General features: G+C 44.3%; 1 protein-coding gene and 2 pseudogenes across 2 annotated transcripts; 1 reads left to right on the forward strand and 2 right to left on the reverse strand.

Moving 5' to 3' along the window:
- Nucleotides 1-8387: 8387 nt before the first annotated feature.
- TIM9 (Tim10/DDP family zinc finger protein) lies at nt 8388-46530 on the forward strand. Of its 2 annotated transcripts, none has more exons than XM_086494482.1 (3): nt 8388-8535; nt 8673-8781; nt 45990-46530. In XM_086494482.1, exons 2-3 carry the CDS (start codon nt 8678-8680, stop codon nt 46174-46176), a joined length of 291 nt encoding a protein of 96 aa, XP_086350608.1. In that variant the 5' UTR covers nt 8388-8535; nt 8673-8677; the 3' UTR covers nt 46177-46530. The 2 variants fall into 2 exon arrangements, with proteins under 2 accessions (XP_086350608.1, XP_086350609.1); XM_086494483.1 differs by having other exon boundaries at nt 8410-8535; nt 8676-8781.
- Nucleotides 46531-50782: 4252 nt separating this feature from the next.
- LOC147430937 (uncharacterized) lies at nt 50783-51316 on the reverse strand (annotated as a pseudogene).
- Nucleotides 51317-51345: 29 nt separating this feature from the next.
- On the reverse strand, nt 51346-54550 carry LOC147430938 (MFS-type transporter clz9-like; annotated as a pseudogene).
- Between the last annotated feature and the right edge of the window lie 17539 nt (nt 54551-72089).

Raw genomic sequence — 72089 nt, forward strand, 5'->3', positions numbered from 1 at the left:
CAGGAGGCTAGAGTCACCAGCTTAGATTGGAGTGAAATTCGACAGGCGAAGACACGGCCCCAAATCCTGAGGGCAAGCCCAAAGGGCTTGGTGTTCTCAGAATTTCATTCTGAGGTCATCTCGGCCACCGTTCGGCTTCGACAAAGGTCTGCGCAGGCCATTTTCGACTACGTGGTCTCGGCGGGTGCAGATCTGACTCTGCAAATTTGGGGTTTTCGGCCTACGACTGCAGGTGCTGAGGATATCGACACTCCCAGAGTGTTGATTTGTGGCTGTCTACACATCGAAAGACGGCTCACAGTTCTTGGAGGCGTGTCACATACGACACGGGCGCATCTACACACAGATTGTAGGCGACATCCACTAGTTCATCAGGTAGCTTGTGTTTGCTGCTTGATATTCCAGATTTCATCCTGACATTGCAGGTACTTCCACATGGGATGTATTGTCAGAGATGATGTATGTCTGTTGAGGGTTTGCTGGCTGTGAGTCACGCAGCAAACAACCGCCGCAGCGGTTACAGCATACAGTGGGAAATTTGTGGATGTATGACTTTGTGGGAAGTCTATGTACTGTCAGATTTACTGCAGCCTTTGTTGAGGGTCGAGTGAGGTTTTATTGAGCTGGGGGATTCTCGAATGTTGAGATCCTTTCGGTGATACAGGTCTTGGAGCGATCCCTCGAGCACCCTTAGATAGGCAGCTAGGATGTATTGACTGTGAGTTAGACAGTTGGGATTGCATCTTTGCTTTACTGCCATTGAGGCATTGTCGCAGTCTATGCTTACAGGACAGTGACAGGACAGTCAGACACAGTACAGGTGCAGGACAGGTTTACCCGCAGCTTACAGTGTCAGAGAGATAGTGTTTTTGAGCTGTTTTTTGGTCTGTTTTTGAGCACACCAGAGCCATTTTACAAAGGAGACTCTGTCGAAATTTATGCAGAATCTGAAGCTTTTTTGGTTCATTTGACAGGTTGATATTGGTTCAGAGGTCATTTTACAGAGGAAACTCTGCCGAATTTTTCCCAGAAAAGTAAACCACTGTGAAGCGTAGCTATGGCTGGATCACAGGACACTGCTCTTTACAATATCAAGAAGCTGGATGGAACCAATTTCCCATTGTGGAAGAAGCAGATTTGGCACGTGTTGGTACAAAAGAAGCAGATAAAATCTATAAAGCTCAAAGGGATAAAACCAGAAGATATGGACGAAGATGAATGGAGCGAAATGGATGAATTGGCACTTTCTACCATTATGCTGACTTTGGCAGAAAGCGTTTACTTCAATGTAGCAGACGAGATTTCGGCTTATCAAGCATGGTTAAAGCTGAGTGATCTTTATGAGAAGCAGAGTGCAGCTTCACAGGTATACTGGCTTAAGAAGCTTGTTGACTTGAAGATGAAAGAAGGGACACCTATGTCCAATCATCTGAATGAATTCAACACAATCTATAGTCAGTTGTCAGCTCAAGGTGTCAAGTTTGATGAACCTGTTAGAGCTATGTTCCTGTTGATCACATTGCCGGAAAGTTGGGACACTTTTCGCACAGCTTTGAGTAATTCTGCACCTCCAGATGGTTTGAACATAGCAGGTGTAGAAGGAAGTCTGCTTACTGAAGAAACCAATAGAAAGACAATGGAAAAAGGCAAAGGAACAGCCTTAGTTGTCAGGGGAAGGACCAAAGAAAAGTACAAAGGGGGAAAGAGGAATCAGTCTCGTAGCAAGTCCCGCAGTGCTAAAGGCAAGAGTGACATAGAATGCTACCATTGTGGCAAGACGGGTCACATGAAAAGAGACTGCAGAGAATGGAAAGCAGAAAAAGGCAAAGAGAAAGCTGAAGACCATGGTGAGAAGAACAAGTCCTCAGTGAAGATTCAAGAAATAAATGTGACAAACACTGTTGCAGAGGATGACAGTCTAGTGTCAAGAGACATCTACTTCTTGAAGAATACAATGGACTCAGCTCTTCTTACAGCATCTGATGGAAATGCACTGAGTGATTGGATTATAGACTCAGGGGCATCACTTCATGTGTCTCCAAACAAGGAGTGGTTTACCTCTTATGTGACCACTAAAGATCATGTTCAGCTAGGCAATGGGCAGACATGTGAGATCTTAGGTGTTGGAGATGTTCAATTGAAGTTTCACCACTTTTGGACAGAACATGTGGAAGATATCCAAGGGTTCTATGACAGTAGCACATGGAGTAAAGTCTGGAGGACTTTACATGATTTATGTATCAAATGTCTCTAAAAATGTAATCAATGTAATCGAGTAGCCGAACGTTTCTTTGTGGCATAGCCGGTTAGGACATATGTCCAAGAAGGGAATGGAAATCTTGTCTCGTTTTGGTTATTTGCCTGGCTTTTCATTTAATGATTTTGAATTCTGTGAACATTGTCTGTATGGTAAGCATACACAGCAGCCACATAAGCATAGAAGCAGTAGAAGAGATACACAGTTGGCACTTGTTCATAGTGATTTGTGTGGACCTATGCCTAACCTATCTCTAGGGGGAGCTTCTTACTTTATGACATTTATAGATGATTACTCGAGGAAAGTATGGGTTTACTTTCTCAAGCACAAGGATGAAGCGTTTAGTGTTTTCAAAACGTTTGTTACACTTGTGGAGAATCAGAGTGGCAAGAAGCTTAAATGCTTACGCACTGACAATGGTGGAGAGTATGTTTCAAAGGCCTTTCAGGACTTTTGTGAGTCAAAAGGTATAAAACGTGAACTTACTGCTCCTTACAATCCTCCTCAAAATGGTGTTGCTGAGAGGATGAATAGGACCATACAAGAGAAGGCCAGAAGTATGTTGTCTAATGCACAGCTGCCAAATGGGTTTTGGGCTGAAGCTGTATCAACAGCTGTTCATCTTGTAAATAGATCTCCTAGCAAGGTTTTGCAGAAGGATTCAGTGCCAGAGATGGTATGGTCAGGCAAAATGCCCTCATACAAGCATCTCAGAGTCTTTGGCTGTGAGGCATATACTCACGTTCCAAAGGAATTTAGGAACAAACTTGAGCCAAAGAGTAGAAAGTGCATCTTTCTAGGCTATGGTAATTCTGGTGAGATGGGGTACAGACTTTGGGATCCCGAATCCAGAAAGGTTGTCCGCAGCAATGATGTTCACTTTAATGAATCCAAATATCATTCTAAACCAGAGAGGGTTGAGGAGATTAGAAGAGTTGTCTTCCAAGAAGATGGACCTGCACGTGCAAGACAAAATGTCAGGGCTCAAGAGGAGCAAGGACAGGATAGAGTGGAACCACAGGTTGTGGCTGAGCGTGAGCCACCTATTGTGCGTAGATCTGGACGTGTCACGCGACCTCTTGATAGGTTTGTTCCATCTATGAACTATGTCATGTTGACTGATTGCAATGAGCCTTCATGTTACAAGGAAGCAGTGCAAATGAAGGACTCCGGGAATTGGGAATTGGCCATGCAGTCAGAGATGACAGCTCTGCATAAAAACTAGACATGGAAGCTAGTTAAATTACCACGGGGCAAAAAGGCTCTACCTTGTAAATGGGTTTACAGGTATAAGATCACCGCTCATGATAGTCAGCCAAAGTACAAAGCAAGGCTTGTTGCCAAGGGCTTTAAGCAAGAACAAGGCATTGACTTTGATGAAGTCTTCTCTCCGGTGGTCAAGATGACTACATTGAGATGCTTTCTTGCATTGGTTGCCATATTAGATTTGGTGTTGCACCAAATGGATGTCAAGACAACGTTCTTGCATGGTGATTTAGATGTGGAAATTTACATGCAGCAGCCAGAAGGGTTTGTTGAGAAAGGCAAGGAAGATTGGGTATGCCAGTTGTTAAAGAGTCTTTATGGCTTAAAACAATCACCGAGGGCATGGTACCATAAATTCCACAAGTTTATGCTTTCTCAAGGCTACAAACGTAGTGAGTTCGATCACTGTATATATACAAAGAAGGCTAAGGATGGCAGTTGGCTGATCCTTATTTTGTATGTGGATGACATGTTGATTGCTGGCAAGCACTTGGAAGAAATTTCAGCTTTGAAGTCAAAGATGGAAAAATCGTTTGACATGAAAGACATGGGTGAGGCAAGTCATATACTTGGTATGCGCATTGAGAGAGACAGATCAAAGAAGTTGATTTGGTTATCTCAAACAGAGTATATTGACAAGGTTTTGAACGTTTCAATATGGAGAAGGGAAAGGCATTGAGTGTTCCATTGCCACCATATGTGAAACTTAGCAAACAAGATTGTCCTGTGTCTGAGGAAGAATAGGCTGAAATGGATAAGATTCCATATGCGTCTGCAGTGGGTAGTTTGATGTATGCAATGATTGCTACTCGCCCAGACATTGCATTTGCAGTGGGAGTAGTAAGTCGATACATGTCAAACCCAGGCAAGAAACATTGGGAGGCAGTGAAAGGAATATTGAGATACCTGAAAGCTACAAAGAGTATGCGTATATGCTATGGGAGTCAGGAGCTAAGTGTAAAGGGTTTTACAGACTCAGATTATGCAGGTGACTTAGACAACCGAAAGTCTACATCAGGGTATGTCTTTACATTGGCTGGTGGAGCAGTATCATGGCGTTCTAGATTACAAGATTGTGTTACTCAGTCTACTACAGAGGCTGAATATGTTGCAGCATCAGAGGCATGCAAAGAATCAATTTGGCTTAATCGACTAGTAATAGATTTGGGAATCAAAGAAGAGATGCCTGTGTTATATTGTTATAGTCAAAGTGCTATACAATTGGCTCGCAATCCAGTTTATCACTCAAAGACAAAGCATGTGGATGTGAAGTATCATTTCATTAGGGAAATGCTCGAGGATAAGCAACTTCAGCTTGTCAAAGTTCACACCACAGAAAATCCTGCTGATCTACTTACAAAAGTACTTCCCTCAGAGAGCTTTGCGCATTTTCGCAAGCAGATAGGTGTAGGGTAGTACATCACTTCTCTACATCTCTTGTATATTAGCTTGTATAGTAGCTTCTCTCACACTTAAAGTACCACATTGGACTTTAAGTGGGAGGTTGTTGGGGTATAAAGCCCAATGTGGTCGCTCGGGTAAGTGGGCGGGCCGCCAGGTATGTACACATATTCTTTTGTAAAAACCTAATAAGAACTCACTATGCTCTACACATTACAGTAGAGCGAGTTCACCATATCGTCGTGCTCTTCTTCTCGCACTCTCTCTCTCGTGTCGCACTTCCGCTCGTACTCCTTCATTTTAGAACTCATAAGAGCCACTCCTTTCTTTTTGGAGTTTGCATGGCGTCTTTGCATGGCAAGAGAGAACTCTATGTAAACACATTTTTTTTCAATAAAAAATATAGCGTTATTTGTTTTTGATTGGTGTCGAATCTCTGCTCTCTCTATCTCGTTTCTCTGCTGCGCGCCATCCTCCACAATCGCTATGGCTCCCCACCGCCTACATCTGCCTTAACTTTCCCCAACAGAGGATATGCTACGAGCGTATGTTAGCAAGAAGCAAACCAATTGGGAAGACTACTTACCTATATTGGAATTTGCTTATAATAGTTCAAAGCATGTTACTACAAGTTTTAGTCCATTTTATGCTTTTGTATGGATTTCAACCTAGATCACCCGTTACGGTGGGGTTGGCTAAGGAGAAGATACAGCAAGCGAAGGATTTTCTCCAAGACCACTTTGACATGCTTCGAGTTGCTCGACAAAATGTTAAGCAAGCTCAAGATCAATATAAGAAGTACACAGATGAGCATCGTCGTCTTGCTACTTTCGAAGAAGGAGACAAGGTTTTCCTCAAAGTTAAGGAGCATTCAAAAAGTCTGAAGACGGGAAAAGCTGCTAAACTTTCACCACGCTATTGTGGACCGTTTACCATTCTCAAACATATAGGTCAACTGCCCTATAAGTTAGCTCTTCCAGAGCACTCACGAGTTCATCCTGTTTTTCATGTTAGCCGTTTGCGAAAACAGCTAGGACAGAATGATAATGTCATTGACACAAGTGTGTTAGCTGAACTTATTGAACCGCCAAGCATCCCTCATGAGCCCGAAAAGATTTTGGATTCTCATGAGCTTTGCACCAGACATCATGTCAGACGACAGGTGTTGGTAAAATGTTTAGATAGACCTGAAGAAGGTTCTACATGGGAGAATGTCTCCGCACTTAAGAAACGTTTTCCTACGTTCGTTTTCGAGGACGAAAACGATTCTCCAAAGGGGGGGGTAATGTAAGGACATGGGTCCTACAGGCAAGGCCACCGGCACGGTCAGACATGGTGTACGCTAGGGGGAGGCCATAAGATAGCACGGTGGGTGGAGACTAGCACACGCATTGCCACCGCTCTTTTAGATATCAGAAAAGATTTTTGAGGCGAATCTTGGCAGATATCATGGAAGAATAAAGAGGAAAAGGCCATGTGCACGGTAGGTGGCAAGAAATGGAGACGACTTGAGATTGGCTTTTTTTAATTAAAAAAGATATACTATAAGCAACCAAACTCATTGGGTAAGTTGGTTAGCTTGACAAGAGTACATCCATGAGAGTTCAAAACTTGACTTGAGATTTGTGACCATGATTATGAGAAAAGCTTTTTGAGGCAAATCTTGGCACAAACTCATTGGGTGAGTTTGGTTACCTCAACAAGAGTAGAACCATTCACATCCGTGCGAGTTCAAAACTTGACTTGAGATTTTATAATAGGAATGCACAAGGGTGGGTTGTCAAGCAAATGGAATCTGCAAAGATTTCGCCTAATAAAAATTGAAGAAGACCACTCTAGGTAGACAAGCCATATCTGACTTTAAAATAACATCAACAAATTTTTTTTTTTGTTGCAAAACTCACAATTGTGAGTGAATTATATTGATCATCCCAAAAAATTACAAGATCTTGCCATGCTCGTGCCGAGCCATGACATCATCATGAGACCATAATTACATCGGTTAATTGGGGAGCCACCCCTAATGGCCCGCCCCCTTATCCTTGGTACAAGGCATCGGTAATCCTAGGCCAATCATCCAAGTTTTGCTTGCACCTGAGCGTCCATATTAGTACTTTGCTTTTTTGTATAATTTCTTCGAAGCTTGCCACCTCATGATCTCCTTTAAACACACGACGGTTCCTTGTTTGCCATACATCATGTAAGAAAAAGTACCTGACAATTTGAGTGCTGATGAGGAGGGCATCGACAATTTTATTCCAGACCTCTTTCATTAAGGACATACTGGTAACTAATGAAATAAATTCATTAGCTTGGAAGATTCCAAAGGATCTTCTGCAACCCCTTGCAATTCCCCATTTCCTTCCTTTGCACCTCGCCAATGCCCTTGCACACAACTTGCCCTCCCCTCATGACCTATCACCAATAAGCAACGGCTCTCTCACCCTGCCCCAGAGAATTCATGAGGACGTTGTTGTAGACAATGGAGGTAGGGCTCCTATCCCAAGCAACAGCCCAAGGGTCCCTCACTTGGATCACCCTACCTTTCAATGTAGGCTGAGAGAGAGTGTTGTGCCTGCCGAGGGAAGCATGCTTGCCCTCTTGCATGGGGGGGGGGGGGCAGAGAGAGAGAGAGAGAGAGAGAGAGAGAGAGAGAGAGAGAGAGAGAGAGAGAGAGAGAGAGAGAGAGAGAGAGAGAGAGAGAGAGAGAGAGAGAGAGAGAGAGAGAGAGACACTCTAAGAACATTGTAGAGGGGGCTGTGTGCGTGTGTGTGTGTGCGTGAGTGAGTGAGTGAGAGAGAGAGAGAGAGAGAGAGAGAGAGAGAGAGAGAGAGAGAGAGAGAGAGAGAGAGAGAGAGAGAGAGAGAGGTGGCATGGCGCCCACACGTCAAGGAGGGAGAAATGTGTCGTTTCACTTTTCTGAAAGCCGGGCATCCTCCCGAGATTCCAATTCTAAACCATTTTTCCAAAATCGTTGGTACATACTCTTTCAATGAGCTTCTACTGGCTCTCTCGATATTTTATTCATTCAGTCTTGCGATACCTCCTCAAGATCTGCTCCAAATGCTAACGCTTCGACCTGAGATCTCTCTCATGCGACTCATCCCTACAAAAGGTAAGGAGCGGAGGACTCGAACACAAGCAGCTGCGTGAAATAACCTCGAGAGATGCTAGCGTAACCGACCCAGCAGCGGCTTGATGCTGTCTTAGCTAACAACACATATTTATAAAAAAGATGGACCAGGAGCGACGCCCACAACCACCGGCTTCCCTGCGCGCGGCCGTTGCCGCCCTTGCTGAGGTCTCCTCCCCTCTCTTGCAGGGTTTTGCACTGCCCAGCTCCCTTCCTGCACCATGCCTCTGCCTCCTCTTTGAGAGACCTTGCCCCCCTGTGCGACCTTCTCTCACGCTCTCTGCGCTCTGAAGCGAATATTCTCGTTTATTGAGAGATTTTCTCATTTTCCACCAGCTGGTAGCCCCTACTCATTTTAGGAGAAATTTTAAGGTCTCTTGTGAAAATTCTTCTTCTTCATCTCCCCCCCCCCGGCCGGTCTGTCAAAACCCTTAACAAGACGTAAAACGGCGTTAGTGCAAGCTCAAATCGTCGAGTGGTACGTTGTGCTCCCCGATTGAGTGCGTGCCCGCGTGCGTGCGCGCGTGTGTGTGTGTGTGTGTGTGAGAGAGAGAGAGAGAGAGAGAGAGAGAGAGAGAGAGAGAGAGAGAGAGAGAGATTGTTTACTATGTGAAGAAGGTATGGACGCCAGGAAGGGGATGGAACCGGGAGATTTAGACAACTTGTCAGAAGCTGACAAGTTGCGGATGGTCACGATGATTGATCAGCTTCAGGTGCGGGACAGGTGCACATTCATTGCTCCCAATTTCTCCTCTTGTAAGTTATGGTGTTTATGGAGGCAAGTTTTTCCTCCCTGCTCAGAGATCTGTTGGTGTTTTCAAAACAACAAAGCATACAAAAATGTAACTTCGAAAGAGGTTTAAGTGCTGTTTCTGGTAAACATTTTAACACCATTGTAAGGCAGTGAAGAGATCATTTGAAGACTAGCTGTACTTATGCCTTGTTTTGATATAGTCTTCAAGGTATTTTGTGAGTATAGAACCTATTTCTGACAATAAGAGATGTGCTTCAACTATCCATTTTTTGAGCATTATGTTTCAAAGTTACAATATGTTTGATATTGCCATAATGTTTGGTTGATCTGAAACTCACACTTTACAGAGGATCCTCTGGTAGTCCTTGACGATCACTCTCCATGTCCCCATCCTATAGTGTAGTCATTAGCCACATTACGAACACTTCGACTACTGTGGCTGAAGCTGCCAAGGGATTAGAGTTCAAGTATGGTGATCATACTTTGATTGTTTACAAACGAGTCAAGGGTCATATTTATAGGACTTTTTAATTGCCCTTAAGCTAAGGTTGGTTCACAGCTCACACCCGGTGGCCAATGCTGCAAGTATTAATTATGATAGGGTCAAATTGACAACAAAAGATGCAAAATGATGGTCGAAAACAGTGGTGAGTGTAGTGGTCACACTTTGAATGCCCTAAAGCAATCAACGATCATAGTTATAAGACTTCTTAATCGCCCTTAAACTGAAGGCTAGTTCATACTTCAAACCTGGTGGCCAATGCTGTAAGCAATTAGCTTGATGCCGTTGAAGTAATATTAAAAGATGCAAAAGGATGGTCGAAAACAACAGTAAGAAGGCGATGCAAGACCCCTTTCATGTATAGCTGGTATACCTCTTAGAAACAACATTGTTGACGTTGTGGAGACACCTTGAGAAACCGGTGTTAGTTTGGAAGCTGAGCATCTCTTCATATCTTGTCTTAAATCGGTAGTAGGGTCATGGTGGGGGATTGTGTGTAAGCCCTTGCTATCGGGGCCCTATGTGTGCAGTTCGCCTGCTCAAGCTTGTGATGGCCGATGCCATTGCCCCTTTGCGTGCCCTCCTTCCTATAGCTGTCGTGTTGCATGTGTGGTTCACAGCTTCGTCAGTGGAGGTTCTCACTGTTTGTGCTTTCATAATTGAGGCTGAAAGCACAAATTTTGTTGCATATCTTTCATGTTGGTAGATCTGAACACCTACCATGTCAGGAGGTCTATAAGCTGGCCCGCGATTTGTGGTGCATGTTGCAATCAGTTGCTCTGAGAGATTGGTGGGTAGCTTTGTTCCGGTTCAGGCTTCAGCTTCTACTCTCTTTCAAGCTGTTGTGGTCATGCCACATTACCACTCTGTGAGATACCCCACTCTCTCCCCCCCTCCCCTACTGTAATGTGCAACGGAAGTGAATGATGGTGTATGGCCCAGGATGAGTGAATAGTATGTGCTTAAGGCTCCTTTTACTAGAGCCTTCTTTGACTCAATGAGAGAATGTGCAATGAACAAACATGAGTAGAATGCAAACTGTGTGTGTGTGTGTGTGTGTGTGTGAGAGAGAGAGAGAGAGAGAGAGAGAGAGAGAGAGAGAGAGAGAGAGAGAGAGAGAGAGAGAGAGAGAGAGAGAGAGAGAGAGAGAGAGAGAGAGAGAGAGGGCACGAACCTGCTCCCAAGCAGCGTGTGAACGTGTCCGGCTGTGCGTGATCGAGACTACTCTCTCTGTATGGTAGTCACTGCCGCCCAGGACAGTGCTTACGCTGTCACGAGATGGGACACTTGGCGCTAGATTGCCCCACCCAGCCATGTCATCGGCGGCAACAACAGCCGGCCCGCGGCAGTCATGCTCAGCCACGTGGTCAGCGCCAACAGCAGGTTCCTACTTCTCACCCATCTACTACTCAAGCACCTCAGCAGCCTACAGGCGCTCCTCGAGCTCCCGCCCTCCCTGTTCCTCCCTCCGCTTCAGCTCACACTGAGGCAGCATGGCAGAGAGTGGGTCGTAATCATTCCTTTCGTCCTCGTCAGCAACCAGCAGCGCAGCCAGCTCCCAGTGTTACCTCTCTAGCTCCCTCTCAGGTTTCCACCACCCCCTTACCCCCTGCATCTCCTCGCCATTCTTCTTCTTCGCGACAGGACCACTTACCTCTGCTACCAGCTCCTCCTTCACCTGCAGTTCCTCCGTCCGCTCCTTCCCCTCTTCCTGAGGTCCCTGTTTCTATGCAGATGGATCATTCACCGCTACTACCTCTCCTTCTCCTCCTCTTCCTCTCGCCCTTACTCTCCCCCCTCCACCTTCTGGTCCTCCCCCTCCCTCAGCAGCTCATACTTACGTCTCACGCAGTTTTCTCAGCTCTTGCCCTCTTTTCTGGGGCACTCATCGGGCTGAGATGTGCGGTGACTCGGAAGGGCCATTGCGGGTGCAGCTCTATCTTATGCATCACAAGACAGGTTGTGTTCCCTCTTTAATAGGCAGTCGCTCTCAGCCTACCTATTCCTTTTTCCTTCCATTCCATGTTGCTCAGGAATGGTCCGAGGATCAGGTTCTACATTTTGTGCACGCATAGACTATGGCTCAGCTTCATTTATGGTTGGCTCCTTCCGCTCTTGATGTTTTGTCTCCCCACTACCCTTCATGTATTGGTGCTATGGAGTGGAGTGATGTTTATGCTTGCTATTCACTGCCTATGGTCATTCATGTATCCTCAGATGTGGTGCTTCCTATGTCTATGTGCATTTGGGGTGTCAAAGCTGCAGCATCGGTAATGCAATGTAAACAAGCTGAGGTCCGCAGTTGGTGCAATGAGACACCATATCTTAGAGAGGGCTTGCGGGTAGCTTTCCTACCGCCTGAAGCTCACCCCTTGGATGGCCTAGCTGCCTCCAAGAAGATGCGCAGTTAGTAGTTACATGTAGTTTCTTGGAATGTTAATGGTTTACAGACTTCTCGGGTAAAAGGTTCCCGTAAGCTTTTACTTCGCAGAGATTTACACTCTCATGTAGTGGGCACTGTGGATATATTGCTAGTACAGGAGCATAAGATTGCCACTCCCTTTGGAAATCTCATGCCCTCGGGCGCCCGCACTTTTTGGGAGCCTGCTCTGGGCCTTCATGGACAGAGTTGCGGTGTATGCATCTCAGTGGGACCACGTTACTTAGCCTCAGTTCAGCAGCATGGCACCCTTGTCGCTGGCAGAGCAGTTTATGTTTCTATTCGGATTCGGGAATCTATCATTGGTTTTATGTCAGTCTATGCACCCACTACTCCTCGGGAGAGGGCTACATATTGGTCCTCTTTGGCTGCTGTTCTACCTGCTGTAGACTCTTGGGTTGTTGGAGGTGACTTCAACAACGTTGAGAGCGACTCTGATTGGCAAGCCATCACACCTCTAGTTCTATCATCCATCTCTCCCGATGAGCAAGCCATCACGCCTCCAGTTCTATCATCCATCTCTCCCCGATGAGCAGCCAGCTTGGGATCGATTTCTTCTAGCTATTCAGGGTGTTGACGCCTGGCATATACCCTCTTTTGGTCACCACCCTGCTACACTTCATTACTCTTGAGGGTTTCAGAGACAGCAGGGGAGATTATTAGAGCGTCTTGATCGTTTTACATTGGCCTTTGGGCAGCAGCTCTAGGTGGATTCACTACTATATGGAGAGGGACCAGCCTCTCAGATCATTACCCATCTCATTGTTTATCTCCTTCACTAGATCCTTTGCACAGAGGTGAGGCTGCCGCATCCCTGACAGTGTTCTCACCACTCCAGTATTGCAACAACAGATTTGTGACTTATGGTCCACGGATGCTTCTTATTGTGGACCCCTGGAGAGTTTCTTGCTCATTGCATTACTCAGTCTAGTATTTACTGCCGTGATCAGACCGCTATTATTCATCGTCAGTTGAGGGTACGCGAGTCTGATCTTCACATCTCTCTTGGTTCCACTCAGTGCTTGCTCGAGGAGTGGCCTCAGGATGCTTCTCTCTGGTAGACAGAGAGAGCTCACAGAGGAGATTCGTCGCGTACATGAGGCTAGGTCTGAGTTCACTCATCATGCTTCAGTATCTCATTGGATAGCTAAAGCTAATCGAATGAATAAAGACTTCTTTGTTGCGCATAAAGAGCGCCCTCCTGGCACCACCCTTCGGACTCTGTGCGATGCTCAGGGGACACTACATATGCATCCTGATGTTATACTTGATATGTCTGCAGATTATTTTGAGACATTGTTCACTGCTGATGTATGCACTATTGAGGTGTTACATGCACGTGAGCAGATCTGGCATCACACGCGACACCGTTGTATCGACACTATGGCAGAGATCTTGTTGGCACCCTTCACACTTGCAGAGCTCCATGCTGCTATGGAGAGTCTTGATCCATCCTCCTGTCCAGGAGAGGATGGCCTCACTAGAGCTTTCTTTTTGACATATTGGGATGTATTGCATATACCACTGCTTCGCGGTTGTCAGGACATCTTTGCATCAGGATATATGCATCCGGATCTTTGTTCAGGTCTCATATATCTCTTATTCCGAAGGGGAGTGACACCACTCAGCTCCGACAGTGGAGACCTATTACCCTACTCCCTTCAGTCTATAAGATATTAGCGTTAATAATCAGCCATCGCTTGCGGCCGTTCTTTTCATACTTCTCAGACAGGCTTTGTCATGGATCGATGCATCCTGGATAATATCTTCACTTTTTATGAGGCAGTGGAGTGGGCCAGATCATCTTCTGAGCCTCTCGCTTTTTTCATCCTTGACTTCGAGAAAGCATACGATCGTGTTGAGTGGGACTTTCTCGAAGGAACATTAGCCAGGATGGGTTTCCCTTCGAGATGGATCTCAGGCATTTCCGCTCTCTTCAGGACTGCCAGCAGTGCTATTCTATTGGTGGTCGTGTCAGTCGCAGTTTTGAGCTTTCTCGATCTGTTCGTCAGGGATGTCCTCTAGCAGCATATCTGTATCTGTTTGTAGGAGAGACTATGTCCGACTTTCTTCGTGCTCAGAGTCATGCATTTTGTGGCTTGACCATGCCAGTACCTACAGCTCCAGACCTTATCGATCAGGAGTTTGCTGATGATACTATGCTCATGTTACGCTATTTGCTAGTTGCTCTTGATGCCATGCGGGAGGCCCTAGAGGTTTTTTGCATTGCCAGTGGTGCATGCATTAACTGGCATAAATCCTATGGGTTACTGGTTGGCAGGGATGACATACCTACTTGGGGGGTAGCTGATGGTTTCACATGGCTGCGACCGGGTCAGACATGCAGATATCTGGGCTTTCAGGTTGGATTAGATGTTACCTCACAGCAACAGTTTGCACCCGTACTATAGTCTATTCGCAGGAAGCTATGCCATTGGTCTTCACGTCATCTGTCGTTGGTTGGTCGTGCATTGGTCGCCAACCAGGTCATTCTGGCTACAGTATGGTATACGGCTTCTTGTTGGATGTTACATTCTGGTGTGATGGCTCCGCTCCGCCGCCTAGTGCGGAACTTTTTATGGAGTGGCACAGACGGGACTATTGATACCCGTGCTTGAGTTCGCTGGTCCACGATCATTCGTCTTGGGTCAAAGGGAGGCCTTGGCATTATTGATCCAGAGTTACAGAGCCGCGCCCTTCTTACCAAGCTTATTGTTCGGGGTCTTTTTCTCGGACAAGAACCTTGGAAGATGCTTCTTCAGGCCGCTCTTTGCGCAGTGACTCCACGACTCGGCACTAGAGATGGTCATACTTGGCAGACAGGGTATCGTTTTCTCTTTACGGATGCCCCCTTGTCCACCACCTCCCTCTCCCCCTTCATCCGATCACTCCTTCAGATTTGGGTTTCCAACTTTCCATGCGACGGGCTATCATACGCTCACCTCCCTCATGTCGTGAGGAGATTGAGCGCCAGCCTCTCATTTGGAATGCTGCAGTTCTTGATTCTTCGGTTGATCCACCCCGTTAGCTTGGAGAGAGGACTCACATTGATTGCGTTGCCTGGGACGCTGGCCCTGCTGCCTCTATGCGGTTGTTTCATCAGACACGGATGCTAGATGCTGATTTTGTGGCAGAACATTATGACATTGGTCGCGGGGTGACAGACAGATTGCTTGAGATTGATTCCGTCGTTCCTTCACAATGGGATGCAGTCATGAGAGGCACGGTTCAGATGCCTCCCCATTGTGGCTGGGAAGGCCTCTTTGCTTAGAGCACTCTCTTATTAGTTCGTTTAGACACCATGCTGTTCACAATTGATACTGACCAGTCTGAGGGGATTCATGCTAGATTGACATATGATGCCACCTTTCCGCACCCTGTCCTTCCCAGAGCTCGATGGGAGGCCATCAGAGTAGTTGGCTCCCGCAAGAAGCGTCGTTGTGTTGATCCTCGTTTCGCTTCCGTTGATGCTGCACTTTGGAGGCTTTGGGTGTGGGAGGGTCGTGCCCGATCTCAGCTTTATTGGGACCTAGGAGAGTGGCATTGGCCTCACTCTGACCCCACCTGTGTACCTGTATCCTTCTTTGAGTACACTGTCAGGATTGGACGGTTAGCATTGATGAGACAGCAGCCAGAGTAGCCCACTCGTATGCGTTTCTGGTTACGTTCATGTCTCTCTCATGCCTATCTGCAGCAGTTTTGGTCCGCCATCTGGGATTTACATGCGGCTTGTCGTATTTCTTTTTTCATGTGGATGATTGCGCATGCGGGACTTCCAATTGGGACTTGGCTAGCTACTATGGGTCATGATCCGTTATGTACTCACTGTCCTTTGCGACTCCCTGAGTCACCTGCACATTGTCTTTGGTCATGCTCAACTTCCCATGTAGTGTGGCTTGCAGTTTGCTTTCTACTTAGCAGAGCAGGTGTTCAGCATGGATTTCTTACTTGGGGATCTGTCTCATGGTTGATGCCGATGCCGATGCCCGGCCCCCATCTTTTTTATGAGGGCTCAGACACAGATCCAGCCTTTATGCTTACCTCGGCTGGTTATCGGTGAGGGACTTTGGCTATGCTACCACAGATTGCTTGGTAGGGGGATTCTCAGACACGTGATGAGGTTTTTTCAGTCATCACTAGTATTACACTATGGAATGTTTGGAGAGCTCGTTGTCTCCACATTCTCAGCGTGGCTCCACAGCTCCTTCAGGATACCCTCACTGCCACGCCGATTTGCCTTCCTTGGGCGTTTGGCACGATCCCCACTCTTCTTCACACTTACAGGTGGACAGATTATGTGGCATTATGCCCCTCCTCGGTGGTTTCTCCTCCACTCGTCACATCGACCACCGTGAGATTGTTTTAGTCGAGTTGTCACTATAGTGGCTCTCTTCCTTACATTCAGCTTGTACACCCCACGTGATAGGCTATTTTGGCTTCTGTTGGGGATTATATTGTACTCAATAATATACAGCCCTGACTTTTTCCAAAGAGAGAGAGAGAGAGAGAGAGAGAGAGAGAGAGAGAGAGAGAGAGAGAGAGAGAGAGAGAGAGAGAGAGAGACGACACCAGATGGGGTCCCAAACCCCCGTCCAAGGGCCCGCCTCTCTATTGCTAGAGAGGTATTTGCTTTAGATTGCACAAAGTCTGGTACAATGCTTCTAGGTGCTGTGGTAGTGATGATGACGATGATGGGAGACCGTGACGATGACGACGCTGTCGTCGTCAAGTCCGGGATCTATGACGATGGCGACGAAGGTGTCGTTGTCAAGATAGGGATCTGCGATGACGGTGATGGTGTCGACGGCGATGGCGTCAGGCTGATAACTGAAAACGCTAGGTTTTTTGGTTGTGGATCTGCTACTGCGGCGTACTGCGGCTTGGATCTGCAACCGCTTCGTGGGCTAGGGCTGAAATGCAAAAACATTGGCTGATCTGGCTGAAAATCTAGAAACGCTGGGCTGATCTACTGAAATTTGGAAACGCTAGGCTGATCCCTATCTTGACAGGGAAACTGGCAAGGATCTGCTCCCGGGTGGGAGCGGGTTCTCGCGAGGCTAAGGGCTGAAAACTGAAACGCTGATGAAGGCTGAAAATGGTGAGGATGGATCTCTAAAAACGCTGGCTGATCTTGTAAGAAAACGTTGGGGCAAGCTGTCTGGTTGCACTCTACACTCTTGTGCACTTAGCTTGTCTTCTGCTTCTACTGAGTGCCCAATGGGTTTGATTTATAGGAACTATATGTTGGGTAGGGCAAGCTTTTCAACAAACTAACAAAAAAGAATTTCAAAAGTTATTTTTAATAAAATGACTTATAAGAGGTGTCACACACGTGAGGTTGGAACTACAACCATGCGGTGGAAAATGCTCATGCTAGGTACTAGCTACTGATGCTAATGATCTTGGGTTGTGCAATCAGAGGGTATGCAGCTACTTTAAGTGCCTGGACATGCACGGCCTGCGGAGTCCGGACAAGCTCACAAAGGTGCCAGAACACTTCCTAGGCTTCCTAAACCCTAGAAGTAGACGTACACATAGGGTTGGATGTGCATGTGACACATGCCCCCTTCTAAAAAGGGAAAAAACAGAAAAAGATTGCCCTCGATTATGCCTTCAAACAAACCTAAAACGGATTCTTTAGTAGACACTTGACTCCTTAGAAAGATTCCGATGATCATGCCCAAAAGACAATTCATTCACAAAGCATGCACTAGCACATATCCTTATCCATTTTTGAAAACGGTCAAGAATAACACAATTCACAACGCACATTGAACATTCAGGTTTTTAATCCAGACTTCACACTAGATCTTTGATGATTTACACTAGATCTATGATAACAGTGATCAATCATCAATCACTTGGTCCTTCTCGGACTTAGATGCAATCAATCTATCTAGATTCTAGCCATGACATCCAAGCCTCACCGTCCTCTATATGGATATCTATGGCAAATTAGAATCACCTCACTAGTGAAATCTCTCAAGACATAATGCTACCACTAGGCAAAATACCGTCAGCCTATATCCATGATTATTCTAACAAGAGATAACCATAAGACTTCTATTCACAATCGTGTTGATATTTTTTTTTAAGAGCGAAGTGGCTTCTTCGATGGAGTAGGCACTGTACTAGACTCAACGATTGAAAGATGGGTTGAGCTCTACACAAAAGCTCCTCACATCTAGAGATTCAATGACACGATCTTTTCGACGTGAGGACTATTTGCCAAGGAGTTTCCTTCCAATCATTTTCACTTAGTAGTAGTCTAGAAGATCACGGTCTAAATCTATCAATTTGAATATCTCACTACCTGAATCATGTTTCACTTGCACCGTGCACGTGTTGATCACACTTGCTACCATGCTGAAAAACGCTAGGGGATGAGGCTACGGATGGGTTGGCTGCCCATAAGGTACCGTGGGTACTAACTTTTAATGATTTAGTGGTGACCTTGGGGTCATTTTTATATGTAACTAATTTATTAGTGACCTTGGGGTCAGCTATCCGGCAAGGCTTAATAAAGACCCACGATTCTGCAAATGCTGGATAAAATTGTCAGTTATTAATAATAATAAGTTTAAGAACCTACTAATAAGAGGTGCTTCATATGTAGAAACTACCTAGGCTTGGTACTAATGCAATGTATGGGAACACTCCATAATGCCTACCGTAATAGACTTGGACACCCCAAGCCAAAGATCTAATGCAACACACGCGAGAGAATCTTAAAGAACCGAACAAAAGTGAGACAAAGAGACGACATGGCATGGCGGAGTTTCACACCCAAAGATATTGGCCTTAGAGACTTGGCGCCCCTTCTTGGTATTTCTTTATTATTAAGCTTCCACAAGTAGAAGGTCCGAGGGTCCTCTCTCCACAATGCTCCCAAAGGCCCTTGGCCAAAAGCACTTACATGAAAAGCAATAGTTCTAAAAGCATTTGGGACCCAAAAGCTAGCGCTAGCCTCTAGGTTACCAACAATGTAAAACGCAGAAAGCTGTACACTTGCCACGTTAGCACCTGTCAGCGAAAAACACGGAATTGTCCTTATAGTTTGCCATGCCAGCATGTCAACGTGATTTTCGGCATGTTCGTATAGTAGTGCCAGGTTGGCAGTTTTTACACTAATCTTTTGTGTGCGAGTGTTCTACTTAATGTTAAATATCTTTAGTCACTTGGGCCCCATCAGACGAGGTCCCATAAGTTGGTTAAAACTTTTCAAATAATTTGCCCCATTCGGTGAAGTTGGTGAGTACGCCTCCTCCTGCTGCTTCTAGGGTAAAGGCCCTCTCCTGTCTGAGTTGTGTCCTTCAGGCCATGCCACATCATCACTTTGTGACATACCCTCCCCCCCCACCACCCCCCTCCCCTTGAAAGAATTATATTCGCTCTTGTTTATGCTTGCAAAACAGACAACTAGTTCAGTAGACAGTGGTAAGTACTGACGTACTAGACCTCCAACATCCAGAGCAGGAGGTTAGAGGACCATTTTGCTGCGAGCCTGCCTAGATCTTGGGAGCTGTTGAGGAGTGGCATAGAGCAGCATCAGCCCACTTGCACGGAGGAGTGCTTGAGGCAACCCCTTGTTTGGAACCTCATGGTCATCACGCAGAGAGGCCACCTGGTTGGTAGAGTTCGTACCTCACATGTTCTTTGAGATCTAGGGTGAGGGTCGCCTTCACAGAGTCTCAGTAAAGGCTCCTCAGTTTGTCGAGTGCTGCTTTTAGAGGATACGAGTTTTGGACTCAAGGGGAGGACCTATGTCTTAGATCTCGACCCTGCAGCTCTTGAGACAGGCCACTGGCAGCTTTGGGCTTGGGAGAGCTGCCCTCTAGCACAAGTGCAGTGGGAGCCTGGAGAGTGGTTCTGGAGAGACCCTTTCTCTTCAGCCGATCACGTTGGGATCCCATTCTTTCAATACACAGTTCGACTGGGGTGTCACATACTGGCAGCACGGAGGGAGGCTCGTCCTACTACAACACTTCATTGGTAGGAGGGTCTCACAGTTGAGTTCCTGTGAGGTTTTTGTGAGCCGTTGTGGGACTCCAGATAGCCGAGGAGAGTCACTTTGTTCCAGTTGCTTGTTACACTCAGAGCTATAATAGTTGGGAGTTGGTTAGTACACAATGGCTTTTTGACAGCGTGTGCAGCTTGTGGTCATCCTTTGGAGAGTCAGCGACACTGTTTGTGGGACTGTCCCATGGCACAACAGGTTTGGCTTGGGTTCTTCGGCTGATGCGAACTCTTTCCACAGCTTGACAATACACTTGGGAGTGCTGCAGCCTGGTCCACTTTTACGGGCCCTGCGTTGCAGTTTGAGTTGGCTTCCACCTAGGTTGACCTACACTTCAGCTTGCCACATAGCTTACCCCCCAAGAGTGGTGCAGTGAGAGAGTGGTGTGTTGGGAGCTCATCTGTGGCTTGACACTTTGGTTCTTTTGGCGGGTCCGCTGCTTCCACATTTTTGAGGCTCGCCCCGTTCCACCAGCGAAGATTGTTCGTGATTTTTGGTTGTTAGGTGCAGCAGAATGAATGTTTGCGCTTTGCTCAAGATGAGTGCTCCGAACTGTGCTCAAGGTTCCTTTTGTTCTTGTGGAAGGGAGAGCCTTCCGTTCTTAATGAGAGAATGCTATGATCACAAACTTGTGTATGAGACTGAGAGATAGAGAGAGAAGAGAGATAAAACACAAGAGACGATGTAAAACCCTCCTCCGAAGGCCCCACTCTCATCGGCAAGAGTGGTCTACTTATGATTGCACAATCTGGTACAAATGGAATGTATGGGACTGATGCAAGTCTATGTCGGCGATGACGACGGGGATGACGAAGTCGACTTTAGGGCTGAAATCTGTGGTCTTCTATCTGCTGAATTTTGGGGCTGTTTCGGTGACTGAAAATGACTGTTTTTGGCTGCGTTTTTATGGGCTGAAAATGGGGATCTTTTGCAACCAACTAGGGCTGAATCTGCTGCTTCTACTGCTTGCTGAAAACACTGAACCAACTGCTGCATTTAGGCTGACAACCAAAAACGCTGGACTGATCTGTTGGCATTAGTAAAAACGCTGAACATGTGGGATTGCTGGCGATTATGGAACTCTGCAAACGCCAGAAGTTGGGGACTGTTGGAGAGGACCAAAACGCTAGGGCTGAGTATCTGTAGCGGTGAAGCCAATCTGGAAAACACCAGGGGTGGGAAGGGTCTGGTGATGAAGGGGATCTGAAAACGCTAGGCTTGGGGATGGAGGTCGCCAAGGCTCGCGGGTGCTGAGGGTACTGCGGGTTCTTGCTGAGAAGATGCCTATTGAGCATGTGCTCTTGTTGCCTCTTCTGCCAGAAAGTGCTAACTTGGGTTTGCTTATATATTAACTTAGCAAAATTGCCCTACCTACTTTTGTTGGAAAGTCACTAAAAAATAATAAGTGAAAAATACCAAAAATAGGGAAAATAGGCTAACACTGGAAAATTCCCCTGACTGAATCTGATGGATTCTGAAGGGAATACTGATGATCATGATGTGTGCAACCAGAGGATATGCATCTACACTAAGTGACTGGGCATGCACAGTCCACGAATAGACTCACAAAAGTGCCAGATCACTTCTAATCTAGACTGATTGGATTGACTGAACCCTGATCATGCTGTAGCTTGTCCACGGACACATAGGGCTGGATATGTCACGTGACATCCCCTCCTTTTCAAAGTGAGGTACTGGTACCGAACTGTATGGCGTCGAGGGAGATTGCCAATAGCATCCGGAATCCTGAAAGGGACTCTTCTCCGGCCCACGCTGATGTGTAGGTCGTGCGGTACTTGAACTTCATAAAGGTTTGCAACGCTTGCTTCTTTGGGCCGCGTCGAAAGCGACACAAAGTCTTCTGTGGCTGCTTCGATGCTTCGACTTCGTTGAGAGTCCTGCTTCTTTCGTCTTCAAGAATCTCCATGGCTGAAAATTCCTGAAACCACTTCCAACACAAAACCATGAACATACCTATTCTATGTAAAGTGAGTGGAAAAATTCTTGTCTTCCTCAAAGACTGTGCATGTAATGTAAATGAACCAATAGACGGAATGCCAAACCGTTCACTACATACACGCAAACAATGAGATCGAATCTTTCTTTTATGATCTAGAGCAATCAACTGTGGCAATTCACAACGGAAATGCCCATGCTTGGTGCTCATATTTTCATGTGCTCGTTCGAAAACTGTGTCATGCCAAGGAAGAGACGTGGAATGTGACTTCCGTACATACATACTTTTCACCTTTTCATGAAAAGTCCGCAGACATTCGTGCTCATTCATGAGTGAAACGTGCTCAACCGTCAACGTACAATGTCATGCCTAGTAAAAGGGATCACATAAAGACGCTGACTAAAATACAGGAAACGATCACGAATGAAACATTCGAACACATAATACTTCCTGTGAGGGTTCTTTGGACCTAGGCTCGAGAGCCAAGATCACTTCTTCTTGAATGATCGAATCGTACTGTGGGGGTTCTTTGGACCTCGGCTCGAAAGCCAAGATCGGTTCTTCGTGATTGATCGAATCTGCAACGAGGTTAGCTTCGCTAGTAAAAGCATCAACTAACACATCATCCTTGTGAACAACCACATCCTCTTCATGCAACTCATCATGCTCGTGAGAAATCACATCTTGATCATGCAAATCATCATGCTTATCTTTGTCATTCAAACCATCATGCAAATCATTATCAATCAAATCATCATCATGCTTTACATAATCATGCAAATCCTGTGTGTCATGCTTTGGAGAAGAAGAGATTGAGAGAGTCTCCTTTTCCCGAATCTCTTGCATCTGTGCTTGAGCTTGAGAAAAGAGTCGCAAGAACTCTTCCCTCCTTGCTTTGATCTCGCGATCAAATTCTGCTTGTCTTGCTTTGTTCTTTGCTTGTCTTTCTGCTTCGTCTTCTGCGTGTCTGCGTTCCATTTCTGCTTTTCTTTCTTTGCATTCACGATCCAATTTGGCTTGTCGTTCTTTGGCTTCCAAGCGTGCTTGCTCGCTCTCACGCGCTATGGTTGCCATTCTTTCTTGGTATTTGCGCTCTATGGCTGCTATTCTTGCGGCATTTCTTGCTTCGCGTTGTAAATTCTGTTCCATAAACAACAACTCCAATTTCTCCATAGGAGTTAGTGCAATCGTTGTCGTAGATGGGGAAGGGTCAGAAAAACCTCCTGGTGGGGAAAATTCTTCTTCGCCTCTCTCATGCTCATCACCTCCAAGCGTGTAAGGTGCAGCAGAATGAATGTTGTATTTTCTCAAGATTAGTGATCTTTATTGCTCAAGGTTCCTTTTAGTTCTTAGGGAAGGAGAGAGCCTTCCGTCCTTATGGAGAGTGCTATGATCACGAACAAAGTGAGTGCATATTGTCCGTGCAAGTGAATGAGATTGAGAGAAGGAGAGAGAAGAGATACGACACCCGAGAGGTTGTAAAACCCTCCTCCGAAGGCCCCACTCTTGTCGGCGAGAGTGGTCTACTTTGATTGCACAAAGATGTACAATGCGAATGCAATGGACTGATGCAACTTGGGCTATGCCGATGACGACGACGGTGGTGACGACGACGACTTGATGGCTGAAATCTGAGATCTTCTAATCGCTGAATTTCGGGACTGTTTCGGTGGCTGAAAATGACTGTTTTGGCTGTGTTTTAATGGCTGAAAATGGGGGAACATCTGCAACCAACTTGGGGCTGATCTACTGCTGTCCATAGGGCTGAAAACGCTATGGTCTGATGCGGTAAAGGCTGAGATTCAAAAACGCTAGCTGAATCTGTCCCTTGCCAAAAACGCTAGCTTGTTGGAGGTCCAAAAACGCCAATGGGCTGAAGTAACCATGCGGAGAAAAACGCTACAAACGTTGAAATCTGCTAGCTGTCTAGCGTTAGTAAAAACGCCAAGGCTGGCTGTGTTTGTTGTGGGAAAAACGCCAAGCAAGAGTGCTTGATGGCGAGGCTCTACTGTGGAAGGAAAACGCCAGGAGTGGGGTGATGATGGCGAGGCTAAGTGCTGAGGGAGGGGTACTGCTGAGAAGTTGCCTGTTGAGCGGGAAGCTTCTGCTGCCTCTTCTGCCAGAAAGTGCTAACTTGGGTTTGCTTATATATTAACTTAGCAAAATTGCCCTACCTACTTTTGCTGGAAAGTCACTTAAAAATAATAAGTGAAAATAACCAAAAATAGGAAAATAGGCTAAATGCACTGGAAAATTCCCCTGACTGAATCTGATGGATCCTGAAGGGAATACTGATGATCATGCTGTGTGCAACCAGAGGGTATGCATCTATGCTAAGTGATTGGGCATGCACGGTCTACGAATAGACTCACAAAAGTGCCAGATCACTGCTAATCCAGACTTGACTGAACTGACTGAACCCTGCTGTGGTGTAGCTTGTCCACAGACACATAGGGTTGGGATGTGTCAGGTGACATCCCATCCTTTTCAAAGTGAGGTACTGGTACCGAACTGTATGGCGTCGAGGGAGATTGCCAACAACATCCGGAATTCTGGAAGGGACTCTTCGCCGGCCCACTCTGATGTGTGGGTCGTGCGGTACTTGAACTTCATAAAGGTCTGCAATGCTTGCTTCTTTGGGCCGCGCCGAAAGCGACTCAAAGTCTTCTGTGGCTCCTTTGATGCTTCAACTTCGTCTAGAGATCTGCTTCTTTCGTCTTCAAGAATCTCCATGGCTGAAAATTCATGAAACCATCTCCAACACAAAACTATGAACATACCCATTCCATGTAAAGTGAAGGAAAAAAATATTGTCTTCTCTAAAGATTGTGCATGCAATGTAGATGAACAAATAGATGGAGTGACAACCCGTTCATCAAACACATGCAAACAATGAGGTCGAATCTTTTCTGTTTGATCGAAGTCAATCAACTGTGGCAAATCACAATGGAAATGCCCATGCTTGGTGCTCATACTGTCATGTGCTCTTTTGGAAACTGTGTCATGCCAAGGAAGAGACATGGAATGCGACTTTCGTATATACAAACTTTTCAGCTTTTCATGAACAATCCGCATACATTCGTGCTCATCCATGAGAGAAACGTGCTCAACATATAATATGTCATGCCTAGGAAAAGGGATCACATAACGATGCTGACTAAAATACAGGAAACCTTCACGAATGAAACACTCGAACAATGCGTGCGTATCAATCATGCGAACGCATAATACTTCCTGTGAGGGTTCTTTGGACCAAGGCTCGAGAGCCAAGATCGGATCTTTGTGATTGATCGAATCTACAACGAGGTTAGCTTCGCTAGAAAAAGCATCAACTAACACATCATCCTTGTGAACAATCACATCATCTTTATGGAATTCATCATGCTTGTCTTTATCATCCAAATCATCATGCAAATCATTATCCTTCAAAACATCATGCTTCTCATAATCATGCAAATCTTGTGTATCATGTTTTGGAGAAAAAGAGACTGAGAGAGTCTCCTTCTCCCGAATCCTTTCAACCTTGTCCTGCATATTAGCAATGAGAGATGGAGAAGGAACAATGTCCTCTCCATGAATGACAATGGGAGAATCGCTTTTGGCATTGAGAGTGAAAGTGTTAGCCTCCCAATCAATGAGAGTGTTAGCATCACGAAACCATCGAATGCCCAAAATCATATCACATCCTGGAAAAGGAGAGACAACAAATCTTCGAGTGAAGGCAGCTTTTTGAATTGCAAACAACACATCAAGGCACTCCTCCGTGATGAGAGCGTTCATTCCGGGAAGAAAGCCAGAGACCTCGATAGGAGATCTCTTACTAACTTCGAGGCGGGCTCTCTCAACAAGAGAGGGATTGATCACATCATGCATACTACCTGGGTCAAACAATATGACAAAACGGTGCCCCGATGTACGACCATAACATTTAATGAGAGAATCATCAATGGGAGGGTCCTGAGAAACGTTGGGCACAATCGTGTTATCATTCATTGCATTGACAGATGTAGTGGGTGCTGTGGGTTCTTTAGACTTATTCGATTCCAGCTTAGGACATGTTCTTTTTATGTGAACCTTAATGTGACGATGAAAACAACGACCTTCCTTAGAATAAGTGCTTTGTTCTTCCGACGTGATGTATCCTCCTACAATTCCTTGTGCTACCTTTTCATCTGGAGTAAGCTTAGGTTTAGCAGTTGTGCTAGCCTTACCCTTAGATTCATTGGAAGAATTCTTTGATGAGATACTGTTGGAAGATTGGTTAGAAGAGTTATCATTCTTACCATTCTTACCGTTCTTACCGTTCTGAGGGTTCTGAGAAGTCTGCGAGGTACTTGTGGAAGTCTTGTTCTCCTTAGGCTTTCCTTTGTTGTGCTTCATTTCCTGTGCGAGAGCAATCGCTACCGCCTTGTTGAGATCGATTGGATCGAATACCTCGACATCGTACTTGATATACTCGTCCAATCAAAGAGAAAAGCCTCTTTGCGCTCATCATCCGACATGCGTGATTGGGTACCTAGCTGCAAAACACGATTAGAAAAAGACATAACCGGCATACCATTTTGCTTGAGAGCGCGCCAATCGTCCTTCAATCGTGCAAGGTATTGAGGTGGCATAAACCGCGCCTTGAGCTTGTCTTGGAAATCAGCCCAACTAAAAGAGGGGCGTGAAATCGTCGGCTGCCTCTAGGGTGCGCGGCTAGCTGTGCCTCTTGCCATGCGTGGTACGAATTGATGGCATCACCAGCGAGGTACATAGCTGCCGTCAAAACTTTGCTATTGCCTGTTTTCTTAGTTGTCGCAAAATAAGCATTAAATTGATGCAACCAAGAATGAATAACCGTAGCATACATCTTACTGTCATACTTACTGAAAGTCAACTTTTCTGTGACTGGATGGTTGGAATCCGCGTCGTGGCTTGCGCCACTTGACGAACTCCCACGATCTTTGGGTGGTTCGGTCTTCGAGGCTAGGACTTGGGCAAGCAATTCTTGAGTGCGTAGCTCTCATCGAGCTTCACGCTCGGCCTCCAAAGCTGTGGCTCTTGCTGCCGCTTCCTGCTTCCTTAGTTCTTTTCTTTCTTTTCTTGCATCGCGTTCACGTTCTAAAGCAATGCGATTTTCTTCTTCTTGTGCGACCTTGGCTGCGTGGTCTGCGGCCATTCTTGCAATTCTGTCGTCGCGCTCACGGTCCTGAGCAAAGCGCTCACGTTCCTGAGCAAGGCGATTTGCTTCTTGTCTATCCATCATGGCCATCGTTTGCTTAACCATTGCCTCCATAGGGTTTGGTGCACTTGGTGGCGTAGATGGCGAAGGGGGAGGGTTGAAGAAATCATCTCCGGGTGGAGACGAGTCTTCGTCGCCTCTTTTATGCTCATCACCTGTATGCGAAGTATCCATTCTGCTTCGGGTGACGACCATGCACTATGATCTTGGGGTCTTAAGCTCGCGAGGAACTTGGGTTCTTGAGGGTCTTGAGGTTCTTGAGGTCCTTGATTCGTGAGAATCTTGGGTTCTTGAGTCTTGAGGGTCTTGGGTTCTTGGGGTTCTTGAGGTTTTCTTTCGCTTGCAAATCGCGTTGGAGAAGGATCTTCTCTTCACTTGAGTTCTACTCCTTTCTGCGGGCGCACCCCTTGGCGGCCTTGCGCTCACACCAAGGTTGCTTTTTCCCACCTCACGTCGATTGGCCGGCCGCTAAGTGCACGGTCCGCTCTCAATGAGTGAAAAGAGACACAAGGGGAGGGTGAACAAGCCCTTCTTTCTTGGGATTCCTGTCACTCTTCAACAAAACACGATTAGGAATTGCCACGCCCAAGTAAACTTGGGTTCGTACGACCTCAACAAGCAAAAAAATTTCTTGTGGTTCTTTCCTTGAGTAATGCAGAACACTTCCAAAGCTCTGATACCAATGTAAGGTGCAGCGGAATGAATGTTGTATTTTCTCAAGATTAGTGATCTTTATTGCTCAAGGTTCCTTTTAGTTCTTAGGGAAGGAGAGAGCCTTCCGTCCTTATGGAGAGTGCTATGATCACGAACAAAGTGAGTGGATATTGTCCGTGCAAGTGAATGAGATTGAGAGAAGGAGAGAGAAGAGATACGACACCCGAGAGGTTGTAAAACCCTCCTCCGAAGGCCCCACTCTTGTTGGCGAGAGTGGTCTACTTTAATTGCACAAAGGTGTACAATGCGAATGCAATGGACTGATGCAACTTGGACTATGCCGATGACGACGACGGTGGTGACGACGACGACTTGATGGCTGAAATCTGAGGTCTTCTAATCGCTGAATTTCGGGACTGTTTCGGTGGCTGAAAATGACTGTTTTGGCTGCGTTTTAATGGCTGAAAATGGGGGAACATTTGCAACCAACTTGGGGCTGATCTACTGCTGTCCATAGGGCTGAAAACGCTGTGGTCTGATGCGGTAAAGGCTGAGATTCAAAAACGCTGGCTGAATCTGTCCCTTGCCAAAAACGCTAGCTTGTTGGAGGTCCAAAAACGCCAATGGGCTGAAGTAACCATGCGGAGAAAAACGCTACAAACGTTGAAATCTGCTGGCTGTCTAGCGTTAGTAAAAACGCCAAGGCTGGCTGTGTTTGTTGTGGGAAAAACGCCAAGCAAGAGTGCTTGATGGCGAGGCTAAGTGTTGAGAGAGGGGTACTGTTGAGAAGTTGCCTGTTGAGCGGGAAGCTCCTGTTACCTCTTCTGCCAGAAAGTGCTAACTTGGGTTTGCTTATATATTAACTTAGCAAAATTGCCCTACCTACTTTTGTTGGAAAGTCACTTAAAAATAATAAGTGAAAATAACCAAAAATAGGAAAATAGGCTAAATGCACTGGAAAATTCACCTGACTGAATTTGATGGATCCTGAAGGGAATACTGATGATCATGCTGTGTGCAACCGGAGGATATGCATCTATGCTAAGTGATTGGGCATGCACGGTCTACGAATAGACTCACAAAAGTGCCAGATCACTGCTAATCCAGACTTGACTGAACTGACTGAACCCTGCTGTGGTGTAGCTTGTCCACGGACATATAAGGTTGGGATGTGTCCGTGACAAAGCGAAGTATCCATTCCGCTTCGAGTGATGACCATTCTGACGTCGTGGGTTCTTGTGGGTTCTTGTGGTCTTGGGTTCTTAAGTTCACGAGGAACTTGGCTTCTTGGGGGTCTTGGTTTTTGGGTTCTTGAGGGTCTTGAGGTTTTCTTTCGCTTGCAAACCGCGTTGGAGAAGGATCTTCTCTTCACCCGAGTTCTACTCTTTTCCGCGGGCGCACCCCTTGGCGGCCTTGCGCTCACACCAAGGTTGCTTTTTCCCACCTCACGTCGATTGGCCGGCCGCTAAGTACATGGTCCGCTCTCAATGAGTGAAAAGAGACACAAGGGGAGGCTGGACAAACCCTTCTTTCTTGGGATTCCTGTCACTCTTCAACAAAACACGATTAGGAATTGACACGCCTAAGCGAACTTGGGTTCGTGCGACCTCAACAAGCAAAATAAATTCTTGTGGTTCTTTCCTTAAGTGATACAGAACATTGCCAAAGCTCAGATACCAATGTTAGGTGCAACGGAATGAATGTTTGCGCTTTGCTCAAGATGAGTGCTCCGAACTGTGCTCAAGGTCCTTTTGTTCTTATGGAAGGGAGAGCCTTCCGTTCTTAATGAGAGAATGCTATGATCACAAACCTGTGTATGAGATAGAGAGATAGAGAGAGAAGAGAGATAAAACACCAGAGACGTCGTAAAACCCTCCTCCGAAGGCCCCACTCTCGTGGGCGAGAGTGGTCTACTTATGATTGCACAATCTGGTACAAATGGAATGTATGGGATTGATGCAAGTCTAGGCTATGTCGGCGATGATGACGGGGATGACGAAGTCGACTTTAGGGCTGAAATCTGTGGTCTTCTATCTGCTGAACTTCGGGGCTGTTTCGGTGGCTGAAAATGACTGTTTTGGCTGCGTTTTTATGGGCTGAAAATGGGGATCTTCTGCAACCAACTAGGGCTGAATCTGCTGCTTCTACTGCTTGCTGAAAACGCTGAACCAACTACTGCATTTAGGCTGAAAACCAAAAACGCTGGACTGATTTGCTGGCGTTTGTAAAAACGCTGAACATGGGGGATTGCTGGCGATTATGGAACTCTGCAAACGCCAGGAGTTGGGGACTGCTGGAGAGGACCAAAACGCTAGGGCTGAGTATTTGTAGCGGTGAAGCCAATCTGGAAAACACTAGGGGTGGGAAGGGTCTGGCGATGAAGGGGGATCTGAAAACTCTAGGCTTGGGGATGGAGGTCGCCAAGGCTCGCGGGTGCTGAGGGTACTGCAGGTTCTTGCTGAGAAGATACCTGTTGAGCATGTGCTCCTGTTGCCTCTTCGGCCAGAAAGTGCTAACTTGGGTTTGCTTATATATTAACTTAGCAAAATTGCCCTACCTACTTTTGTTGGAAAGTCACTTAAAAATAATAAGTGAAAAATACCAAAAATAGGGAAAATTGGCGAAATGCAATGGAAAATTCCCTTGACTGAACCTGATGGATTCTGAAGGGAATATTGATGATCATGATGTGTGCAACCAGAGGATATGCATCTACACTAAGTGACTGGGCATGCACGGTCCACGAATAGACTCACAAAAGTGCCATATCACTTCTAATCTAGACTGATTGGACTGACTGAACCCTGATCATGCTGTAGCTTGTGCACGGACACATAGGGCTGGATGTGTCACGTGACATTGGTTGGAGTTGATCCACACTCTCAAGGGCCAGTTTGAGAGACTCCAGGGCAGTTCTGATCGCATGCGGGAGCGCAGAGAGGCTTGCGACTCTGGCGCCCAGGGCCCTTCTTCACCCTGGTCCAGGGTGCACCTAGATGACACTACTGTCCACCTGTGTGGCTCTTTCCTCCTCCCATCTCGTGATTTAGCCCCCATTGTACATATTTTGTTTTTTCATCGGGAGAGTCTCCCCTTGCTGTTGCTATAGACCTTTCTAGTAGAGGTGATTGTAGCCCTATGGGTAGTTTTATTAACTAATGGAAGGATCTTTTTCTCGAAAAAAAAGATCATCCTCAAATCGAACACGTTTCTTTGGTTTACTAGCATCCTCAAAGGTAGATTTGCGACCCAAGTAGCCGGGGTAGGCTGCTACTCGACTCTTCTTCACGACTGCCTCTTGGTCTTCACGAGTCTACTGACTCCTCGCTCAACAGGTTCATCAAAGTCATCCTCTGAGTATACCCTTTGTCTTCGTACCACCGGAGTGGGTTTCTTCTTTAAAGCCGACTTGAGAAGCGAACGGATGGCGGCATGCCATTGAGAGTGCACCTTGTTAAGTGGATGCTCGCAAAAAATGTCGCGTACTGGGGATCCTTTGAGTATCATAGCATGTGTCGAGCGCAATGGTCGACCTGCTATTGATGCTGCATCTCTATTCTTTCATAAGTTGAGATGGACCATCTCTTTCCCCAAATGGTCGGAAGGAGTCTTTTTTACTCCAGTGGTCGGGTGCAACATGTAAGGTGCAGCGGAAGTGAATGTTGATATTGCTCAAGATGAGTGCTTCGAACTGTGCTCAAGGGTTCCTTTTACTTACGGAAGGGAGAGCCTTCTGTTCCTTTAGAGAGAGAGTGCAATGATCACAAACAAAAGTGAATGCTACTGTGAATGAAAGTGCTGAGAGAGAGAGAGAGAGAGAGAGAGAGAGAGAGAGAGAGAGAGAGAGAGAGAGAAGAATACGACACCAGACGGTTCTCAAGACCTCCTCCACGGGCCCCCCTCTCTATGGCGAGAGAGGTCTATGCTATAGATTGCACAAATTTGGTACAATGGTCTAGATGCAATAGACTTGTCGACGACAATGACGACGACGTCGATGACGGGCTGAAATGCTGAAATCTGGAAAATGCTGAGTTTCTACTGAACACTAACACTGTGTCGGCGAGGATGGCGATGACGGCGACTCGACGACGATGCGCTGAAAACGCAGATGCTGAAATCTGAAAACAGCGGGCTGAAACTGTAAACGTTGGTTGATCCGACGGTACAACATGTAAAACTGAAGGGCAAGTTCGATCCTATTGTATGATGTATCGGCTTCGGCCATTTCCAAATTAATTAAATCCAGTCTCTTTGTTTACTTGATCTGTTTGAAAGAGTTAAATGATGAACTCAGAACGAACATGTCTGAACTTGACAAAGAACGCCGAGATTTTCTCCACACACATGCTGATTGTTTCTTTGAGGGCATGCCAAGCGAGTTACCTCCATCTCGTCCTGAGGATCACACTATCGATCTGATTCTTGGAAGCACACCATCGAACCGGCCACCTTACCGTGTTAGCTGAGCCCAAAATAAAGAGATCATGAACCAAGTGAAAGACCTTCTTGAAAAGGGTCTTATTCAACCGAGTACTTCACCCTACTACTCTCTGATGTTGGTATTAAAGAAAGACGGATCTTGAAGAATGTGCATTGATAACAGAGCCCTCTACAAAATCACTATCAAAAACAAATTTCCGATTCCAAGGATCAATGATATTCTTGACCGACTTCAGGGATCCTCTTGTTTCAGCAGGATTGATTTGAGAAGCGGATATCATCAGATCAGAATTGCTTTGGGAGATGTCTACAAGACAGCCTTTCAAACAAGTTTCGGTTTGTATGAATTTTTGGTGATGCCTTTTGGCCTTATCAATGCTCCAACGACTTTCAACTGAATGATGGATAGGATTTTCCGAGAGTATCGATCTTTTGTCGGTACTTTCTTTGATGACATTATAGTCTTCTCCAAGGATGAAACAGAACATCGACACCATTTGCTACAAGTCTTTCAGACATTGCGTGATCACAAATTAGTTATCAATGCCAAAAAGAGTGAATTTTTCTTGCCGGAGATACACTTTTTGGGACACATTATCTCAGCAGCAGGAGTACAGATGGATCCGGTCAAGATTGACACTATAGCTTCTTGGGCTTGTGTTCTTACTACCGGCGGTTCATTAGAAAGTTTGTAGAGGTAGCTTCCTCATTGTACATATTGACTCAGAAAGGAGTCCCTTTCTCGTGGGGACCGACAGAGGTGACTGCCTTTCAGACACTTAAAGAAAAACTGACTACTGGACTAATGTTGACTTTGCCGGACTTGCAAAAGTCATTTGAAGTATATTGTGATGCTTGTGGTCGTAATCTGGGAGCGGTCTTAATGCAAGAAGGCCATGTGATTGCCTATGAAAGCCGGTTGTTTTCAAGGCTAGAATTGACAATACAAGTTTATGAGAAAGAGCTTTTGGTAGTGATCCATGCTCTTACTCAACTGCGACATTACCTACTCGGAGCCGATTTCACGGTCTTCATTGACCATCAAAGTTTACGCTATTTCTTGTCACATAAGCAGCCTCGGAAAAGCAGATGCAGTGGGCTAACATCTTGTCACAGTTTCACTTTCAGATTGTCCATGTTCATGGACATAAAAACTTGGTGGCAGATGCATTGTCTTGGAAGCCTCTAGTCTTGGCGATTTCTGCGATTCATCATAGAAGCTTTGAGGACATGGTCGCTTAGTACGCCACATATCCGAATTTTTTTGATGTATTCACTCGAATACGGAATGGGGAGGTAGTAGCGGGATATTCCATACCGGATGGCTACTTGATGAAGAAAACGATGTTGTGCGTCACACAGTTTTTGAGGGAAAAGGTTTTGACTGAGTGCCATTGTCCACCTTTTATGGGTCACCGCGGCATCGACACCACCTTGAAAGGTGTGGAGTGTTACTTCTTTTGGTGGAGACTCAAAAAGGATGTGAACGACTTTGTTCGCAGTTGTTTAGTATGTCAGAAGGTCAAGTTTGACAGGCATAAGGCACAAGGATTACTACAATCTTTATCTATTCCCACCCGCCTCTGGGAAAGTACTGCAATGGATTTCATTTTTGATCTCCCGAAGACACAGAGTGGGCATTTGGATTGTCATCGACAGATTTAGCAAGCAAGCTCACATCATTCCAGTGAAGAAAACAGTCAAGCCAGATTATTTAGCGAGACTGTTCATTTCATAGATTTTCCGACTACATGGCATGCCTGAGACACTAGTCTCCGACAGAGATTCCCGATTCACGAGTTTGTTTTGGAGGGCTATTTGGGAGAACATTAGCACACGGTTCCAGTTCTCGTCATCATTCCACTTGCAGACAGATGAGCGTTCAGTTGTTCTGGATTTATTAAAGTCTTACATCTTTGATTAGAAGACTCGATGGGAATTTTTTTTGCACTTGGTGGAATTTGCCTACAATAACACGATTCACTCTTCAACGGGGAAGGCGCCATTTGAGATCTTTGAAGGTGCTCCGAAGGTTCCACCCTTAGCACTAAAGATAAGATTTTTGAAGTCGACTAGTACACGAGGGACTTGGACATTGCTTTTGCCAAGGTTCGGGAGGCTTTAGCGAAATCTCAAGAACGACATAAGATTGACATCGACGAGATTTGAAATTAAAGGAAGACGATTGGGTGCTCTTACGTTTTGAGAAGGCACGCCTAAGAAAATGAAAAGGAAAGGAGCTGCTTTTTCCAAAGCTTAGCATGAGGTATTATGACGCTTTCCAGATAAAAGAAAAGATAAATGATGTCTCCTTTAGACTGAAGGTGCCTGATACTTGGAAGATTCACAACGCATTCCATGTGAGTGTATTGAAGGCTTTTAAAGGCGATGTGCCAGTTGATGGGGAGCCTGATGAGCAACCCGAAGTGGAGGAAAGCGAGGAGATACTCGCTCCAAAACAGATTTTGGCACACAAGGACAGAAAGATAAAAGGTAAACTGATTAGGCGATTCTTGGTTAAATTCAAGAACTATCGTGCATTGGATGCAAAGTGGATGAAGGAGGAGGACCTACCAGATACTTCTCAGATTTTGGAACTTTACCTTGAAGCATTCGATTTAGCAGAGTCTACTCCGATAGAACCCCGAATTGAGCGAGGGTGAATCTAGTGCAGCGGGTTTGCACAAGAGTTCTTGAATGGTGACATATTTGAGGAAGTTTATGTAACGCAGCCTCGCGGTTTTGTCAAGAAAGGACAAGAGGACAAAGTGTGCAGATGTAAGAAGGCTTTGTATGGGTTGAAGCAATCTCCTCGTGCTTGGTATGAGAAAGCTGACACTCATTTGGTCAAACGAGGCTTTCGTAACAGTTCAATAGAAAGCACATTGTATGTCAAGCGTGAGGGCGATGTTCTTCTCATTGTTGTTCTTTATGTGGAGAATGTGAGGCTGATTTGAATGCTACTTTCAAGATGAAAGATTTGGGGCTGTTGCATCATTACTTGGGCATACAGTTTAAGCAGTGTGATGGTGGTATTGCGCCTGCGGGTGCTCGCTCTCAGACTCTGCGTCCAGATGCTATGCAGAGTGAGTCCCTAAGGCCACTTATAAAGAGTTACAAAGGGTTGCTAAAAGCAGAGCCCCAAAAGCATCTAAAATCAAAAGCAATAATCTCCAAAAGGCATATGGTCAAAAGCTGTCAACGTAATTTACGGAAATTTGTACGTTGCTGTCAGCGCAAAAAGCGGACATCCGTACAGTGCCACGTCAGTCTGTCCGTACACACTGCCATGCCAGCACTGCCACATCAGTAGTTAGCATGTATCGCGGAAATCTGTACAGCCACGTTGGCTAGTCAATACAAATGGTGGGATTCCGTACAGTCAGCCAGTCTGCTGGGTGTGTGTGTTCGTGTCTTGGTGGCTCTGCCACATCACGAGTTTGTGACATACCCCTCTCTTGAAAGAATTATAATCGTCCTCGATTACACCTGCAAAACGGATAGAGGCCATAAACTGTCTTAGTAGACACTGACTGTTAGTACCGATGCACTAGACACAACATAGCTAGCATGTGTACAAAACGACATTCACATCACAGGACATTACTCGACATCACGGGACATCACATTACAAATCACAGAAAAATTCATTCCAAATCTTAGACCATGACCATCGGCAACATATTTAGTTAATCGCATCTAGATCCATTTCGGACCTCGTTGATGCCCGATTAACTAATCCTTATTCGGGAATTCCGTGTCATAAAGTCATATTGCAGAATATTAATCAACCCATTAGTATCCCTGAAACCCAAAGGGGACATCAGTGACCTTCTGTGTCACGGTAGAATCTTGACTTGGGGTGTCCAAGTTTGTTACAAGGGCACCGTGTGCCAATGGGAAAGAACAATGTGAACAGACTTTAGACGCTTCAAAACAACTGAACTGAAAAAGATACACTGCACACGAGACATGGAGTGGCGTAGTTTCACTTTGAGAGAGCATTGGTCTTCGAACGATGGCGCCCTTTGGTATTTCTTTATATTTCTCCAACAAGGTTACAACTATGCCAACACTCCTCTGCACCGCCACACGGTAGGATGCTAGAGAGTAAGCCTTAGCATATATTCAAGGGCCACTTGTTCATCAAAAGTATGCAAAAGAGCACCTAACAAGAATTGAAATGGTGAAGATCTAGGTTTTACACTTCCACAAATCTTTACTTCTTTTCTTGCATTAGTGATTTCTTCTTAGCATGAATGATGGCTCCTTTTATTTTCCTGAAGAGAGGGAATGAGAGAGAGAGGTAGAGATGTGTGTGTGTGTGTGTGTGTGTGTATATATATATATATATATATATATAGATAGATAGATAGATAGATAGAGATAGAGAGAGAGAGAGAGAGAGAGAGAGAGAGAGAGAGAGAGAGAGAGAGAGAGAGAGAGAGAGAGAGAGAGAGAGAGAGAGAGAAGAAGAAGAAGAAGAAGAAGAAGAAGAACACCCCAGATCTGATGTGGTCCCAACCAACCCTCTCAAGGGCCCCCCACACTATTGCCGATGTGGTATTTGCTTTTGATTGCGTAAATGGAATGTACACACATGCAATACCTCAAGTGTAGACTCCACTGACTCAAATGGGAATGTCGCACTCTTCAAGATGAAGCACCTCCGAAGCTGATTTGATGCACCTTTGGATCCGTCTCGATGTGGGATTGCGGATGGCGATCAAGGGGTAGATTTGGGCTGATTTACACTCTTGATGTAAGAGGAATGAAGGGAAAACGCAAATATTGATGAGGTTGATGATGGACAGCAATGGGAGGATCTGATGTGATGAGGGAATGGCCGAGAAGAGGCTCGATGGGCTTTCGAAGTAACGGCTCCAACAAGGAAGCTAGCGTTAGCAATTCTGGGCCGGTTTTGGCGAGGGAAAAGGCTGAAAACTGAAAACGCTGGGCTGATTTGCGAGCTAGGAGCAAAACGCTAGGGTCTGTTGCTTGCAAAAACGCTAGGCTGAATTCTGGCGCTCGCAAAAGTGATGCACTGACAACACAAGATCATCATTGGCATGTATATATGGCATGCAATTGAGGACGTTTGCGATTTGAAGAGGGGGGTATGTCACGAGGACGTGGCAACTGCTAACCTTAGTTGTTGGTTTCTTTTCGATGATTTTTATTTAATTTTTGGGACCCTCTTTTTGGAGTTGCAAATGGCCGGATATTGTATGGCCAGTGTGAAATGGTCGACGGCCTAGAGTTTCACTCGTAGACGAGAAGGCCTTGTTGGCACGAGTTGGTCGGGCTGACCGGCACTGGAAATGTCACGAGGATGTAACCTTAGTTGTTGGTTTCTTTCTGATGATTTTTATTCAATTTTTGGGACCCTCTTTTTGAAGTTGCAAAGGACCGGACATTGTATGGTCAATGTGAAATGGTTGACGGCCAAGAGTTTCACCCGCACACGAGAAGGCCTTGTCGCCACAAGTTGGTCGGGCAGACTAGCAGTGGAATCCGAGCAGTAAAAGTATGTCTAGGATCAGTTCAGAGTCATTTAGGCCCCTCGCTACACTTATAAGTCGGTGGGTACTAGGAAATGAATTCTAAAGAGGCAAAGTGGACGCTTGGCGGCTACAGAGCAGTTTGCCAAGTCGAGCTGAAGAGGAAATTGAGAGAGAGGGCTGATTTGCTTCATATTGTGACCTACAGAGTGTGTGAGTAGTTGGTGCAGGTGATGAAGCTTTAATGGAAAGCTTGCCTTCTCTCTTGCACTATGTAGCGCGATGATTCCGCTCTCACGCACCTCTCTCCCCTTTTGAATACAGAATCGTGATGTCCCGCTCGAGGGCTACTCATCTTTATGTACAATTATGTCGGTTCATGTGCGGATGCCGAGTCAAGAGCCTCTTGTCCAGGTATTGGGTTAGCTAATTGCTAATCCCCCACAGGTATAGGTGAATTCGGAGAGATTTCTCGCAAGAAATTCTTTGATTCAGAGGTCAAGTAGCCCAACAGGTGCGGGAGTTCGAGGGCTCGCTACAGATGCGTTCGGCTCGCGAAACGGAGCCCAAAATAGGAAATTACAACCTCCAGTGTAAATTTGCAGGTTTAGGATTTCGCCCTTAATCGGTCCCTTCTACCCCTAGGAGGTTCGAGAGGGGATCGATAAATAGGTGATCTGGCGCAATTTCAATGCAGAAAACAGAGAATTCAGCGTGCTGCAGATTCTCGCTAGGTCTTGTAAAGTGTCCGTATGCGCTGGGAAAGTCATCCATTGCGTGGAGATTTTGTATGTGAAGTTTCCTAGTATAGTTATGTTGTCGAAATCAAGCCAGAACAGGTCTTTTTCAGCCCGGATTATGTGGGACAGCTCGTAGGAAATCGCAAGTTTTATTTCCTTTTTGATAAGAATAAAGAAATACCGAAAGGGGCGCCAGTCTTTGGGGCCTATAGGTTGTTGGCGTTTGCTTGGAGCGCTCTAGCTTCCAAGTCGTGTGTGTTCGAAGTGTTATTTCCAGTTACAAGTTTTATTTGCGAAGTGTCCTAAAGTCTAAAGTAAAGTTTCGGGTGAAAGCCAAAGTCTACCGCCCATACGAGCAGGTTTCAGCTTATAATTCCGAGGTCGGGACACGAAGATTCTTCAAATAGAAATTTCCAAAATTGTATCCAAGTGTCCTGTCTGCTTGATAGGACCGGTATGCTTTGGGAAAAGCACACACTTGATGCTTGATACCACTGTCACAAACTTGGGCACCCCAAGTCTATAATCTGTCGCGACACAAGAGAGAGATTCACTTAAAACACTTCACAGACAAATCACGGTTCAATTGAGTCGACACGGCCCGGCGTAGTTCTGTGCCAAGAGAGATTGGCCCCAAAACTGACGCCCCTTTCGGTATTTCTTTTTGTATTAATCTTTGAGCAAAGTATAACTCCCACCGGTCCTTAGCTCTCAGACTCTGCGTTCAGACACTCTGAAGAGTGAGACCCTTGGGCTCTTTTTATTCTTACAAGGGATGCCAAAAGCAAAGCCCCAATAGCAGTTAAACTCAAAAGCAACAAGTTCCAAAAGCAACTGGCTCCAAAAGCTGCCAAAAACAGCTAGCGTAATTTTCGGAATTCCCTACAGTATGCCACGTCAGCATGTCAGCGCGAAAAGCGGAAATCCGTACCGTTGGTCCACGTGGCATGTCAGCCCGAATTTCAGGCGTCGTGGCCTCTTCAGCATTACTTTGCTCCTCATGAGCCTCAGTCTCACTCTCAAGGTCCCTCTTAGTATCAGACTCTCTTTCTAACACTTCTGGAATAGGGTCAACACGGGTGGAATCAGTGCGCAACTGGGTTGACAATTTTCGACCACGACTGAATTTGGGCGGCATGTTTGTAGCTGCGAATGCTAATTGGGAGATAGAGCTCTCTAGTCTAAGAGAAATCAGCTCTAACCTCCGTGTTTGAGGATAGATCGAATGGGTGCCCAACTCGTCGGACACGTAGCCGAACACCACATTTGTACTCTATTAGTTTTCCGAGCTTGTGTAGTAATACTGTGTAAATTCTGATTCTAGAGTAGTGGATCAATTCCCTGAGTTGTAATGCTGTAATGATATTTGTAAAGGTCCATGTGAGTCAGTCACTTGCCATTTAGAATGCCCTAGGTATAAAGGTCAATAACCTTAATGTGAAAGAAGGCTTATCTTTAGAGAAGAAAAGAGCTCTGTTGTACGTACGCTCAAGCGACTACGAAGCTTTAACTTGTAATCATCGCAGCTAATGATTGGGTAACAGTTGCCGTACATCCTACCACATCATCTGCCTGTCCGTGGGTGGCCGTGCCACATCATCAATTTGTGACATGGCTGCTCGGTTATGGTTATCACATGGTTACATGAACTAGATACATACAAAGGATATAAGGTGGCAGATTTAGACCCTTTTGCTACAATACTTGACCCCTTAAATAGTTTCCATTTGTGATCACCAAAACTAGTGTGGTAACCCGCTTCATCTAGTTGACCCGTGCTAATCAAACTCTTTCTCATTTGTGGTACATGTCGTACATCATGTAACATAAACATCGAACCATCAACAAAAGACAATTGCACACTACCAATCCCATCAATGTCACATGCATAGTTGTCACCGAGGTAAACAATGCCAAGTTTTCCACCATAATACTCAAAGAACCACTCTTTGTGAGGTGTTACATGAAACGAAGCACCCGAATCAAGTATCCAAGTATGCATGCCAATATCCGAATGAGCAACCAAGAAGTGTGCATCAAAAGAAGAAGCATAGAGAATCTCACTTTCACCACTGTCATAGCTAACTACATTGATTTCCTCTATCATCATGTTGCTTTTACCTTTATCTGTCCTTGTTGTTGTCATCACTGTTCTTGTTCTTCCCTTTCTTCCATTCATAGCATTCCCGCTTATAGTGTCCCTTCTTGCCACAGTGGTAGCATTCTACATCCTTCTTGGAACAAGTGCGTGCCTTTCTATGTTCAGATTTTCCCTTGTGCCGGGACCTACCTCTTTCATTCAAAGCACTGGAGGAACTACCTGCAACAGCATTCTTCCTGTTCATCTCTTCCTTAAGAAGGGAACTCTCCACATCGGCATATGCAAGTGTGGCATTTGAGTTGCTCAAAGCTGTCCTAAAAGTGTCCCACCTTTTAGATAATGTGCATAGCAAAAACGTAGCTTTGAATTCATCATTGATGTTGACTTTCAAATTTGTGAGCTGGCTGAAAATTGAATTGAACTCATTCAAATGCACCGACATCAAAGTGCCTTCCTTCATGCGAAGGTCCATGAGCCTTTTCAACCAATATACTTTGCTAGCAGCACTTTTGAGCATACAAATCATCAAGCTCGTCCATTTCTTCCCACTCTTCATCGTCCATACCTGCTGGTTTTATCCCCTTTTCCTTAATCGGTCTCGTTTGCCTTTTCTCCAAGAGAACATTGTAAGACTGCTTCTTACATATAGCAAATTTATGGGCGCCTTCCAACTTTTTGATGTGCAAGAGATTGCTACTATCACCGTTGGAGGCCATGTGTTACCACGAGAGACCAATGAAACACTCAAATACAAACAGCAAATGTTGAAATTAACTTGTAATGACACAATTCAGCACCTGAGTTGATCATACATACGCCAAAAGATTCAAAATGTCATCAATTTGGCAATTCCATAGTGTCAATACATCAATTTCAGAAACAGTCTTGAAAATTCAGCATCAATTTCTCATTAAAAAATAAGAAATTGCTACAATTTCACTTCGAAACGCAAAACCCCAAATTTTTGAGTTCAATGCGTCACAAATTGCATGAGAAATAGTCTGTTAATGCATTGCCAGGGCCAATTTTGCGTGAATTATCTAAATTCAGCAAAACCCCCAAATGCAAACAAGATCAAACTCGCTTAATCTATTGAAATTAATTTCAAAATTTTCAGAATTTCTGAAATTTCAGCAAAAATCCCAATTTCTGAGCTCGAATTGGCACCAAAATGACTCGAATTGAATGGGAACTTCTGTAGAAACTTGAATTTGCTGACTTTCTATTGTCGTAGATCTTTAATGTACTGAACAGTACACTTGATTTGCGCTCTGAATTTTCTGTTTTCAGCTCTGCAGATTTCGGAATGTTCCTCTCTTTATGTGCACACTTCTGTGATCACCATGCACGCGTAGAAGTGCACAATTCTTACTTTTCTCGCGATGAAGCCAAGCTCTGAAACCAATTGTGAGGTCCTATTGTGATCTTCTCGCGATAGGAAGAGGAGAGAGAGAGCGCGACGGCTGAACCCTAATATTGCAAAGGAGAGGGGCAGAGGGAGAGCAAGGGGAGGAGAGAACGCAGGTGGGAAGGAGGAGAGGAGGCAGCGCTGCAGGGCGAGGGAGAGCGTGTCAACGCTAGAGAGAGAGAGAGAGAGAGAGAGAGAGAGAGAGAGAGAGAGAGAGAGAGTATGATTTTGGGAATGAGCCGACACTTTTAATTTTTGGGGCTGCCCTTATGTTATGTACATTGAGGTGACTTTTAATTTAAGTGCCCATGTGACAAAAATGCCTTTATTCCCAACATTTTCCGTAAGTTGGTGAGAACTTCGTCTCCTTTTGCTTCTGTTAGGGTTTAGGCCCCTTGGGCTGGACTTGCAAGTTGGCTAGGGTCAGGCTTGGGGAGCCCTGAACCATTGGGCATTGAGTGGCTTGACATGTGAGCAGTTTGTGACAGAGGGGTGGTCATTTTACACGGTGTGTGTTGTATCTGTTGCCCTTGGGGGCTGATCCGCCCCCTCTCCTTATCTCTGGCATTTTGTCTGTTGGTTTCTCTATCTCTCTCCTCTCTCACGCTTGCGCACTTGCGCAGCTTCACATGGTATTAGAGTCTGAAGTGGGATCCGAAACGGGTGCTTCATGGCTATAGGTGTCTCTCCCAAGGTGGATCTGCTAGCATTTTTTTAATTTAGAGGGGGTGTAGTATTCTTTTGCTACGTATTGTTGCAAAATCATTCGTGTGCCACTGTGATTTTGCAGTACAACCTTAGCGATCCATTCTCGAATCTCCTAGCTTTTTTCTTTTTGCATGGACCTACAATGTTTTTTTTGGATGATGCCTGCCTTTTTGCAGCTGGGGTAGTGCTGGGTTTTCTACATTTGGATCGTGCCTAATTCACCCTTTGCTCCCTCCGGTTTGGCATTCAGTGCGATTGCTACTGACACTACCCTACACATGAGACCACTGACACGGCCTCAACATGGGCACCCAACCATAAGGTGCTGCTCCGCTTGACACCCACCCAGATCTGGAGAGAGATCGGAAACTGCCAAGGCTGACCACTGGACGGCTGCCCTCTAGATGGTTGACTATCTTTGCTCTCCTAGGCCTGCACCGTCGTGGAGATGCTCTGCCTAAGCCTGAAGTCGAACACACGAGGGTGTCCTGAGGAGGAAACTCAAGGAAAGACCTGCTGCCCATGTCCGCATGCTGCCCGTCTCATGCCAAAAACGTTGGGCTGCTGCCTGCCAAAAACGCTAGGCTGCTCCTGGAGAAAAACGCTAGCCAATTTGGTCTGCACAAGGCCGGCTGCGCATGGCGAAGGGCTGACCTCAAGGGCGCCCACCTGGGCTGCACACATACTGAAAGTGACCCCCCCCCCCCCCCCCCCCCCCACCCAATCCTCCCGCCTGCCTATATAGGGCTTTCCTCAGCTTGCCCGACCCACATATCCACCCCCTCGACCTTGGGAAGAGGGGAAAATAGGAAGATAAATAGGAGAGGGCTAAAGATGGCCATAGGCTCAAGGGGAAAAATATACCAAGGCTGGGGAATGCTTATCCCAAGCTTGTAGGAGAAATGGAGACCATGGAACCAAGCAAAATCCAGAGCTAAACATGGCTAGACATGACCGAACATGAGAGACCTACCTTCATTGGCCAAGCACAACCACAAAACAACCCTCACTCCCTAGCACCTGTCCCTGGGAGAAAATGGGACCGACTGGACGAATTTGGAGAGATGCCTGAACTCTTAAGAAATGATACTGAGAGGCACCCTCTAGAGTGAAGGTGAGAGTGTTTTCTTTCCAATTAATTTGTGGATCAATCTCATGGAACCACTTAATGCCAAAAATCATATTCAATCAGAGAGAGGAGAAACAAGAAATTCGCGACGAAAACATGCTCACACAAACTAGTACATTAAGACATTTATGCTTGATGAAAGCTGTGAGCGAATCAAGAAATCGCAATGGATCTCTTGGTTCCAAGTGTGTCCTCTTCACAAGAGAATCACTAATCACATCATGAATACTACCAAAATCAAACAACGTCACAGTGCATTGACCATTCACACGACCAAAACACTTACTAAGAGACTCATCTGGATGATCATTAGAAACCTAGGGCACATTGGTTTGTTCATTTATGACACTAACAGAAGATGTGGATTTTGTGGGTTCTTTCTTAGGACAATCTCTTTTCATGTGACCTTTAGTGTGACACTTGAACATCGTCCTTCCTTTCCATACTCGGTTTTTTCTTCAAGACTTAACCAATCTTCTCCTATTTCTTGAGGAGGTTTTGTATTAGGTGTCAATCTAGGGGTTTCAGGCTTTCAGCCTTTCCTTTATCATCATTATCAGGTGAAGTGTTCTATGCGCTAGGTGTAGTTGACGATTGAGAAGGGGAGATACTGTGGTTCTTACCATTCTGTTGGTTCTGAGGGTTCTGCAGGGTACTTGACTTGTCCTCTTTTGGCTTACTTTTGTTGTGCTTCATTTCTTGCTCAAGAGCGATTGTGACGACGTCATTGTAGTCCTTAGGGTCTAAGACTTCTACATCATATTTTGATGTACTCGTCCAAACCAAAGAGGAAAGCCTCCTTGCGATCCTCACCCTACTTACTCAATTGAACCTCTTGGCATATTTATTAATCCCCAAGCCGGCAACTAATTTTTTGAGATGAAATTTTGCATGAATGGGGAATCAAAGAGGATATTGGCTAGTGGTCGGACAGAAAAATTATAATCTACCACAATTTGCAAGACTTGATACATTTTTAACGCTTCAAAATAACTGAACAACCAAAAAAACATGAGACTGAAGGGAGTTGGAGAAGATGGTAGAGCGGGATGCTGCCACTGGCCAGTGTTAGTGCCCACGGTTGGGTGTTTGTTTGTCGTACATGGGACAGCTGGAATCTGCAAGTCGTTTCATCAACTTTGTGGTCCTCTAGCACCAAGTGTGTGCTCACTCTCTGTTTTGTGCAGGTGAGATAGTGTACCTAGTTTTCTTTTTTAGGCCCTGGATGCTCCCTAAGTTAAGGATGCCCCCAAAAGCAAGTACACACATGGTATAAACAAGGTAGTTTTTTGTGCAAAAAATAACAAACCCCTTCCTCTTTTTTTGGCGATCTCAGTTTTCCACGTTACCAGGGTGTTAAATTAAGGAAAACTATCAATGGTGAAACAGAACATCTGAGTGTGGGAGTTCCATAAACGAAAGTCAATAGGTCCGTAATATTTACTTGTACTCTGAGTAAAGAACCAATTGATGATGAAACAGGAGTTCTATCTGCAGTAGCAAGTTTTGCTTGTATGGAGTAATCAAATTTGGTGCAGTTGATGTCAAGTTGTGGTGCAAAGTGTTCGGATAAGAAATTATTTTGTGAAGCCCCTGGATCGAAGAAAATCAAAGCTGTCTTACCATTGCCGTGTCCCCAAACTCTGCATAATTGTCTTTATTTGTCATGGAAAGAGGTCCCAATCATGATAAACTGACAGTAGGCTTCGAACAATCAGGAGGTTAATTTGCAGTGGGAGGGTGGATTCCTAATAAGTGGACAAACATGGAAAGTGTGACCACTGTGAAAACAGTTAGAGCATTTCATATTTCCCTTCCCTCTTATCTATTGGACCATGCATGTTTTAGGGGAGTCCATAGCGCACAACATTCAAGTGTTTTTCTACCTCTCTCTCCCCCCCCCCCCCCCCCCCCCCCCCCGTGGCCACCTCTTGCGTTTTCTCTATCCGTCTCTATTGCCCTCCTTCATCTTCCACTGAACACTTTGGAGTATCTGTAACACTCAATGTAATCTCATGTACGCTCAATTATTGGGAAACTGGCGCTAGATGATTTGTCGTTAACATGCTGCAGTGATCCGCCTCCAGAGCGTGCCCAATGGGTACTCTTTGTGGTCTAAGGCTGGGGGGGGGGGGGGGCGGGGACAAAGATTAGAGCAGGTAGCTTTATTCAGTCAGCTTCTGCAGTTTACTTCTGATGTAATCAGTTGCCATGGATGTGTTGTGGAAGCACTCCGCTTTGTGCTGCAGAGCTCTTCAGTTCGTTGTTTTTTGTTATTAGTTGTTTAGTGCAGGTCAGTGACAAGTCAACTGTTTCCTGCAAATCTGACAGCGTTTTTTTTTCTTTAATGACAGCTTGAGGATGTACAATTCGCTTGTTGAGAAATGCTTTGGTCAGTGCATCGACAACTTTCGGAGAAAGACTCTGGACAAACAGGAAGAGAGTTGTGTGCGTGTCTGTGCTGAAAAGTACTTGAAGCATTCCATGCGGGTTAGCTTGCGTTTCACTGAGCTGAACCAAGGAAGCATGACCCCTGATTGATCATCGGACTGCTTTGGGACTTCTGTTCTTTTACTCATGATGTGGGGTTCAAGGGAATGGGACACGTTACCAGGCTCGACCAGAAAGGTCTAATTAGGAAGTAAAGAACAACATGAATGCTCTTCCAGCCTTGTGCACTTCATAATGTGCCGAGCATAAATTTTTTGGCAGTAGGAAGCGATGTAATATGGGAGAAACAAGGTTGATTTGCTGGTTTTGCAAATTGTTTTGTTCTCAAGAAAGGCTTTTCTGCTGTATTGAGAAACATCCAACATGAGGCTACTGCAAGGCTTCCACTTGCAGAGCTTTGTTACACTAGTTTTAAAAAATGCAGAGACTCAGGTTTTATCGTCATGGGGTGTGATTTATGAATAGCTTACTGCTTTATGCTAGCGTAGGTTACAAAAGGTTGATTGCTTACTTTTTTGGTCTGCTCTGTTGGTGCATTGGATTTTGCAATTTGATTTGTTTTGAAGAAAAGCAGCATTGTGTTATTGAGAAACGAGGCTATTTTAAGACTTTCAGTTTACAGAGCTTTGTGATACTAGCTTGGAGATGTTGATACGCAGTTTTCAAGTTCACAGTTTGGAGTACATTTTATCTTTTGAGTTGACATTGCATGGTTACTTCTTTATGCTAGTGTAGATTACTCAAGGTTCATGGGTATCCTTGCTGCTACACATGCATGCCATAAACGGCATTGATTGGTGGTGGTTGTTGGTCTGTGAAGTGCAGTGCTCCTATGCATGGTTGACGACTTTGGCTAGCTGATGGAGTGGCTAAGTGGCTTATGACCAGTGTCAGATGGGCAGCTGTGTACATCACCCTTTTGGTTTACAAAAGGGGACTTGGCACACACCACCTTTGTGGTCCCTAACAGTTACTTCTACGATTTACTCGGTGCGGTGTGAGGAGGTTCTTGGGATGTTTTCCCACCACGTTCAAAAATCTCCTTGCTATTTTCTACTAAACACACTCTTGGGTTTGTTTCCTTTGATGGGAGACGTAAAGGAACTTCGGTTGGTACATATGAGACACAAGTTTGGTTGCACATTTCATAGATAAGGTTGTGGCGGTCTAGGGATTCTCACAATCGCTCTTCGAGGGATTAGGTCCTGGCGCTCCACTCTCCTTTTAACCAACTTCAAAAGTTCCAACAGGAAAATATTCAAATGTGCAACTAACAATCGATGAAAGGGTTTCCTCTATGCTCTCTTTCACCTGGTACTATTCATGGCCGGGTTCTTTTACCTAGCATCATCCATTACCAAGGTCTCTTTTCCAAGTGCTGTTTCTTCTACGACTCTTGGACAAGGATGGTAACTAAACCAAGTTTAAATTTGTTGTATAGTGCACGTGACTGTATGTCGATATACATACACATGAACCTGTTTTTGCAAATTGTGGCACATTGGGTGTGCATGCGTGTGTACATACATGGGTTAATCAAAGAGTTCCAGCCCACTGCGAAGAACGCATCTCCTGCGCCAGTTGTCATGATAAAATTTTACTTATTTTTTCTTATTGCTTGGTATTGTTTTACAACTGAGGACTTCTGACTGTTGGCGAAGTAAATTGCATCGTTAGGGACATATTCTATGTAGATCAATCATGTCTACTTTCATCATTCTCATTGGTACAAGATATTCCACAGCAAGATTAGTGGACAACTTAAGCAGCACGAGCATTCATTGAATTCTAATGATGGCAATTGTGCTTAGTTTAGTGAGGAAAACGCAACTTACTAGGAGTGATGCACTCTCTCCATCTCATCGATTATGGCATATGCCAAGAAGTTTTTTGCTTGAGTTGCCAACAAGAACATTGACATCTTCTGTAGACAGGGCCCCCATGTGCCCATGACTCTATCTGCCATGTAAACATGCTACTACTTCGTCTTCAAAGACAAGGTTTGTCTATAGATCCTAATGGATCTAGTTCGGCAAGTCTGTAAGCCTGTTCGCAGCACAAAGCACGTGCATGTACAGACAAGTCCATCAAATTAGGTTTTCCAGTCCTAGAACCCTTGGGCATTACACCAATGTTATGTGTATTACTGCTGCTGTGAGTTTTAGCTGTAGCAGCCTGACGTTTACTGCAAGGTTTGCGTCTGCTCAGTGGTGCAAGCTTTCCCTCTCCAGCTTGATTTGCTTGTAGAACTTTGCAATGAAGGCCTCTACGCGCATGTGTAGTTCATCATTGCTTGTACTTGGCAAGGCGGGGTTAGACAAATGTAGCTCTTGGGCATGTCTGGCACTCCCTGCACTCACTGAGTGATCGTTATTTTGGGCTGCTGACAAGGGAGTGCAGTCTTCCTTTGGAGGATTGTCGGCCTCGAAAACAAGGCTTACTATCCTCGCTTCGTCTGCACTCTCTGCCTTTGCTGTCTGTGTGCTGCTTGTTATCCATATGGCTACGACAATCAAGTTTATGCCGATGAATCTGCTAAGCGAGGAGTCTAATTCTAGGAAGCTTTGTGCCAGAGCATGCAAATAGTGTCTACTCCTATAAAGAAATGAGCTATCACTAGGCTGAGGGTAAGCCCTCATGAGTAATATCACTAATACACAGCCTAATAGTGGAAGCAACAATTTGATGCTACAATATAAAACATCTCTGCTAAGATTTCTTCCTATCAGCAGTTGGTGCTTGCAACATCTGAGAATGGTCGGCTGAGTTGCCTTGTGCATTTTGCTGTTGGGGCTGATGAAAGTTTTGATGCTGCAGAGGACTAGCTACACAGGAATTGCATATACAATGTAAGCATGCTTGAAGGGTCTTCAATGGGGCCTTTTATACTGACTCATCATGGTAGCCCTATATTTTAAACTGCTCATTTGCCTTTTTGGAATGAGGAAAGGGTATGCTTTTGATATCAGGAAGATTTGCTTCTAGCTACGTGTGTCGAAAAGCACGGTACCAGAGCCTTGAACGCGATTTTGCACAATCAGAGAGAGAGAGAGAGAGAGAGAGAGAGAGAGAGAGAGAGAGAGCCTAATGTGTAGTTAAAATGGGTGATAAAGGTTGAATCAAGGGGAAGGGATTCACATACAAATGAGAGTAGAGCATTCCCTCTAGAAAGCACTGATTATTATTAACTATAGCTAATTACAAGCTTATGTAATTATTAAAGCTTGAAGGCTGTCTGTCTATTGGTAACATTTGGAGCTTGTAACAGCCTTCTCTATGTATCCTTGTCTCCCAACAAAGCCTTCACTTTTCTCTCCTCTTTTGCTGGGCCAACTCAAAAGGCTTAGATCACTGTTCCCTTGTCTCTCTCTTCACCCCTCCACCTCCCACAAATTTTTGGCTTTCTAGCGTACATCGACCTTTGAAGCACATGAGAAAATTATCATGCATGTTCGCATTTTTCTTGGGTGAATAGCGCCACGCCTTTGTGTCAAAATTGTAGATAGTCATTGTGTGTGTTTTAAGAAAGTGGAGTGCATGGCCAGTTCTCCAGAGAGAGAGAGAGAGAGAGAGAGAGAGAGAGAGAGGACACGTGGAGGATGGTGAGCTTTTTTGGGAGCTCATCGTTTAGTATACATAGAGAAGAGAGATGCACTCTTGAAGAAAGGGCTTGAGTTCAAAACCAGTCAATGTTTGCGTTGGTGATGCGTGCATATATGGAGAGAGAGAGAGAGAGAGAGAGAGAGAGAGAGCATGCAATCACTCCCATCGCTTGCTCATTCTTGTTAAGAATGGTTAGGATAGGGGGGCCAATACTATCACACCAAACATCAAGGGGTCATCATCGAGCCTCATTTTTTCATGTTAGTAGGTGTTGCATGGCATTACATATGCCATGTAAAAAATTGGGATCCATACAGCAACATTTGGGGGCATTTCTAAAGGCCAACTCCAACTCCCCTGTTAAAAATTATCCCGTTTTAGGATGCACTATTGCCCCCATTGCTCCACGTTGGCCCCCAATCCCGGAACACACGCTATCCAGTATAGGTACATCAAGTAGCTAGTTGGCACAGAGGCTGTCCAGAGAAAGCGAGGAGAAAGCTGGCTACAAAAGCTTCTCAGACGGATTCGCACTCATCACAAGCTAGCCGAATATGCCTTGACGTTCTTCAAATCAATTGGTAGGGAGGCTCCTCATCAATAGTTCGTTACTAAACTCACTCAGAACAATTTTACGTTTTTCCTCTTTTTGTGTATTGCTGTGTATTTAAGAAGTGCATGCTATCTTGCATCAACAATTGAGAGAGCAATTCAAAACGGGTTGTAGTCAGAATATTGGAACATGATTTCTTGACTTCTGTTAGCTTGATTAAGCTGATTCCTCGTCCTCAAAACACACACACACACACCCATATACACTCACAAAAAAATTGCTCGATGATAAAAATTAACCTTCAATAGTGCTTGTAAGAAGTTTTCTTGTGTTTAGGATTGAGCTTGAGACACAATCTGAGATACAAATTGAGCTACGATTCTGAAATTCTGCAAAAAAATTGTAATAAGGGTTGACCTTAAGCTTGTTCTTGACAATATCTGAGATTCAAATTGAGTTGAGCTTGTTCTTGACAAACTTTGAGATTCAAATTGAGTTGAAAATTTGCATTCAGGGTTGAGCTTGTGAGCTTGATGTCCTTCAAGCTTTTTGCTAGATGTTTGGCACATGTAGAGGATGTAGTGCATGGGGAGGCTCTCCTTCCCATAACATAGCTCGCATCTGGTGTTCAAATTGGATTTGTTGAGCATCCCACTGTCTTTTTGTTGCCCTTTTTAGTTTCTCTTATTCCTTTTGTTGCTTTTGCTCCTTTTTCTTTCAACGGTTCCTCTTTAAGCCGGTCTAGTTGCTCTCTCTTGGCTTGCTTTGCCTTCATGCTTTCAATGTATTGAGATGATGTGAGGATAAGAGAATTGGTGTACTCCACAAAGGCCTCTCCTTGCACTTTCCCTATTGTGGCATTCTCATGTGGCACTTTGAGGATTTCAATCACACTAAGGTCTGTCAGAGGACGTGGTAGGCTAGCCCCTAAAGTAGTCAAGACACTTGCCACATCACATGCTACATCATCCATTGGAGTGCATGGCGCTCGACTACAATCTGGCTCTTCTTCCAAGCATGGCACCTGACTACAGTCTGGCTTTCTATTGTATTGCTTGAAATGTGTACATCCATGGACTCACATGGCATGCATAAAAGGTCTATTACTTGATGGTTGAAAGGCCATATACCTCTGGCTCTAGAGCTTGCCTTTATGTTATTTTTTGTGCAAGCAATGCTTAAAGCATGAGAAGCTACTCTTGCTAGCTCACTTTTTGTGGCTTGAGTGGGAAAGGTTCTTAGTTGCCAGAGATTTTTTTTTCTTTTGAAGTTGCTTTTGAAGGGCTTGAAAACAACTACGTCAAGAGGTTGTAGCTTATGAGAGGTGCAGGCTAGAAGGGTGACTATGTCTAGTCCCCATGGAGATGCTTTCTCAACCACCTCCAACAGGGTGTGGTTGCCATGGCCATCTACTAGAAGTACGTGATGTTGTGTTGGTGTAAGGGGAGATGACAACGTAGCTTTGAAGTGTTCAAGCCAAGCTTCAAACAATTGACCAATCATCCGTGCTCTGCCTTTGCATTGACATCACAGCTCCATCCTCGCATTCCATCAGGTATTTTTACATTGCCTTCTTTCCCTTGAAGATGTAGTATGCGGGTAATGCACTCCCTGTTTCATTTACACAACACAAGATGGTCAACCATTCCCTAGATTCTATGCTGATTCCTTAGCCAACACCTTCATGCCCTTGTCTCTGCGTGCTTGCACTCTTGTCTTGTGTGCATTCCAAATGTTTTTTGGTGGGTAGTCATGCTCTTCATACATAATGTGAAGGTTGTTGTAGAAGATTTGAAGTACCTTTGAATGTAATGCAATAGCTCTTGATTTATTAAGTGCCCGTGATTCAGGAAATATTATCTGAGGATGAAGACGCCTAAATGAATCCACCAACTCTTGCCTAGTACTCCATTTGTAAAAGACGTTGCCCTTGTTTGGCAAAGCTCAACCTCTTTTTAAGCTTTAAGGTACCAAGTGTCACCCCATGAACTACATCTTGCATTTGGAATGCCCAATTGACCAATGCTTTCTCTTCAAGAGACAAAATAATTGTTTTTAGGCCTTTGTCTTGGTCCTTCCCTCCATTCATGCCTTGATTGCATTGACACTCATGCCAAATTGACGACTGCATTCCCGTAATGAGATACCTCCATCATGTGCTTCAAGAGGTACTACCATGTCCTTCTCTGATGATATTTAGTGGGGTCATTTTGGTGGCAAATCTGCTCTCACTTTTGCATGGGCAATAGCTTTGGCAAGTGGATTGGTTGCTAGTTTCTCTCTTGGTGCGAGAGATGAAGAGGCATTATGTATATAGTAGGATCATGTACATTGCAACAAAACCAAGGTGTCTTCCTCTCTTCTTTTTGAAAGAAGAGCATGTGAGCGGCATAGCTGAGAAAATGGGGGGAGAAAGATAAGAAAGATATACAGCTTTGTATTGGAAAACACAAGGAAAGAGCATAGAGAAATATGGAGTTGACACACTTTTAGAGAAAGCTGATGGTTATTTAAATCTAAACATTCCAACAAAATAACCATTTCATGTTATTATTCAAGCTCGTTTTGATCCATGCAAAGAAGGTGAAATCATTTTTTACCTCATATCAGTAAATAAGGGTAGTCCAAGCAACGAAAGTGTTTTTTTAGATGCATCTCCACGTCATTGTTTTCAACTCTTCTTACATTATTTTTGAGTGAACTACTTGGGTTTGCATTGCATAACAAATCATACAAAGTGTCTACTTCCTCTATGATTCCAAGAGAAGGCAGTTTTCTTGCTGAATTTTTGTTTCTCTCTATGGGATTTGAAGGGGTTTTTGTGATAATATTTGACACTTTTGATTGGGCAACACTATTGGTGCAAATGGCTGATGGTCTAATGTGAACTTGACCACATCTACATACTCTTTTTCCTTTCCTATCAACTAATATTTAAGTGCATAAGAAGGGTAAAAGTGTTTGGTGCCTATGCAAGAGGCATGGCAAACATTCACATAAGGGTGGAGAAACAGGCATGGCAAGATACAAGGGCAAAAATATGAGGTGGGATTGTGCCTTACGTATGGGATTTCAATTGGGAGTCTTTACCCTAGCTAGGCCTAAGCACCCGGAGCGGACTTCATCTGAAGAGGCATGGCGCCTAAACTGGTATGGTTGATGATGACTCCCTATCACCTGTTGCCAGTTGGTACCTTGGGATCCTTTTGGAGCTCTAGCTCATGGAGGAAGGTGAAGCAGCTCCATATGATAGTTGTGGGGTGGTATGGTAGTGTTCTGGCTCGCTCTCAGCGAAGTGAGTGTAACTCTGTCCGTAGTAGGAGCGGATGTGGATGGTGGACCAGAAGAGACCACACAGGGTCCGATGCTTCTACTTTTATGGTTTATGTGGATAGCGGATCAAAAATGCTCGCCAAGGGTCCAATACCCCTACTCCTCTGTTTGAACATGGTTGATATACAATTATTTCAAGTTTGGTTGAAGTGGCATAAATTCAAATTTGCAGCCTGTTTCATTTAGATGGGCATTTCATTTCTCTTGTCTTTCTCTTGCGTCCCCATTGGGCACTCTGAATATTCACCAAGCACTCTTCTTACTCCTCTTTTTTCACTGCTCTCGACGGGACCCAAAACACATTTATTCACCATACACTTGACATCTCTGTGTCTACTTTCACGCATAACCATTCCAGGGTCTAGGTACCATTGGGTGCAGTCTAGCGCTGGCTTAAACTCCATGATATGTCAGGTGCAGCAACCACCTTCTCCATATTGTTTCACGCTTCTGCACTTTGATGTAATGTGTTAATGTTTAAATGTTGAAATTGACATTTATTGCATAGACCGCGGGGAAGGGGGGTCTCTCAGGAACCCTTTGCACTATGTGCAAGAGTTAAGAACTTATGTATTGCTTCATATCCTTTTCAGCTTATGCCGGTTGCATCACAAGTGTCCAATATTTGCTAATGTGTAACCAAACGGGCCAGAAGTTTGCTATATACATTCTATTGTAGAGCTTGTTTTGTTGCTGCATTAGAGTGTTCATCCAACATCTTGACCACGTCAACGGCCTTTAAGATGTGTTTTGCCAAACTAGGTCTTGTTGACTCTCTTGCATCTTCAATGCCCATCAGTGATCCTACAAGCATTCTGCAATCACCATTGTGTTATAGTATTATAACATATTTTCATGCCAATGCTAAACCAATTAATGCATAACAAACCTTATTGCTTGCAGCCTCACTTCAAAGCACCACCTTTTTTGGCTAGCACCTTGATTCCTTGCCACTTGCACTTCCTCAAGCCGCATCCTATTGGGAGATGGGTGAGATGAGAGATACATTGTCACATATTGCGGGCCGAATGTTGCAAAGAGATGTATCTGCCTACTACCCATGAAAAGGAGTTCAAACACTCTTCTAACTCTGTCCTTTTCTTGGAAAGCTCCTTTATAAAGTTTGTCACCTTCTCTCTCAATCCATTCAACTCTGCAGAGGAGCTAGATTGGAGCTTCTCAAGCTGGACCTCAATTCCATCATGGCTCTTGAAACATGATACTCTACACCCGTAGATGTAGGCCATTAAATCCATTAATAAAACACAAAAGCATTGTAATTTCTTAATGGGTGGTGGCACATTTGTGGAGAGGATCTACAAGATAGAGGCCACCCTTTGTCCATAGATCTAAGCCTTGTAGCCTTGCACTCTTAGTTGAGCTGTGTGCTTGAGCATTGGCAATCCGACAACTTCTCAATGTTGCATACTCCCTATCCAAATCTACATGGAGGCAAAACTTAGCAAGTGCATTCGTGATGTCTTAGAGGTCCATTTCTTTTAGAAGAAATAAGAAGATGAATAGATCAAAGCCACGAATGAAGAAAAGTATTGTGATGCGCCATGGATGAACCCTTGAAGGTTTTAAAAGACAATATGGAGTGAAGCACCATAGCTAGACATGCTACTACAACTAGAGACGATGCTGAAGTTGAGAGAGAGAAAGAGAAGGAGAGGCAGAGGAGAGAGAGAGAGAGAGAGAGAGAGAGAGAGAGAGAGAGAGAGAGAGAGAGAGAGAGAGAGAGAGAGAGAGAGAGAGAGAGAGAGAGAGAGAGAGAGAGAGAGAGAGTAGCTCTGTGAGAGAGAATGTGCACATTTATTTTAGATGCTCATCTAAGTTGCATTTATACGCTCGTATAATGAAAAATAAATATTTTTCTCACAATTAAACCGTTTTCCCGTATTGTACATGAATATCCATTTTTAAAAAATCTTTTAATTGGAAATGTTTTGAAACAAAAGACCTTTCGATCAAAAACTCTTTTGATCGAAAGATATTTAGATAAAAAAACATTTGATCAAAAAAATTTCTTATATAATGAACAGTTTTGTGACGCGTTCAATATAAAAAGTACATAGTGTCAGAGCATCAGACACCCCTGCTTCTTCCTCCCAATTTTCTTGGTATCTTGTGAGCCAATTAGGGTTTCCCCTCTTTAAATGTTTGTGTGGAGGTCCTTTGTGATGTGAATCTTCCATGGAAACTGCTTTGTCAAAGAATTAGGGAGGAAGGTAGGGCTTGCTACTGAGCAAACTAACTTGTATCAAAGCCATTGGATGCAAGGCTACACCATAGCATCAGATAGTTTGATATTTGGAGTTGTTTTTCTTCTATTTTGAGAGTTGAACTTTTGTGGCTGGAGTTTTGTCTTCTTATATGGTGGTTTTTGATGGCTTTGTTGACATGTGTCTTTTGGGTTGGCATGTGCTTGTAATTCCCATAGACCGAGGCTTGAGTTGAGTGAAAGGAGACCAATTTGTGTCTTTTGGCTGAACTTTCTGGTGTTTTGAGTTGTTTATCCAAACAACAAGGAGGCATAGTTATAGAGGTGCCTTGTTGTCAACTTCTTTGAGAAAGGTCATTTGGAAGTTTGGCTGGTACATTAGGGTTCTAAGTGTTGTGTTGAGATTTCTTGCCAAGTTTCAATGCATTTGGATACCTAGAGTGACTACAAGAGCCAAGTTAGCGGTTTTAGAGACCTAAAACGCACACAGAACTCAAAAGACAAGTGGAAAAAGTGAAGTTGATAATTCAGGGCATAAGTAGGTTGTATTAAGGTGTTTTAACAAGTGTGTGACCAGGGAATTGTGAAAATTGGGCTAAATCCATGAGTCAGACATGGATTGCGATCTATGTCTAGCTTATTGATTTGGGCATTTTTTGTGATTTCTTTTGTTACCATCTTGTTCCTCATACCTTAAATAGCTTACTTACCAATTTTAACTTCATTTGGATAATTAGGTTGACCACAAGAGGCCTCAGACGAAAATCCAAAAAAGGTTCCTAGGGTTTGACCAATTTACAAAGGGAAAGTTGTCCAAATAGGTTAAAAATTTGTACACATGATGTAAAGCACCTAATATAACCAAGGTTTAAAGGACCTTGAAAATTGCTCATGTCTGTGAGGTGGGAGACATGGATCGCAATCCATGACCTGATACTTGGCAGAAAGGAAATTTTTTGAAACCCTCCTAGCCATAGATCTATTAGACTGAATCAAGACCACTTGTGAAGCTGGGGATCATTTGGATACCAAAAAATGGACCTAAGCCCATATCTGGTGATTTTGGCTCCTAGAAGCAGCAAAATTGACATAGAGACCAAACCAGAAATCCAAACAAGTTGATATTTGATAGGTGGACCTTTCAGAGGTAGTTAAATCAAGATCTGAAGACAAGGGCAAAAATTTGACCTAATTCACCATGGTGAGACATGGATCACGATCCATGTTTGGCTGATGCAAACAGGGTTTGAATTTTTGTTTTGACCTCATGTCTGGATCATACTCATCTCCAAGGTTCCAGCCATATCCTCAAATTTGGATTTGGACCACCAGAGATCAGGAAACGGGAAGTCAAATCCATGACTGCAGTAAACTAATAAAATCACTACAAGAGGTTGTGTGCTCTTGTGACGTTGTTAGCGATGGAAATACATTGAGTTTTTATAACCCCCGATGTCGCTAAGACCGTCGCTAACAGCGTCGATACGAGAACGTTGCTATATGCGTCGCTATAAACGTCGCTAATGATAGCGACGCCTATAGCGACAATTATAACGACATTTGCAGGCCATCTATAGCGATGTTTATAGCGACGCTGCAAAGCCTTATATAGCGAAGTTCATAGCGATGCCCGAGAGGAAAAAAATTTGGTGGTAGGGCATTCAACCCATCAACCATATTGAATGTTTCGTTAATTGATTCACCTTTGAAAAAAAATGCAAAGGTAGATATAGAGCCAAAATAGTCACCCAGAAGACAATATAACCATTAACTCCATCATCCATAGTACGTATTGTTTGCAAAATAAAGTTAGAAAACTGACAAGCGTGAATTGATGAAAGTAAATCAATGACAATTGTACACATCATAGGCAAAATCACTTGATTGTTAAACTTTGCAAATGTAATAGTTACAACACCATTGTCATTATTGAAAAAATATACATGGTTTTCAAAAAGACGTATAAAAGTTGTCTCATAATACATAAGCTATGACAAAAAGAAACTAATGCTATCTAGCTACGGCTAGACTGACGTCGTCTAATTAGACGTCTCATCGCGTCCAAGCGGCGTATCTGTTGGATTCTACAAAAAAAAACAATAAGACAGCTTTTTGTAAGTATAAACATATAGCGACATTTATAAAACAATACAACAAATAGAAAAGAGTAAACCCTAATACTAACCATGTCATCGTGAGAACTCAGAATGTCCATCAGGACGTTTAAGCCCTTTCTGCTTGCGTACTCACGCTCGTACGGTGTGGGATCACGTCTTGTCGTTCATCGACCACTATCAAAACGTACAAACAATCCATTATGTTAGAATTTAAAAACCCATAAACCCTAAACTATCAAACATAAAGAGAAATGCCAAAACACTTACAAAATCGGCCTCAAATGATGCCCATTCGTCGCTCCCCAAGTGGTGCGAGCTCCCTGCCTCTACTCGCACTCTGGCTGCCTCCTTTTGTTGCTTCCATTTGTCGAGATTCTTGCGCGCTGCTTTCTTCGCATTCTTCCAATCTTCTTTGGCCAGCCAATCCGGTTTGTTCCACCCATGCTTGATTGCTTTTTGCACTTCGGAACGCTTCTGCTTGCAGTATCCGCGCATTCGAACCTTCATAAGATCTTCATTGAAGCGCTCATCCCGTGTTGGAACGAGAAACTCGTCATGAAGCATGCTGATGACTCTGTCTTTTAAATCATTCGGTACTTCACCCCAGGTGTTTAGTATGTAGTGTCTAAACACCTGAGAGCAAAGACCGCGCATGCGCGAAATCACCTTCTTGCCTTCATCATCCAAGATGATGCGGCCGTTGAAGTCAACGGAGTAAGGCAAGCCCTCTCGCCGTTGACGCGTGAACCTGGGTGTCCCGGCAAGGGTCTCTAGCGGCGTGTCGACGGGGGTACGGACGTCAGGTGTCTCCACTGGAGTCTGAGCCCCGAAGCGAGGAGTGTCCACTCGAGTGACTCCTGGAGGAGTAGCTAGTGGTGTGTAGCCGCTAGGAACGGCAGTCAGCTGCACAAAACCTGGTGTCGATGGAAATGTCGTGGCTGGTGTTGGGGCAGGTAAACAAGGAGAGGATAAAGAGCCTCGTCGAACACGAGGCGGTGTCGAAGCATCGGCGGTGGCATCCCCACAACAACCGCCACCCCCACCACTAGAGCGCCGGTGCCTAGACAAGTGTGAAGATCGTCTCGTCGACACCGAAGCTTTGGAGCGCACTGAATGCTCCGAAACAGAGGGAGATGCGGTTGGAGTAGGAACGTTCGGTGGTGCGCAAGAGCGATGACGCTCCACGTACCACTGTCTCTGCTGGGGTGACAAAGAAGAAAGAAACTCTTCATCATCCATACCTGCATTAAACACACGAACATTTAAACTTAATATTGAATGAATGGAGTAGAAAACATGGATAAGTAGATAGATAGATAGATAGATAGAGAGAGAGAGAGAGAGAGAGAGAGAGAGAGAGAGAGAGAGAGAGAGAGAGAGAGAGAGAGAGAGAGAGAGGAGGAGGGATTCCTGTGTATAGAGTTTTAATTGAATGAGGGTGAATTTGTAAAAGCACTACACTCCGGGTGCGATGGAGACTGAAGCTGCAATCACGAAAGAAGTTCGTATCTGCTCATAGATGTTGCTTGCCCCACCACTAAATCTAGTTGATCGGGTGAAAGAGATACTAAGAAGTAGTAGTAGTGCTTCTTAGCGTCTCTTTCACCACTAAATCTAGTTGATCGGGTGAAAGAGACGCTAAGTAAGTAGTAGTAGTGCTACTTAGCGTCTCTTTCATCCGATCAATTATATCTAGCGGTGAGACGAGCTACATCTATGAGCAGAGATAGATCACTCCCTTCGCGATTGCATCTTCAGTCTCCATCGTACCCGGAGCACAGTGCTCGTCGCCCCTGCTTGTGAGAACATACCTAGAGCATACGTACCTGGAGTGGATGCAAAGACCATTAAATACAATGACACAATGACGGATATAAATAGAAATGGACAAAAAGCCACGTGAACATAATATATATTATAAAATGGAGCAAAATTGTTCAAAATGGAGAATTGTACAAGAATCCCAACTATCTCTTTCTTTTTTGACGTAGAACTTGAAGGTGCTTGTAGCTTTGGAATGTTCAAAGGCTAGCAGCAAAACAGAATGCATTCTTCTTCTATTCAACTTGAGTGATGGAAGAGGCAAGTCTATAACTCAAAATTTTCAATCGAAAGAGAGAGAGAGAGAGAGCGCACACAATCAAATCTTGCAGTTGAAAAACCAGGTGGTGGAGCTACATGTAGCCATGGATTGCCCAGGTTGTGAGCGCAAAATCAAAAGAGCGTTATACAACATGGAAGGTACTTAGAGAGCCAGAGTTTTTACAAAACGGAGCAAAACGGAGTTTTTACATATGATGCTTGATCAAAGTGCCTACGAACATGTCTATTGGGTTGCAAGATTGCTGCCTGTTGGCCAGCGTCAGAGTCCGACGAGTTATAATTGGCAACAACTCGATCTATAATAGATGGATCGAACTCGCCAAATTCGCGAACATGCTGCAAAGAAACGCGTCTTGTCTGTCGCACAGCATGCTTGCAATGATTACAAGGACATAAGATCCTCATTGAGAGATAGGTGTTTCGGTTGGATGGCCCCACATCCTCGTCACTACTCATAATGAGGATAAAAATCTTATAACCTGGACAAAAAATTTAATCTTCTATTGGCATTCTTCATCTTTTATCTCTCTTTCTCTCTCTCTCCCTCTCTCTCTCTCTCTCTCTCTCTCTCTCTCTCTCTCTCTTTGTTCACACTGTAAACTACCTCACATTCTCTAGTCATGTCCAATCCCCGCACACCTCGGTCTAGAGGTGCACGGAGATCAGAACCACCGCGTTATAATCTTGTCTTTATTGGTCAATGCCTATATTTGTGGGTACAAGAAATCTACACATTCACGTCTACATGATAGTGCATGTAGTGGACAAAACCCCTTTGCCTCTTCTCTAGCTGTAGCATTTCACAGCATCTTAACATCTTTTCACAATAGATCTTTTCACTGTTTGTCTAACTCTAATTTTTTTACCGTAATCTCGAAGGTAGACTCTAATATAAAAACTCAATCCAAAATCTTATCTTAAATCTAACCTAATTGAACATGTGGTGATTCGCTCCATTGAAGGGTAAAAGACATACCAATGGGACTACTAGCTGTGTAGATGTGAATGGGCCTCACATATACAAATACTTCAATGCAAGAGTTTAATACTCTCACCTCTCCACCCCGTTGATCCATGACCCAGGTGATGGAACAAAATCCTCCTCGAAGCTGGCCCAACCACCACTCCCCAGGTGATGGGATAATCCCGTCTCGATGCAAACTCTTACTGCGTCACTTTGCTGCCACCACCTGTCTGGATTGGTCATCCTCTCCTCCCTGATACCCCTCCACTCATCTCTTTCACGCCAGTCAGGTCTGGCATCTGTGCATTTGACTTTCGATGCTTCATATAGTCGCGCATGCGTCTCCTCATCTAAGCATCGTCAAATGTATTCTCCAGAGAGGGAACTAGAAACTCCCGATGCAGCGTCGCAATAAGATAATCCTTAGAGGCTTTATCCTGATCCCTCCAAGAGACCATGACAGACTACAGTGTGTCAAAAAACCTGTTTACACAACTGTTGTATGCGGCCCATCACTTGCTTCCCCTCAAGGGTCATAATGGCCTCATCGGACATACGATTGATGAGGTAGGCGTATCACTTTGGTATGTCCCTCCCGTGAACTATAGCAACCATGTCCGATGAATGCTCATCATCCAGACCTCTAGGTGACCCCGACGTAGTGTTCGGGTCACTCCTCAGCATCTCCGACGCAGTGGCCGGGACACCACTCTCAAACGCGTAGACAGTATAATCTTTCGGTGTACTCAAAATAAACATAAATCTAATTTAATCTAACCTAAATCTAAATCTAACCTTATTTTAAACGATAAAAAGAGAAAAATGGTATAACCTTTCTATCACCCAAGTGTGGTAGATTGGTTATGCCATTTCCCTCTTTAATAACAGGTAAATAACGTAAATAAACGTAAATCTAATCTAAAATAACGTAAATCTAAATCTAACGTAAATAAACCTAAATAAACCTAAATCTAATCAAACGTAAATCTAACTAAAAATAAACCTAAATCTAATTTAATTTAACTTAAATAAACCTAAATCTAATCTAACGTAAGTTTACATCTAACCTAATCTTTAATGTCTTTTGGGATAGTTTCCTACGACGTTAAAACTCTCTTCTTCTCGTGTGTGTGTGTGTGTGTGTGTGGGTGTGTGTGTGCCAATAAAAAGAGAAAAATAGTATAACCTTTCTATCACCCAAGTGTGGTAGATTGGTTATGCCATTTCTCTCTTGAATAACAGGTCTTGAGTTCAACTCCTCGTCGGCTAGATCTTTAAGGTCTCTTGAATTAGTTTCCTATGATGTTAAATTAAACTCTCTTCTTCTCGGGTGTGTGTGTGTGGGTGTGTGTGAACCCCAATAAAAGGAGAAAAATGGTATAACTTTTCTATCACCCAAGTGTGATAGATTGGTTATGTCATTTCCCTCATGAATAACAGGTCTTGAGTTCAAATCTTCGTCGACTAGATCTTTAAGGTCTCTTGGGATAGTTTCCTATGATGTTAAGACTCTCTTCTTCTTCTTCTTCTTCTTCTCTCTCTCTCTCTCTCTCTCTCTCTCTCTCTCTCTCTTCCTCTCTCAATGTGTGTGTGCATTCTTTGTTTATGCATGTGTGTGCGTTTTTTGTTTATGCATGCTCTCTCTCTCTCTCTCAATGTGTTTGTGCATTCTTTGTTTATGCATGTGTGTGTGCGTTTTGTGTTTATGCATGTGCTCTCTCTCTCTCTCTCAATGTGTTTGTGCATTCTTTGTTTATGCATGTGTGTGTGCGTTTTTTGTTTATGCATGTGCTCTCTCTCTCTCTCTCTCTCTCTCTCTCTCTCTCAAAAACACAATGTGTGTGTGTGAGAGAGAGAGAGAGAGAGAGGGAGAGAGAAAGAGGGGAAAGGAACATGAGAGTGAGGAGAGGGAAGGAACAAACCTGGCTCTCCTTCCTCTTCTGGTGTGTGTGTGTGTGTGTGGAGAAGAAAGAGAGAGAGAGAGGGAGAGCGCGCGTTACCCTTGCTTGCTTGAGCACGCGCCAAAAACTCAGATCTGAGATCTGAGTTTTCGGACGCTCTCGGTTATTTTTTTACCCCTGACGGCGTCGCTATGAGTGTTGCTAAGTTACTTATAACTTAGCGACGTGCATAGCGACGCTGTGGGTTTTCACATTTGAGCGTCACACTGCGAGCGTCGCTAATATTAAGTACCTCTTTTGTCTAACTTTGAAAATTTTGCAGTATGCATTGGCTTTTGTACAGATAAGTTAAGTGCGTCAGACTTATAGTTACAAGCTTTCATACTTATCTTATACTATCATTAGCTAGACAAGCAAGTGACTCAAAATTCAAGCATTACAAAAGATTCTTTGACCTAAAAGATTCATTGAATATTCAAGAAGTCAAAAATCAGCTCTCTGTCACTCTATCGTGATAGAGTCAAAAAGGGTGATTTGGGAATTTTTTTTGAAAACGAAGCATACCACTAGGTTTAGCATTGCCTAAAGAGTGCACACATCAAATTTGAGCTCATTTGGACCACTTACAAAAAAGTGTGTTAGATGACTAAATCCTACACAAGAGTGTTTTGATCATAACTTGTGCTCCCGATATCGGAATTCAAAAGTTTTTTGATCCAAATGTAGCTTAAGAGTAGATCTACAACTCTTAAAGTACCCTTGAACAACAACTAAAGGCCCGCTGGGCCATTTATTGTTGGTCAATTTTCAAAGATCGTCATTTGGGCCTCAAAATGCATCTGGAAGATAGGGGTGTCTGACAACTGGCAATTTGAGAGAATTGTAACACAATTTTGGACATAGTTTTGACTTTTTCCTAACAGAGCACTTAAACACATTGAGAAAGGAATTCTTACAGCAAGACGGAGCTGTGCAGTCTAGAAATCATGTCTAATTCAAACTCAAACTCAACTTATACAAGCCACTAGATCCCAGAGTTCGATGAGCATCCGCCCACAATAGATCTTCCAAACTGGCAGTTCATAAAGACCAATTTTTTCCAAAGAGTATGGATGGTAGATCATGAGAGTGAAGGCTTGTATAGATACATTAACTGCAGTGAAATCAACCTGTATAGGTGCTTAAAGCCATACCAAGTTAGTTGATGGACTATAAGCTCTTATATGTCTATACATACGAGGTTGACGACCAATGGACATCATTATTTGTTGACAAGCATGGATGAGAATACAAAGTTGTAGAAAGCACAATTCCACAAACTGCACTAGCAACGGGGGGACATTTGGTCAATGAAGGACCACAGATACCTCCACCAACCACGAGAATTCCTGAGAGAATTCCAAAAGAGGGACCACCTGGATTCCCTTTGAGAGCGATAATGAGAGAGGAAATGATACCAGAGAGGAGTATGGTTCCATACTTAGGATGCAAAAGTATAAGACCATCTCAACTCAAGAAATGGATGAATAGAACATACAATGGTATAGAAGACCCATACGCCTACGTCTTGGCTTTCAAGCAAGTCCTACGAGATGAATGAGTGGAAGATTTTCACACGCAGTATGAGGGTTTTGGACTTACATTGGAGGACACTTCACAAACATGGTTTCAACTATTGGATCGGAGTGAGTTCACTACCATTGAGCAAATGCTAGATGAATTTGTTCAAGAATTCACCAAAAGGGGCATAGAACATAACACCCTTCCTAAGATTCAGGAATTCAAACAAGGTGAAACAGAAACATTGCGACATGCAATTTCGCGCTTCAAGCAATACGTTGCTAGATGTCCTATCCAAGAGTTACCCATATCAAAACACCAGATTCTATGTTTCATCAAAGGGATTAGGAATGAGAATCTCCAAAAGGACCTGTATGTGAGAAGATATCCAACCTTAGAGGAGGCGGCCAAAGCGGCAATTGACCTCGTTGACAATTGCGAACTCTATGAAGATGATCCAAAGACTGTGAATGAGGAGAGTGTGATGGAAAGAGCCTTTGAGCTAGAGGATCAAAGAAAGAGCATGGAGCAGAGTAAAACAGACCTTGAAGAGAAAATTATAGAGAATGTGGTGCAACGCATCATCCAAGCCGACATAGTCCCAACTTATAGAGTTCCCCAGCTTAGAAAGCGCACGACATGTGGAGGAGACCATCCGACACATTATTGCCCTTCCTATAGACCTAGGACTCCACCACCAGGGTTTGAGCATGTCATGCCTCAACCACTTAGATATCATCCTATGGCAGGACAAGTATTCATGAGTGAGAGACCCATAGCTCCTAGAAATACGCATGTGAGTCATGAGCTTCACAGAGAAAGATAAATGGCGGATCAGACAACAGTGGGCTACCATGTAAATGGAGAAGACTATGTGAGATCGGAGCCACTCCAAGGTCAATATCAAGTATCACCACAACAACCAAGACGTCTATGCGACAAATGTGGTGGCGATCACTTGATCAAAGATTGTCCGTACCACGAGATCCTGATAGGTGCAGATTGTAATGAGTGTGCAATCACACATTTGATTCCAAATTGTCCTAAGAACCCAAGAAAGAAAGGTAAAATGCAACCACATGTTACCTTTCCTTCTACAAGTGAATCTGAGAAAGAACGAGCCACAAAAGGAGAAAGTACAACAATAGAACAAGTGGCACCGGTTGCAAAAGAACAGACACCTAGAGAGCGACCAGTAGGAAATAAGCAGGTAGCTCCAATAAATGTTGTCACGAGGACACAAGCAAAAGTGCAAGAGCAGAAGCCAACAGATGGAGAGACTAGCAAGAGCTCCAAAATCCGTAGAAACTCTAGACAAGCAAGAAGAGCTGCAGAAGACCAGGTCATAGAGAAGATAGATAGTGAGAAGACTGATAAGTCTAGAAGAGCTCAGATGAAAGCTAGATGAGAGCGTAAACAGAAAGTGATTGAAGCTGAGTTGGAAGTAGCTCGAGAGCAGATTAAGCAACAAAGGGAAGCTGAAACCCTTAAACAGCTAATGAACCAAAAAGTGCTAGTTCAGGAGGATCTGTCAGTCACTTATCAAAAGACCCCTATATCACGTGCGTTCAAGAGGTAATTAATAATACCCCAATATACATACTATACTTACACTGTGAGCCTATTTAAAAAACCCCCACCCCCCTCTGTATGTATACATTTTTATACATTTTGGTCTTTTAATAATCCTCTCCGGTTAAGTCACGGGATATCATACACATTCTAAAAAGTGACCGCCCCGGGTCCTAGTTGACAAGGTTAATGAGCTGTTGGATGCCATCTTGAGAGCATTTGAGGCTAGATTAGCTAACAATCCGTTCAACAAGAATGAAACTGCGATTGGTGGATGGTTATGTCGAGAAACCCCTTGGTTTGTTAGAAAAGGTAGTGGTTACGTCTTGTGGCATTGAATATGAGCACACCTTTGCTATAGTAGATTTCGGAAAGAAAAATAATTATGACATCATTCTTGGACAACCATTCATGAGACAGTTGAAGATGGTCCAAGATTGGGGTTATGATTATATCTACCTAAGACGTATTGATGCTACGACTAGGATCAATCTCAAAGACCACAGTTATCGAGATGTTATGAAGACACCAGTCGAGGATTTTGATTCTGCCACACCAAATGAATCCAATGTTCCAACATGGCTATGCCAGAAAAAAGAAATATGGATGTGTGGAGCGTCTGAATGCAGTGATTTTGATGAGAACAAAGTAGCTTTGGATAGGGCTCTGTGAAGGATGAAGATTACATGCGTGAACCCTTTCTAAAGAACATGTTTGAACCAAACGAGTGGACTCAAATATTGGCCACTTTAGATGTCTGTGTCAATGAGGTCACATCGATGAAATTCTATGACGAAAAAGGCTACGCCATAGTCCCATATTACATGCTTAGCCCAATCTTAGAAAGTGCAAACGAGGGAAGTGATTTTGAAACGAAAGATGAAGGAACCAAGGAAACTATGCGAATACAAGAAGCAATTCCTGAAACAGAACTGCAAGAAGAGGAGGTCTACTATGACTCTTCTAAGATGTTAGAACCCATAGAAGAAGCTGACGATCAAAAAATGGAGGGTTCAGAGAGCAAAAATAATAAAGTTTTTGATGATGAGAAGTTGTATGATTTCCCTAATCAAGCAAATGGTCAAGCGGGAGACACCAATAAAACATTGTGCATGGTTCGTATGAAACTAGTAAGTGACTCAAGGATGGACTGGGATCAAATACTGCACTCAGCGCTTTGGGCTTATAGAGGAGCATATAAGACTTCACTCAATACAACGCCGTTTAACATTGCGTTTGGATTGAATGCAATCTTACCAATTGAGTTTTTGATTCCTACACCGAGGGTCGCTAACAAATTAGAATGGACAAGACATGAATTGTCTGCACGTCTTGATGATCTTGAAAGGTTAGATGAAATACGGCTAAACGCAGTAGCATCTATCTATGCAAAGAAAAGACAATAGAAAATGTTCTTTGATAAGCATGTCAAAAGCAAAGAGTTTAAGACAAGAGACCTTGTCCTTGTCTATACACTGAAGAAGCATGCCAGAAAATCAAAGAAGCGAGGGATGGGGCCATTTATGATTCATGAAATATCATCTAGTGGCGTCGTTAAGCTTGCTACATTAGAGGGAGCGAAAATGCCTAATTGGATTAGCAGTTGTAGGTTGAAGAAAGACCATTTACCACTAACTCCAGAAATGATCTTCAAGATTCATTATGCGCGAGCGCAGAAGCAGGAACAAGAAAGGATAAAGAAGGAGGCGCAAGATGAAGCAAAGGAGTGTATTGCTAAGTGAAAGCAATACCTGCAGAGGCTAAATATGACTGGGGTCTACTGTGTCAACAAAGAAACAGTCACTACAAGAGGCTCTTCACATTAGCGACGCTCACACAGCGACGCTCAAAAAAAAAATTTCCCGGCGTCGCTATGAGCGTCGCTATAAGCGTCGCTATGAGCGTCGCAAATTTACAAAGAAATTTGCGACGCTCATAGCGACGCCAGCTGGGGAAAAAAAATAACCGAGCGCGCCCAAAAACTCAGATCTCAGATCTGAGTTTTTCGGCGCCCTCAAGCAAAGAGCAGGTAACGCTCTCCCTCACTCTCTCTCTCTCTCTCTCTTTTTCTTTTACACACACACACACACACACACACACACACACACGAGGAGAGGAAGGAGAGCCAGGTATGCTCCTTCCCTTTCCTCATTCTCATGTTCCCTTCCCCTCTTTCTCTCTCCCTCGCTCTCTCTCTCACACACACACATACACACACACACATAGTGTTTTTTAGAGAGAGAGAGAGAGCGAGAGAGAGTGCAAAAACGCACACACATACATAAACAAAGAATGCACACACACATTGAGAGAGAAAAAGAGAGAGAGAGCATGCATAAACAAAAAACGCACGCATTGAGAGAGGAAAAGAGAGAGAGAACATGCATAAACAAAAAACGCACACATTGAGAGAGGAAAAGAGAAAGAAAACATGCATACGATCCAAAAAAACGCACACACATTGAAAGAAAAAGAAAGAGAAACTAAGGGAGCGTCGTAGGAAACTAATTAAAATTAAAAGACCTAAAGATCTAGCCGACGAAGAGTTGAACTGAAGACCTATTATTCAAGAGAGAAATGGCATAATCAATCTATCATACTTGGCATGGGTGATAGAAAGGTTATACCATTTATCTCTTTTTATTGGCACACACATCCACACACGCGCACACACACAGGAAGAAGAGAGTTATAACGTCGTAGGAAACTATCTTAAAAGACGTTAAAGATTAGGTTATATGTAGACTTACATTAAATTAGATTTAGGTTTATTTTTAACTAGATTTACGTTTATTTAAGCTAGATTTAGATTTACGTTATATTAGATTAGATGCGGGTCTCCATAGACTGCGATGCCTGCATGAAGCGGGTGAAGAAAGCCCTTAATGGAATATAGGGTATTGCTGCCTTCACTCATGGTGGGCTCCGTCGATCCAAAAGTACTGGTGAAATGTCTTCAGAAGATAGGGAAGAAGGTGGATCTTCAGGGCGGCAAGAGTCACTACATCCCCGACACAATGACCATCTAGACAACCTCTAGTCATTAGACTTACGTTAAATTAGATTTAGCTTTATTTTTAGTTAGATTTACGTTTATTTAGATTTACGCTTATTTACGTTAGATCGAGTCCACGCAAGAATTACTTACGGTTTAGGGTTTAGAGTTAGACGAACAGTGAAAAGATCTACTGTGAAAAGATGTTAAGATGAAGTGAAGTGCTACAGCTAGAGAAGAGGCAAAGGGATTTTGTCCACTACATGCAGTATCATGTAGACGTGGGTGTCTAGATTTCTTGTACCCACAAATATAGGTATTGACCAATAAAGACGAGATTATAACCCGGTGGTTCTGATCTCCGTGCACCTCTAGACCGAGGTGTGCGGGGATTGGACATGACTAGAGAATGTGAGGTAAAGAGAGAGAGAGAGAGAGAGAGAGAGAGAGAGAGAGAGAGAGAGAGAGAGAGAGAGAGAGAGAGAGAGAGAGAGAGAGAGAGAGAGATAAGACGAAGAATGCCAATAGAATATTAAATTTGTTGTCCAGGTTATAAGTTTTTTATCCTCATTATGAGTAGCGACGAGGATGTGGGACCGTCCAACCGAAACACCTATCTCTCAACGAGGGTCTTATGTCCTTGTAATCAATGCAAGCATGCTGTGCGACGGACAAGACGTGTTTCTTTGCAGCACGTTCGCGAATTTGGCGAGTTCGATCCATCTATTATAGATCGAGTTGTTGCCAATTATAACTCGTCGGACTCTGACGCTGGCCAACAAGCAGCAATGCTCAGGTGATCTATTGACACTCCTCTCTCAGACACTGTAAATCTTGTTTTTCCCCATAGTTGATCTATTATCATGTGTATACATGCAGGGCTTCAAACAAGCGGATACAGAGCATGTGTCACATGTGGACCTAGACTGAATGCACGTAGGGCACCCTCACTGAAGAAGCAAATCTACGAAGGTCATCAAGCGTATCTTCCGGAGAATCATGTGTTACGCGACGGCTTTTTGGGAAGAGAGCCACCAAGGATGTCTGCACAAGCATGGTTAGAGCAGAAGGAGATGTGCGATGACGGATTGCCTCAAGGGATGAAGAGACTATCTCTATGGTACGAGTTACCATACTGGCCCCGACTCGTGATCAATCACTTGCTCGATCCAATGCACATATTCAAGAATGTGGGTAATCTACTATGGGACCATTTGACCGGCAAGAAAGATACTTTGGGAGCCAGAGTTGACCTTAGAAATGTGGATCGTATGGAGCAATATTGGCCGCAAACAGCGTCTGATGGATCGATAAAACTTCCTAAAGCACCATGGATTTTCACAGGAGCCCAAGAACGCAAAGTAAAAGAGGCCATTCGATCTTTGCGGACCCCCACTGGCGTAATGCACTCGGTCCGAACGTGTTTTACTAAAGAAGGAAAGCTTACCGGTTTGAAGTCACACGATTGGCATAAAATGTGTCAGGTACGTTCATAGTGGACTTTAATATCATTGCATAAAATGTGGACTTTAATATCATTGCTGCACATACTTTACAGTTTATTTTACTGGTTGCCATTGAGGGATGTTTGTCTCTCGACATCCGTAACACAATCTACAAACTTGCAAAGCTGGTGCAATGGATCTCACAAAAGGAGATCGACGTAGACTCCATACCATTCGCCAAACTAAATGCTGCGGAGCTTGTGTGCATGTTTGAGAAACATTTTCCTACTACAATGCTAACCATTCAGGTGCATCTTCTTATTCACATAGTTGATGAGGTGGAAATAGCTGGCACAGTTCATTCCAGATGGATGTTCTTCTTAGAGCGTTTCATGAAAACGCTTAAGGGATATGTGCGTCAAAAGGCACGTCCGGAGGGTAGCATGGCAGAAGGTTGGTTGGTATCAGAGTCCCTAGTGTACATTGGAGAGTGGCTAGACGGATTTGATAAATCCCGGGACACGCTATGGCGAACCATAGATGATGAGCGCATATCTGGGATTGTCATGTGCAATCTCGGTGTTGAGAAGAAGATGACGGAAGATCTAGAGGCTAAAATCAACCGATTTTGCATGCTTCACAATCCAGTGATGCAAAAGTGGATTTCACAATATGAGGATGCAAAGCAAGAGCGACAAAGGGCACGAATCGAGTGGAGACGGGGAAGACGACCACCGATGCACTATCCAGCGGTTCTGGAGAGCCTACCAACCTTCATGAGCTTAAGATGGTTGCACAACCAATTGAAAAGCGCACAACAATGCGGTGACGAAGTGACTGAAGAAGAGTGGGAGTACTCTCGGGGTTGCGCGACCAAGGTAAGTTTGCAATGTACGACTAGCAAGTCACTTTATTTATAAACGTTTGAACGGCCACTCATAATCTTTGTTCGTTGTAGTATAAGTCATACACAGCAGCATGGTGTAAAGGTCGACATTTTAGGGTGGAACGAATCGACAAAAAGCGTTTTACTCAAGATTGTGGAATCATGGCAAAATTTGAACAGTCTAGTCGACGACGTTCCTCTGATGCAGATCCCGTGGTGGCGGAACTCACTTACTTCGGCTGCAAGAGATTTTGAGGATCGATTACAGAGGATTTTTTGTCGATTTGTTCGACGTGCAATGGTTCAAGATAATCATGGAGGGTCGAAACGCTACTGTGCGTAGAGGAGAGTCTGGTTTTCTTGAGGTGGATTCTACTAAGAAATGGACTGACCTAAGAGACACTTTCGTACTACCCGAGCATTGTGAACAAGTAAGTATATAAATAGTTAACATCCCCCTTTTACAAGTTATGTGCTTGAAAGCTCTCATGTAAGTTATGTGGCTCTGGCAGGTAGTATTTCATCCTACAAAGTCTACATCAAACTGGTGGTACGTCATAGAGGTAGCCCCTCGTAGTGCAAGGACGTATGAAGGCTACCATGTGCCAATCACAACGACATCAATGGAGGAGATCAGAGAAGATGCTCAATCAGAAGCCGCTGCGGTGGTGCCAGACGAGCATCAAGATGCTACTACTCTATATGGGGTGCATGCAGAGGAGCTACAAAATGAAACAGAGGATATGT

Source organism: Adiantum capillus-veneris, chromosome 21 (assembly GCF_014529385.1).
Source record: "Adiantum capillus-veneris isolate H3 chromosome 21, ASM1452938v2, whole genome shotgun sequence".
In the NCBI taxonomy this organism is placed as follows: domain Eukaryota; kingdom Viridiplantae; phylum Streptophyta; class Polypodiopsida; order Polypodiales; family Pteridaceae; genus Adiantum; species Adiantum capillus-veneris.

Coding starts and splice junctions, on each gene's coding strand:
- TIM9 (XM_086494482.1), top strand. CDS start 8,678: ATGGACGCCAGGAAGGGGATGGAACCGGGAGATTTAGACAACTTGTCA. Junction 8,782..45,989: donor CAGCTTCAGGTGCGGGACAG/GTGCACATTCAT, acceptor CTTTAATGACAG/CTTGAGGATGTACAATTCGC.